Raw genomic sequence first — 72,089 nt, 5'->3', positions numbered from 1 at the left:
CAACCTCACTGACTGCAGCACACCAGGCTTCCCTGTCCATCACCAACTCCCAGAGCTTGCTCAAACTCAGGTCCATCAATTCAACAATGCCATCAACCATCTCATCATCTGTCAACCCCTTCTTCTGCCTTCAATCTTGCCCAGCACCAGGGTCTTTTCCAAAGAGTCAGTTCTTCGCATCAGGTGGCCAAAATATTGCAGCTTCAGCATCAGTCCTTCCAATGAATATTCAGGACTGATTTCCTTTACGATGGACTGGTTGGATCTCCTTGCAGTCCAAGGGACTGTCAAGAGTCTTCTCCAACACCACAGTTCAAAAGCATCAGTTCCTCGGCACTCAGCTTTTTTATGGCCCAACTCTCACATCCATATATGACCACTGGAAAAACCATAGCTTTGACTAAATGGACCTTTGTCGCCAAAGTAATGGCTCTGCTTTTCAATATTCTGTCTCAGTTGGTCATAGCTTTTTTCTTCCAAGGAGCAAGAGTCTTTTAATTTCACGGCTGACTGTGTGGATCACAACAAATTGTGGGAAATTCTTAAAAAGATAGGATCAGATCACCTTACCTGCCTCCCAAGAAATCCGCATGCAAGTCAAGAAGCAACAGTTAGAACTGGACATGGAACAAAGGACTGATTCCAAATTGGGAAAGGAGTACATCAAGGTGCATACTGTCACCCCGCTTATTTAACTTCTATGCAGAGTACATCATGCGAAACGCCAGGCTGGATGGAGCACAAACTGGAGTCAAGTTTGCTGAGAGAAATATCAATAACCTCGGATAGGCAGATGACACCCCTCTTATGCAGAAAGCAAAGAGGAACTAAAGAGTCTCGTGATGAAATTGAAAAGAGGAGAGTGAAAACCTGGCTTAAAACTCAACATTCAAAAAACATAGATCATAGCATCCGGTCCCATCACTTCAAGGCAAATAGATGGGGAAACAATGGAAACAGACTTCATTTTTTCGGGCTCCAAAATCACTGCAGATGGTGACTGCAGCCATGAAATTAAAAGACGCTTGTTCCTTGGAAGCAAAACTATGACAAACCTAGACAGCTTATTAAAAACCAGACACATTACTTTGCCAACAAAGGTCTGTCTAGTCACAATTATGGTTTTTCCACTAGTCATGTATGGAATGTAGACAGACCATAAAGAAAGCTGAGTGCCAAAGAATTGATATTTTTGAACTGTTATGTTGGAGAAGGCTCTTCAGAGTCCCTTGGACTGAAAGGAGATCCAACCAGTCAATCCTAAAGGAAATCAGTCCTGAATATCCATTGGAAGGACTGACGCTGAAGCTGAAACTCCAATACTTCAGCCACCTGATGCAAAGAAGTGACTACACTGGTAAAGATCCTGATGCTGGGAAAAGACTGAAGGCAGGAGGAGAAGGGGACGAGAGAGGATGAGATGGTTAGATGGCATTACCGACTCGATGGACAAGAGTTTGAGCAAGCTCCGGGAGTTGGTGATGGACAGGGAACCCCGGCGTGCTGCGGTCCGTGGGGGTCACAAAGTCAGACACAACTGAATGAAGGACCTGAAGAAGAAAGAAGGAAGAAACAGAAATCAGTAATACGGAAGCTGAAAAAGGCAACAGAAAAAATCAGAGTGAAACTGGTCTTTGAGAAGATTGGTAAAACCGGTAAACCTTTCACAGGCCCAATCCAAAGGAGAAAGAAAGAGGGGAATGCCCCTGTCAAGAATGAAGAAAAGGACAGTAGAATGTGGTATCATGACCTCAAAGGGACACTGAGGGTGAGTTACGAACAACTAAGGCCAGTACGTTCAACAACGTATACATTAAATTATTAATACCTTTCCCATAAAGAAAAGTTTAGGCCCCAGATGGTATCAAACATTTAAGGGAAAAATAGAAATCCTAAATAAGCACTTTGAAACAGCAGAGAAAGAGGCAATACTTGCCAATTTATTTCATGAGGCCAGTATTACTCCGATAAATAAAGCCGGAGAAAGCTATTATTAGAATACTACAGACAAACAAGTCTCCTGAACGATACAATAATTCTTAATTTAATCTTAGTTCCTATTTAATTCTTAAAATATGAGCAAATACATAGCAGCATTATTTACATAATTGTTTCTACACACACAGAAATCATACTAGAATTATGCACGCACACATATATACATAGAGAGAAATGGGAGGAAGTCAATGTGTGTGTTCATTTTCAAGGAAAAGACATCTATTACAAGCAGGAAAGGCTTGTTAAACTTGAGAAAAATCAATGTATTTCATGTATTTCCAATAAAAGAAAAAGAAACCACACAAAAATTTCTACAGATGCAAAAAAGGCATCTGGTGAAATCATACCCCCTTCCATCACAAACTCCTAGCCTACAGGAAAAGAGAACCTTCAACCTGGTGAAGGGAATGTGTGATGAACCCATTGTTACATCTAATGGTAATCACTGGGGCTTCACCCCTAGATCAGGAGCAGGGGAGGGCGTCCTCCGTCACCACTCCTGCTCAGTGAGATATGCTGATTCCAGCCAGAACAATACACCAAGGGGAATAAAGCACACATACAGTAAAGAAGGAAATACAATTCTCAGACAAGGGGATCTACATAATAGAAGATCCCAAAGAGTCCTCAAAAAAATTAAAGTTACCAGAACTAAGAAATATATTTAGTAAATTCACAGGATGAACAAGTTTACAAAAAGCTCCTGTGTTCTACTCACTAGCAAAGAAAGACTGGAAAATAAAAATACAACATGTGTTTGAAAAGAATCAAAAACATGAGAAAAAAACTATGGATAAATTTAAGAATATATACACCCCCAAATCACGAAAAAAGACAAATAAATATACTACGACCACAGAACAAGACTCAAAAGTGTGAACTCTCTCTACAAACTGCCCCGCAGGTTCAGTGCATCCTACTGACGGGCTGTATGCACGGGTCTCAGAATCATTATGTCGAGTGAAAGAATGTGGACACGTAACTGTGATTCCACTTGTACACAATCTCGGGAAAGACAAGTCTCATCAGTGAATGACCGTCTGGAGCCAGGGACACACGCTACGACCAGGGCAGCACACAAAGGAGCCTTGTGGACTGGTGGACAGGAGTGGACTCATCTGTTAGAATTCATTAAACTGTGTCCCTAACATGGGCATTTTGTGTAAATTGTAAAGTCAATGAAGGTGATATTTTTAAGTGTTCACAAATATTGAAGTCTAGTTAAGTGTTCAGTGTTACGGTCATAAATTCTGAAACTACTTTCTTTTGTAAGTTAATGCAAAAAAAGAAACGCAAAAAAAAGCAAAATGGCTGTCTGAGGAGGCCTGACAAATAGCTGTGAAAAGAAGGGACGCAAAACGCAAAGGAGAAAAGGAAAGATACAAGCATCTGAATGCAGAGTTCCAAAGAATACCAAGGAGAGATAAGAAAGCCTTCCTCAGCGTTCAATGCAAAGAAATAGAGGAAAACAACAGAACAGGAAAGACTAGAGATCGCCTCAAGAAAATCAGAGATACCAAGGGAACACTACACTCAAAGATGGGCTGCATAAAGGACAGAAATTGGTATGGACCTAACAGAAGCAGAAGATATTAAGAAGAGGTGGCAAGAATACACAGAAGAACTGTACAAAAAAGATCTTCACGACCAAGATAATCACGATGGTGTGATCACTCACCCAGAGCCAGACATCTTGGAATGTGAAGTCAAGTGGGCCTTTGGAAGCATCACTATGAACAAAGCTAGTGGAGGTGATGGATTTCCAGCTGAGCTATTTCAAATCCTAAAAGATGATGCTGTGAAAGTGCTGCACTCAATATGCCAGCAAATTTGGAAAACTCAGTAGTGGCCACAAGACTGGAAAAGGTCAGTCTTCATTCCAATCCCAAAGGAAGGCAATGCCAAAGAATGCTCAAACTACCGCACAGTTGTACTCATCTCACACGCTAGTAAAGTCATGCTCAAAATTCTCCAAGCCAGGCTTCAGCAATACGTGAACCATGAACTTCCAGATGTTCAAGTTGGTTTTAGAAAAGGCAGAGGCACCAGAGATAAATTGCCAACATCCACTGGATCATCACAAAAGCAAGAGAGTTCCAGAAAAACATCTATTTCTGCTTTATTGACTACGCCAAAGCCTTTGACTGTGTGGATCACAATAAACTGTGGAAAATTCTGAAAGAGATGGGAATACCAGACCATCTGAGAAACCTGCATGCAGGACAGGAAGCAACAGTTAGAACTGGACATGGAAAAACAGACTGGTTCCAAACCGGGATAGGAGTACGGCAAGGCTGTATATAGTCACCCTGCTTATTTAACTTATATGCAGAGCACATCATGAGAAATGCTGGGCTGGAGGAAACACAAGCTGGATCAAGACTGAAGGGAGAAATATCAATAACCTCAGATATGTAGATGAAACCACCCTTATGGCAGAAAGTGAAGAAGAACTAAAGAGCCTTTTGATGAAAGTGAAAGAGGAGAGTGAAAAAGTTGGTTTGAAGCTCAACATTCAGAAAACTAAGATTATGGCATCTGGTCCCATCACTTCCTGGCAAATAGATGGGGAAACTGTGGCTGACTTTATTTTTCTGGGCTCCAAAATCATTGCAGATAGTGATTGCAGCCATGAAATTAAAAGACACTTACTCCTTGGGAGGAAAGTTATGACCAACCTAGACAGCATATTAAAAAGCAGAGACATTACTTTGCCAACAAAGGTCCTTCTAGTCAAGGCTATGGTTTTTCCAGTGGTCATGTATGGACGTGAGAGTTGGACTATAAAGCAAGCTGAGCGCTGAAGAATTGATGCTTTTGAACTGTGGTGTTGGAGAAGACTCTTGAGAGTCCCCTGGGCTACAAGGATATCCAACCAGTCCGTCCTAAAGGAGATCAGTCCTGGGAGTTTATTGGAAGGACTGATGTTGAAGCTGAAACTCCAATACTTTGGCCGCCTGATGCAAAGAGCTGACTCATTTGAAGAGACCCTGATGCTGGGAAAGACTGAGGGCAGGAGGAGAAAGGGACGACAGAGAATGAGATGGCTGGATGGCATCACCGACTCGATGGACGTGAGTTTGAGTGAACTCCGGGAGATGGTGATGGACAGGGAGGCCTGGCATGCTGTGATTCATGGGGTCGCAAAGAGTCGGACACGACTGAGCGACTGAACTGAACTGAATGATTCATGATGGCCAGCATCTTTTTCATGCGCCTAATGGTCATATGCATTTCGCTGGAAAAATGTCTCTTCAATTCTTCCTATCCACTTTTAAGGAAACCAACAACAAAACAAAAAGACTATGTACCGAACAGGAGAAAATATTTGCAAATGATATGATTGATAAGAGGCTAATAGCCAACATATATAAACATACAATTCAACATTCAAAAGCCAAACAACCCAATTGAAAAACAGACCTGGCCTCCTGACAGTCACTGCACTTGTATCCATGTCAGGCCCCATCTCCCCACCACCAGCTCCCGAGAGCCGCAAGAGGGGCAAGCACCTCTCTCCCCTCTGTCTAGCCCCACTGACCAGCCCCCAGCACTCCAGATGGTCCCACAGACACCAGGGAGTTGCACATGAGCTCAGACTGCACATAGGACCAGCAGACAGCAGAAGGCTTTCAGCATCACTGGTGGTGACAAAGGTGTTAGTCTCAAAACTATTATCAATACAAGTTGTTTACCTAGAAAAGATGTAAACACACCAGAAACTCTGAAGCAAATAAGCGGCCCAGTTCTTTTTAACAAAAGCACTGCTCAGTTATACCATAACTCTTCCTAACAGTCTTAAACTGGATAAAATAAAGATCAGAAAGCTAAGTGTTTTTCCAGAAGAGTTTTAGAAAGGAAAAACCACTATGGGGGGAACCTTAATAATTACTTCTGAAGGAGTTTTAATAACTGAGAACAATCGTTTTTATCCCTACATTTAAAAGTAAGTACTTTTAGTGGAAGCAACATTAAAGAAGAAATGCCTAGAATGTATATATTTATATACATGCCTGTGTGCACACATAACACTCACATACAAATACTATACACAAGAACATCTATTTGAGAAATGAACAATAACAACAAAGTATCATCATATCCCTACTACAACCGGTTAAGGGTTACATTTGCCCAAGGCAATGGGTTAGGTCTTAAAAATGCTTCTCCTCTTCACTGCATGCTTCTACAACTGTTTATATTCCATTTTTAGCTGGTCTAAACAGCCTGGCAGAAACCTGTGGTTGGGACGTGAAGAATTTGCACGTGGAAACTCTTTGCCTAGTGACCCTGCCCCGACATTCAGCTGCAGGGGGACAGCTCCCAGCGACATGGCTTCTTCAGGATGAGAGGAAATGTCTTCCCAAGCTGTGTGCTCAGCCCAGGAACCCTCAGCCCAGCCTGACCTGTGTGAAACCATGTATAGAAACAGCAGAACGCTAGCTTCCCCAGCTGAAGGTTTCCATGGTGGTTCCTTCAGGAGTGACGGACACGCCCACTGTCCCGTGAGGGAGCCGCAGAGCAAGGGCACTTTCACCTGTGCTGGCCAGTGAGGACAGAGAGGCGGGCCTTCTGGAGAAAGGCACAGGAGCAGCAGCTTCACAAGCACCATCACAGCAAGAAGACTCTAACTCCCCCAACACACAAAACGTGTGAGCATTCTGCCAATGGATGCCAAAACTTAAAGTAAATGACTGTCCAGGAGGACCAATGTTCTTCCATGGAACCTCTCAGAATCTGCAGGTGTACTGAATATAGTCTGTAAGCCCTTTTATTTACAAAAGCTTTGGGTCTATATGCATGTGTGCACATTGCATGGAGGGTGTCAGGGAAATGCTTCTCAACAGACCTACTGGGGCTCTCAGGGGACACACTAAATGAAACCAGGAAAGACCTGAAACAAGCGGGTAACAGCTCCGGAAGCAAGCAGCACAGAGGAGGTAAAGCCAGGACACAGACGCTGGGCAGACTCCCTGGGGCTGCAGCTGTGAGGCGGCTCAGCCCAACGGGACCCTGAGGAGAAGGGCAGCAGGGACACCAGGCAGCGCGGAGATGCTCTCTGGCTCCTGCCCTCCAGCCCGACACGAAGCTCCGAGAGCTGAGAGGGCACCAGACCCTGGGTGTGGCCCTGGCGGCACTGTGGGTCTAGCTCCCTGCTGGGCCCTCGCACAGCACGTCCATGCTACAGGGCCATCTCAACTCTGGATCGAGCCATTTCCCCTGAAGACACCTGGCGAACCACCACCACTGCCCCGAATTCCACCAGCAAAGCTGAAACTAGCTGGCTGGGAAATGCTGCTTTCCCAGATCAGAGACTGGAGGAAAGTGGAAGTCAGTACTAGACCCCCGCGAGTCTGACACCAAGGGAGCAGATGCCCACAGCAGTTTCAACACGACCGCCAACCGGCCCATCCCCCACCTCCACCCTCCTCCATTCTCCTGTGTCTCGCCTCTCCTTCGGCTTTCTTTGGCGCTGCTTCTTGACCAGCTCCCTGCACAACTGTCCCTCCAGATGGTCCTCTCCTCCTCGTGGCATCCCTGGAGCCGACCCCTGAGAGCCGGCACCATCGCCCAGTCGGTGACAGCCAGGGCCTGGGACCCTGCACACACCTCCCCCAGCCAGGCCCCTGTGGCCCCCGGCCCCGCTGGCCGACCACAGACAACGTCACAGTCTGGCTCTACAGTCAAGGCACTGGGCTCAGGCCCGCACCCCGGCCCCTGCAGCCGCCTCCACGTCTGTACACGCACACCCCCCCACGGAAGGACGGAACACACCTGACTGCCCACCCAGGCCTGTCCTGTGCTGGGCGAGGGCTCCGTGTAGGTGGAGCCGTCCCGTTCATTACTGCACCATGCCCAACGTGTGTCCCCAAGGCACAGGGCCTGTCACACAGCAGGCACTCATGTGCTGTGAGTGAACAAACAAGTGACTCTAACCTAATCCTAAATTTATTCAATTTTTTCATTACAGCAAGACCCACTGCTGTCGCTTGATACAGCAACTGGAAATAAAAATTCTGGATGAATCTGACACAAGACAATGCTTTAGTTCGACTCAAAAACTAAACTCATTTAACCTTTAACTCAATTTAAATTCTAAACTGATTAGCATTCAAGAATCATCCTGTACGTTAATATCAAGGAGCTGATCTAATTACTGACACAATTTAAGAAAAATAAATTTAACAAACCAAGTGTATTTTGAGAGTTTACAGCTTAAATGGCAGTAACATTTTGAAAACAAAAGCTGAACATTATTCACTAATCCCAGATGGTTTAAATACCAGAAAATATTAGATACACACGAAAAATAAAAAATTCTGGAAATAAAATCCAAAGGCAAAATATCAGAAATACATATCAATGGTTTCAGATCCTACACAGTTCTGTTTTCACAAAGGGGAGTGGGAGCGCCTTGAGGCACCATTTGGTACAGAGCAGAGTCTGCAGAAGCAGCTGTGAGCTCTAGCCACCAAGCCCTTTGTGTGGCGTCAGCTCTGTCCCCTGTGAAACGGGCACAGCGTCACCAGATAAGCTTTAAACACCAGCTCGTAAGCTGATGAACATCCTGCATGTCCGTGGCACACACGTCACAGGTTAGGAAGGCAGATACATGGAGACGCATCACCGTATGCATTTTGTTCTGACAACAATTCTGAGCCAAAATTTTCAAATGAAACATGAACTGATGAACATTCTATTTTAAAGCCATTCACTCAGAAAATTCTTTTCTATTCACACGCAGAGTCTACAGAACTGCACCAATGAAGTAACTTACAAAACAGAAACGACATCGCAGGTGCAGGAAACAAACTTACAGATACCAGGGGTGGTAAGAGAGCAGAGGGATGGATTGGGAGCTGGAGACTGACATGCACACGCTACTCTATACAGAACAGGTGGCTAATAAGGATATACTGTAGAGCCCTAGGGCTTCCCTGGGGACTCAGATGGTAGGGAATCTGCCTGCAATGCGGGAGGCATGGGTTCCATCCCTAGGTTGGGTAGGTTCCCTGGAGGAGGGAAAGGCTACCCACTCCAGTAGTCTTTTCTGGAGAATGCTCATGGACAGAGGAGTCTGACGGGCTACAGTCCATGGGGTCACAGAGAGTCAGATACGACTTAACACAGGGAATTCTACTCAATATTCCATAATGACCTATATGGGAAAATGTGTAAAAAAGAGGGAATATATGTATAACTGATTCACTTTGCTGGATACCTGAAACTAACACAACACTATAAATCAACTATACTCCAATAAAAATTTTTAAACAGGAAAAAAAAAAAATAGACATTCACATCCAGGCAGGGAAGCCCAAGAATACTGGATGGAGTGAGTAGCCTATTCCTTCTCCAGGGTATCTTCCCGACCCAGGAATCGAAGCGGGGTCTCCTGCACTGTAGGCAGATTCTTTACCAGCTGAGCCCCCAGGGAAGCCCCCACATCCAGGCACCCAGCACAAAAGTGACCCCAATTCTCACTGCTAAACCCTGACCAGGCCTGTCTCCAGGCCCTGCTCCACCGCTCACGTTAAGCAGCAGCACCAAGAAAGGAAAGGTCAGCTCTGTCATGGAGTCAGTGCCGAAAACCAGAGTAAGTAGAGAGACCACCTCTTCTCCCCACAGCCTTCCCCCAGGACTCCAGGAGCAGACCCCTTGCCCCCCTCACTCCTCTGCTAACAAAGGGGCCCTTGTGTGGGGCCACTGAGCTGCCCGGGGGCTACACACAGCAGATGGCACTCAGCTCCTCGCATTAGGCCCAGCCGTTCTGAGCGAAGCCCTGACACCTCACCCCTGGCAAGCCGACCCCTCTGGAAAAGGGCTCTAGAAGAAAATGGAAATGGCCTCCAAGGTGTGACAACATGGTCATAAACTCCACTGCTTCTCTTGGGGCTTAACCTCCATTCTCTCACAATCTGAACAAGCCTTTTAACCAACTTTCCCGACCACAGCTAATTAGAACATGTCAGGGCACGGACTGCCAAGAGGCTGGCCAGACGGGACTGGCCAGCAGGCATAGTGACACAGGGGCCGGGGGGGCAGGTGGTGGCACAAAGGCAGATGAGTCGGGAGGCAGCGGGAGGGCCCTGCTACGTCCAGGTCAATCCACCACATGGCTGGGATGCCTCCCAGGGGCCATGGTGGCACTGCTGACTTGGCCAATTCTATCAAAACAGGCCTTGCGAGACCACAGGTCCCGAGGGGGACCCCACGAGAACACACGGTCTAGGCCCTGTGAGCCTCAGGGTGAGGCCCACCCATCAGACACCCTTTCCTTAGAGTGAAAGCTGCTGCTTGGAGAAAACGTGGACGAGCCCCCTGACATTTTTAGAAACTTTTTATCTTGTATTGGGGTATACATGAATAACAACGTTGTGATAAGTTTCAGGAGAACAGCAAAAGGACTCAGTCATACATACACATGTGTCCATTCCCCCCTAAACTCCTCCCATCCAGGCTGCCTCATAACACTGAGCAGTTCCATGTGCTACACAGTAGGTGCCTGTAGGTTATTCATTTTAAATATGGGTTTCCCTGGTGGGTCAGTGGTAAAGAATCTGCCTGCCAAAGCAGGCGATGTGGGTTTGATCCCTGGGTTGGGAAGAGCCCCCTGGAGAAGGGAATGGCTACCGGTTCCAGTAGTCTTCTCTGCAAAGTCCCATGGACAGAGGAGCCTGGCGGGCTACAGTCCATGGGGTTGCAAAGAGCTGGACACAGCTTAGAAACTAAACAACAGGCAACTCTAAGTTCCTTCTCTAAGCCTCTAAGTTTCCTTCCATCTTGTCAGTTCATTTGTGTCTTTTCTTCTTGGATTCGCCATAATGTCATTTGCAGCAACACAGGTGGACCGAGACCGTCATACTGAGTGGAGTCAGTCAGAGAGGAGGAGGAATACCGTGTGACGTGCCGTATGCGGGGAAGCCACGGCTGCTACCAGGTCACGACTCCCCTCCCGGTGAGGGGAGCCAGACACGGTCATGACTGAGTCCTGCACAGTGAGGGTACTGCCAGGAATGTCCTCCAGGGAGCACACACTGCTCAGCCCGCGTCTCCTCCTCAAGGGACAAGGGCAGGCCTTGCAGCAGAGTTGAGGTTTCTCGCAGCTGTATCGAGGCCACAGGAGACCTGCTTCTTTGGGAAAACTGCAGCGCCAGCCTTTCAAAAGCAGGTGTGGACAGAGGGGCAGTTCAACACCGAGAAGATTTCAGGACTTCCCACAAGCCACAGAGGAAAGCACCCACTCCCTCTGCGTGACGTCGGCCAACACACCTCCTTTCCTCTAAAGTGCTCCCACACGTCAAATGCTGGAAACTTGTTAAAAAAAACAAACTCATTCTGACAGTTTGAAGTTCATATTTAGAACTCATATTTGTAGCTGTTATTCAACTGTTCATTTCTTCCTTCTAAGAGGACCCTGGCAGACTGAAAATTAAATGAACCAACCCACAGACACAGGCATGGGAGTCTTGTCATTTCTGTCACCCTGAAACACAGCAGTAAGACCGACAGAATAAAATTCTTACCCTGCTCTTTTCTCTCACATGGATCTGGAAAGTTCTAAATCTCAGTGACACTTGCTTAAAAGTGCCCAGTCACCCTGCTCCCACCTTTCGCCCTGCCCAGTAAACAGTGAGCCTGTGCAACAGGCTAAAACACTTGGGGGGAGGGGAAAAGAAAGAGAAGGGGGAAAAGCCAGCGAAGCCGCGCGCAGCCTGTCTGTTCTCTTCTGGGTCAGAAAACGCAGAATAACACGCGGCATCACACCTTTCTGTGGTCATGCAGGACTGGCCTGTGGTGCGGGGGCCTGTACCCACCTTCTCTGCGGTACAAGCAGCAGAGCCGACCCAGGAGGAGGTCCCAGAGGCCCCGCGTGGAGGCCCGGCCACCCACCATGCGGCCCTGCAGTCACCTGAAGGCACACTGTGCACGCGCGCCTGTGCCTCACGAAGCGGCCCCAAGATGCTGCCGCACAGCCGCCCCGGACGGCCCGTCTGGGGACAGGGGCTCCTCTAGAGACGCTCCCCCACGGCTCCCCCTCACCGCCTCAGCCATCCTCCTGAAGACGCCAGCGTCTCGTTTGTCCAGGACCCTGCGACTGAAGCGCATGCATGATCTGACCTGGGCTGCTGACGACCTAAGTCAGGAGAGGGCCTCCCCACACGCTCCTGATAACTCAGCCCTGAGCCAGAAACCGCGCAGAGGGAGGCCCCTCGACACCTCCAGGCCGCAGGCTCACCAGGGCATCCAAGCGCTTGCTCTAAAAACAGACTATTTGTGTGAAGCCACTGAGCCTGGCAAGTTCTCCTCTCAGAGACATGCTTATTTGACTCCAGAGACCTCCTTAAGGAACATTCTGTAAAATAAAATAATTATATTTTTAAGCACACACAACACACATCATTATTTCAAGCTACTGAAGAAAAGCCCTGAGACATCATAACTGGCTGCAGGTAGAATTCCTGCAACGCATGTTCCAGTGTCCCTTTCCTGGGGGCACTTCTTCAGGTGTTTATCCTTAAGAATACTCTTCTCTTCCTGAAAGACCAATTACAATAAAGCAAGTGCTAGGTCTGTATTAAAATTACCCAATCTGTTGGGAAGAATTAGCTCACCAGCATCCTGGGAAGGTTTTCATGCTGTGCAGACTCTCAGGATCTATCCTGACCTAGAACCAGCGGACCAAAGGGCACCGAGGTCCCACGCGGAGAGCACGCAGCAGGCCCAGGTTAAGCCGGGTCAACAACCCCAGACAGAGCCCCAACAGCCGCACTTTCTCTTGACGGTCCCCTTAAATATTTAAAGATGAACAGGAAAGCAGCAAATGAATACGGAAACCATCCATCACTGTCCGTTCAAACCAATGGACTCAAGCAGACTTTGAGTCCAACTTTCCTTCATGAAGGGAAGGCATCAAAGGCATCTTCCTTCCTTCAGGGGAGTGAGGGCGTTAGCACCTTCCAAGGTGAAAGCCTGGCAGTTCACCCGAGGGTCAACCTCCTCCCAGGAGGAATACAGAGGCCCTGCCATGACACTCTCTCAGGCCCCAGGGGGTTCTGGTGTGTCCCTCTCGGCTGGCTGGCCAGCCACCTAAGTCCTCAGAGGAGGCAATGCCTAACTTCCATGCTCCTCCCAATCCTCAACACCAGAAGTGGCGGGGCCAGACGCCAGGAGGCAGGAATGACATCAACCCGAACCATATATTCTTATCAAGCAGAAAACAGCCTGCACGTGCTTTTAAATTTTTCAACACAGAAAGCTTTACAACGGTTTACTTTGGCCGGACTATAATTTTCTCACTTGCATTTGGTATTTTTCTCAAAAGCTTTATACAGAACAAATTAAAAAATGAAAAATGAAGATAAGGCTTTGACAGATGCGAAAGTACATGCAATTAATTCTCTCTAGCCTCCCAGATCCAAAAGTCCTACTACTATTTCCATAACGTTAAGTATAACCCAGGGTTGTACAGTTCATTTTTAAGTAATCAAATACAATGATCAACTTTACGGAAAACAAAACAAGCCCAAAATAACCTGAGAAATACAAATATATCCTCCTGCCCTTAGATTTTAGACATTGTGGCGAATAATGAGGAGGCCAAAGATTTGCTGCCACAGGAAGACCATGTGGGGGAAATCAGTCAAGCTCTTGCAAAAAGCCTAAATGAGACAGTTGTTAATGGGAACTTGACTCTGGCAGGAAGCTACAGCAGTGGGACTATTACACCACTTTCCAAACTGCTAGTCGTCATTCACATTCTTAGGAAAGGTGAGTAATGGATCTTACGCAACAATGAAATCAATGACCGCTGCATGAAGCCATATGTACAAGTAAATGGACTAATACAGGAAGCAGGAATCCTACTTTATACACAAGGGTTGAAGGAATTCCACAACAGACAGATGTCAGGGGCCAACTTCTAACTGACCTACTGAAGAACGCAGTGAGGCCTCAGAGGAAACCAATGCTGGACTCACAAGCACTCAGGATGGAGGGTGAGAATGGGGGCGCACCATCCTGAGGACACCCTGCTCAACACACCCTTGGCCACCCCCACCACAGTAGCTGGAGGACACAGCCCTGGAGGGTGCAAATGGCTCCACCTGCAAAAAGCCACGTGGTGGGAGAGCCTCTGGAGGTGGGCGAGGGCAGCACCCCCTTCTCTCAGCAGTTCTCACCAGAAGCCTTCCTTCCAGACCCAGAGGGCACCAAACTTGAGAAAAAGGCTCCACGACGGGACTCTTCTGGAAAGTAGAGGAGGGGCCACTTCCAAACTCACTTCATGTGGATAGAAAAACCCAAATGCCCAAACCTCACAAAGACATCACCAAAAAAAGTTACACACAACACCCCTCACGAACGTAAAACAACGAATCCTAAACAGCAGATTTATCTTTCAATTATTTATTCTTGGCTGCACTGGCTTTCTGTTGCTACATGCAGGCTCTTCTCTAGTTGGGCACGTGGGCTTCTCACTGAGGGGCCTGTCTCGTTGAGGCTCAGGCTCCAGGCACATGTGCTTCAGTAGTTGTGGCCCACGGGCTTAGTTGCTCCACAGCATATGGGATCTTCCTGGACCACAGAACCGGTCTCCCCTGAGTTGGCCCACAGACTCTTAACCACTGGACCACCAGGGAAGTCCCAAAGTAATATGGAAGGGAAAAAAAAGATTATACCATGAATTAAATGATGTGGTACAAAGTTTCAAGGTTGATTTAGGCTCCTAAAATTAACTTATTGCACATTTAAAGAATAAAGAAGAAAAACATGATATGTTGACAAATCCACAAAAACTGTTTAACAAAACTCAAAAGTTTGAGGAAGCATTTTCAGAGTGAGAGGGGTCACCTATGAAGGACAACGAAGGCAGCAGCCACCCTGCTTTTCCCCCACCGCTGGGACGAGTAAGGAGCGCACTGGGATGCTGTTCACGCCCGGTCACACTGGAGGGTCCTGTCAACACAATGACAGTGACAGAAGGCAGAAAGGTCAGAAAGGAAGCAGCGCAGCATCTGCACCCACAGGCACCAGAACTTCTCTCTTCTCCCTGCAGAGAGAAGCCTCAGGAAACGGCAAAAGAACTCCTGGAGCTAAGAGGCGAGTTTAGTGTCATGCACCAGCAGCAGCTGGGCTTCCCTACTGGCTCAGACCGTAAAGCGGTAAAGCGTCTGTCTGAAATGCAGGAGACCCGGGTTCGATCCCTGGGTGGGGAAGATCCCCTGGAGAAAGAAATGGCACCCCACTCCAGTATGCTTGCCTGGAAAATCCCATGGACCACGGAGCCTGGTAGACTACTGACCATGGGGTCGCAAAGAGTCAGACACGACTGAGTGACTTCACTTTCACCACCAGCAGTAGTTTAAAAGCAAAAAAAAAAAAACAAAAAACGTGGATTTAGAGTATCATCAAAAACAAAGTATTGAGAAATAAGTTTTACAAAAAACACACAAGATCTTCAAGCTGGAAACTACCAAACATTACTGAGAAAAATTAAATAGAATCTAAACAAATGCAGAGACAAACCACAATCATGAACTGGAAAATTCAATTTAAGATGTCAACCCTCCCAAAATTGATACATAGATTCAATGAACTCCAATCAAAATCCCAGTAGGTATTTTTGGAGAAACTACCACCTTGATTCTAAAAGTCATACGGGAAATTGAAACCGAGAAACCAAGACAATCTTTCAAAAAAAAAAAGGGCTGGAAGACTCAAAGACTTATCACAAAGCTGCATCAAGTCACTGCAGCACTGGCACAGAACAGATGAAAAGACCAGCTGAACAAAACGCTGTCCAGACACACAGACCCACACATGCACGGCCACGCGACTGATTTTCAACAAAAGCACCCAGGCAATTCCCTGGAGAAAGGAAATGGTTCCCCACTCCCCTCCCTCAGCAAATGATGCTGACACAACTAAGTAACTTGGAAAAAACTGAGACCCTCACAAGTTAATTTGAGATGATGGAATACCTATCTAAACAGGAAAAGCTAAAATTATGTTTTTCAAAGAATTGAGAATGTGAAATCAGAGTAGGCAAATATTTCTTAGAGACACAAAATATGCTAAACAGAAAGGAAAAAATAGTCGCTCTTCCTCAAAATTAAAAACTTCTATTCATTAAAGACATTATTAGAAAAATAAAAACGTAAGTCCTCAAAAGTGAGAAAATGATCAGTACAAATATCTGATCACCAAATTGTAAACAGAACTACAAATCGAAAACACCAATTAAAAACACACAAGAGACCTGCCTCACAATGAATACTTGCCGGAAACAGTAAGTATTCAAAGATCAGTCAACAGGACAGGGCAGGTCACCACAAAGAGAATACCTCATACTCACCAGGATGACTGAACTCTAAGAACTGTCATCACCAAGCATGAGGGCACAACAGCACAAACTCGCCTGCACTCCTGGTAAAAACGCAAAAACGGGAGACTGGGGAAAGTGCTGGCAACTTCTTAAAAGGCTACACATCCATTTGTCATGCGATCCAACCATGCAATTCACACCTAGGAATCCACTCAAGAGAAATGAAAACATCTGTCCGTAAAGAGGCTTCAACAAGAATACTCTTAGCAGTTTTATTCACAGTAGCCCCAAACTGAACAATTCAGCTGTCCAGCAACACAAGAATGAATAAACAAGCTCTGTAATATTCATACAACAACTACTTCTTCTTAAAAAAGAGTGAACTACTTACCGACGCACAGAGCACATGGGTGAACTCTGACAATGTCACTGAATCAAATGCAAACACAGTATATACTGTACGGCCCCATGCATGTAAATTTCAAGACCTGGCAAAACTAACCCAACATGACAGAAATCAGAACACTGGATACCAATGGGAGGGGCTGACTGAAAGCGGGCAGGAGGGAACTTTCTGGAGTGTTTTATATCTTGCTTTGGGTTGGGGGTTGCACGGCTTTACATATCTGCAAAAACGCAATGCATTTTATGACTTAAAAATCTATGGATTTTACAGTATTATGCAATTTTTGCCTTGGTTTTGTAAATAAGTGTTAATTCTGAGGATTCACAGAGATAATCTTTATGCTATTCTAATTCTGAACTCTCCCTCCCTCAAAATTAACCACATGTAACAGACACCTGGTTTGCCCCCCCACACACACACACACACCAATCGCCTCCATGCAGAAGCCTTAACTTCAGCCAGCACCCAAGCACCTCCATGCTCCAGCCTGGTGTGGCCAGTAAGGTAAGGCAGGAGCCAAGGCTGCTCTGAAACAGGAGGGCCTGCCCTCCTCTCCCCCCTCTGCTCGGGAGCGGGCTTGGCACCTCGCACCCAGAGCCCAGCCTGCAGATGCGCAGGGGAAAGCTGGGGGCTGGACTCCAGGGACCAGCCTCCAGCAGACCCAGGTGACTGCCCACCTCCCGTGCTTCTCCCCCGAGAAATGGGCCACATCTCACTAAGCCCTTCTGGAGGAGCTTGCTTTCTGCAGCCCAGCCTAATCCTGACTCGATGCAGCAAGCACAGAGGGCAGAAGCAGAGCTAAGCTGTGTCCTCCCCTTGCTCTCACACTTCAGAATGGGCACTTAGGGCACTTGAAGAGGGGCTTTTCCTCCTACCTTATCTCCCCCAAATTCACTGTGTCTTTAAAAAAAAAAAGAACTCAACACATAACTTCTGTGATTTACTATGCAACTGAACACACTAAAAGACAAAATGACATTTTCTCTACAAAGTATTTGGTGCCTGTGATTTTCTGAGCACTACAGCCAGATGGTTCTCATAGAAATAGAGAAGAGTGTATTCATATAGTTCAAAGCTTTGCTTATTTTTAGTCTTAAAAAAAGACTATTGCTTGTAACATGCAGCTCTACAGGAAAGATCTGGACAGAGGCGGCGAAAACTGATCTTTTTTACTGCACTTGTGCTCATTATGGCCTTCTCTGACAGGGGTCCATTCAAATCAATTTTTATGTTTCTTATGTATTTTCTTTAACTAACGTTCCTGGCACTGTGTTTATCAGCCAGTTAAGACAAACACAGCGCAGAGGAGTGGGTGGTTTTCCCCCCTCTTCTGTCAGAAATAACAAGAACTGCAATTTTAATACAACTGCTATTCACACTCAGGGAATGAAGGAAATGGAACGTTACATTTCAGAAGAAAACATTAAAAAGTGCTTTATGTTTTTACAATTAGAGAAAATACCAGAGATCCTTCAAAAAAAGGGAGAAGTGAGTTCCATTAGAAACAGTAACATGGTAAACTGCCTCTGAAAAGGGGATTTCCCACCCTTCCCCTCAGCCACACACACGCCAACGTCAGACACTATTTCCAGGAGGCCCAGTGGGGCTCCCGATTAAGCGATTCCAGGATTCTAGAGTAAAACTCACCTGGCAAGCTGATGAACAGTGAAGACTGGTCCCGATTTAAAAATCAAGACTCGGCAAGCAGCTCCCTGTCACCAAATTTCCAGAGGGATCCCCACAGCCCAGGGTACCTCTGTAAGCATATACATTAATACGTCTTGGGCTCCTGATTACAAGTTATGCTGTTATGGTTACTCAGAAGTGGAAGGTTCCTGGGCAACAAGCACAGGGGCTGAAAATGAACAATCATGGCCCTACCCTTTCCAGCTAGATGCTGGTTTCTGTGATTTGCAGCGTGTGGCTCGTGTTACCCTGTGATCAGCGGCGAACAAGCAATAACCATGTTCTCACTGTTGCTCTAAACACACCAGGTAGTGGCTGTCACACAGGACGTTCACTCACCCAGTGTCTGGGGTCTTCCCGCCATGCAGCTTTATCCCATGCAGACCCTGCTCACAACCAGAGATCTCCACCTTCCCCAGAGGGCTGTCCATCACTTTGTATTTCATTTCACAGGTCTCATCCATTCTCCCAAGGACCTAAAGAGAACAATCACTACAGTTAAGCCTATGCGAAAGAGTTTGGTCACTTCTAAAGCATAACAGAAGCCCCAGTCACATAAGACATAAAACATCTTCTGAAGATTTTTTCCCCATTTTTTGAATTTAATCATAATGTGTCATTTTTATAACAGTTACTTTGGAGACAGAAAATTCCTGTAATTACACAGAACAGCAGTACATTCTCCTTTCACTTCCTTAAATTACTATCTCCCTTTCTTCTCATTTATCTCTAACCAATGCATAGTCAAAAATGAAATTAAAGCTCTTAAATAGTCCCTAAAACTATTTAAAACAACAATTACCAACAAATTTTTCAATGACAACTGAAAACAAACCATTTGATATTTTGAATAAAGTACATTTAACAACAGAGCATTATGGAGTAAATTTATAGAAACAGTGCAATTCAACTCCACTCTTAACACAATGGCCCCTGTGCTAACAGATGGCTGGCCAGGTAGATGCAAGCTGGAACACAAATCTTTCGCTCTGGAAAGCACACAAATTTAGGTACAAAGTGTTCAAAGCTATCCTAGGATGTATCATCCATGTGAATTTTGATGGATGTTAATTGTGGTCAACTCAGCAAAGGTTTACAAGAAAGAAAAGCTGTACTAAGAGCAGTGAGAAGCCAGAACCAAGGTCCAGGCCAACTGTGTTTAAAAAGAAAAACAAAAACCAAAAAACTCTCTCGACTCCAGAGATGAGGGCTGAGGGAAGCCCACCTAGCCCGGAGGGGTGCGGGGCCGCTTCTTCCCCGCAGGGACTCCTGCCCTGCCTCCACTAACATGCCTCTCTCCACAGCTCCAACCTCAGCCACAGCGGCCTAGGGTACACAGAACCCCAGGGCAAGGCCTCCCTCTGAGCTCACCTGCTTACCTGCTCTCTCAACCTCTGTGTCCGGCAAACACTCCAAATGAACTTGACCAAAACTGTAACCTTGCACAAATTCTGTACACAGCACCCTACCCTCACCCAAACCCGGATTTACCCTGGACGACGCATTCTGCACCTCCACAGGCACTCATCTCTGTCAGCTCTTTCATTTCCACCGCATCCTCCAGGACTCCCCCACCAACTCTCACCTCCCTGAGGAAGGGCTCCCGGCCTTCATTACACTTGGGATCTTCCCACACCAACCACCCTTCAGCTAAAACACTAATGACGTGAAGGGGCCACAGCAGGGCCAGCAAACTGCAGGTCATGGGCCAAACCCTGCCCAGCACCTAAATAAAGCTTTCCTGGGATACACCCATGCTCGCCACTTACAGGCTGCTGGCCATGGCTGCCTTCACGCCCCAGGGGCCGAGTCAACTGGCTGTCCTGCAGCCTTAAGCCACAGGCACTCCTCACACGCATTGAGGGCTCCAGTCTCCAGGCGTGGACACCAGAGACTGCCCGCTCCCTGGCCGTCCAGTCTGCACCACGCTGCCTGCTGTCTGCTTTACGTGAAACTCAACACAACTCCACCACTCTCGCCCCAAGGTCTCCTCCCTTCTCTGTGCTCCCACCTGCTCCCAATGTGTCTTCCTGTATCTCACTGTTTGCTGAACGCGGGGTAGGCCAGGCGAGAGCAGGGAAGCTGGAAGAAAACTTGAAGAGCCGCAGGAGCCGCAGACATGGTTACTCTCTGCAGACTGGCACAGCGGCCACAGCGGCAGCAGACATGCAGGAGCCTCTCCCCTCGAGGCCACCCCAGCAGACGCAGCGGGAGCAGACACGCTGGAGCCTCTCTTCTCGAGGCCGCCCAGCAGCCACAGCCATAACCCAGCCGCGAGAGCATCTTGGGTGGTGCTTACACAGGGTGCTGAGCGTGCGCAGGGCTGAAAGTGACCTCAGCTGTTACATAACCACGTGCTCACAAAACGTGGGGCAGGAGCCACCGGCCACTGGGCGAGAGAGAGCCTGACCACCGCCACCTGGCCAACTGTTCTTTCCCTATGTAAGGCCACGCTGATTGCCTCCTCTGCCTCCCAAGAGCCCAGGACAGAAAAAGGAGCCATGCCTTGAAGAGGTCAAGTGGCGTTCCCCAAGCCCCACAGGGCGCCAGCATCACTCCCAAGGCTCAAGGGCGCGTTAGCGGGATAAGAAGAAAGCAGCTTTGCTTCTCTACCAAGTAAGGACTTGCCAATTGTTCCCTGCCCCCTGCCGCCTGCCCAGTCTCGCTCAGAAGCACTGGCCTCCGTCAGGCTGTTCTGCAGGCAGGACTCCTGCTTACAGGCATGAGAAACCTGTACTGGCTAATTTAAGCACAAAAGCAACTTACTGAAAGACTCACAGACGTTCAGGGAAGAAGCTCAAAAAACTGTAGGAAACAAGACTGGCCACCGTCCAACCACAGACAGTCCAAGCCTCAGGATACACCTGCGGGAGCGCCCGGGGACTGCAGGCACGTGGCAGGCCCCGCCGCCCCCTGGGAACAGGATGCTGCAGCCACTGTCGGTGCCCTACTGCCTGGGCTCCCCCGCACGTGTCCCGGGACTCAAGGCCCAAGCAGGAGCTCAGAGCTGGCACGGGGCCCAGGCCCGTGGGCACCTGTGTTGAGTGTCCAGGAAGAAGGACAGCTGCCAGGAGGGCTTTGTCAGTGTTGCCCCCCTCAAGGACACGGACCACCACTGCCACAGAAAGCAAGACTGGCAGAAGCCCACCAAGAGAAAGGGCGAGCGGCAGAGTCCACTCCTCTCCCAGGCCTCAACCTGCTCAACGATAACACAGGACTAGTAACACGGTTTTCACCAGCCTCCCTGGGCTAGTCTGTGGGCCCAGCTGGAGAAGATGGGAAAAGCCATGAATGGGGTGGGCCAGGTACTCCTGCATTTGGAAAGGACGACGGTCCTGCTCGGGACACATCCAACTTTCACCCTTACTCCAAGGAAAGGTTGGAGAGACACATCCAGGTGTGCAAGGCAAGCCAGGGCAGGACAATGAAGGTGACTCAGGGCGCAGGGGCACGAGGGATTCCCCCACTTGCGAGGATGAGCAAGCTCAGGCCCCTCGCTCCTCTGGGAGAAGGGCCTTGCATGTCACCAAGTCATGCCAGGTTCTTGAGCACAGCCCAGACTGGCTGCACTTCAGAGGCCACTGGCCTGGAATGCAGGGAAAGGGCAGCCAGCCAGCTTCCTGAGCTGGAAGGGCTGCCTCTGGACCGAGTAACAGCCACACACTCCAGCTCCTCCACCTCTGAGGGACCACGAGGACTCCGAAGCTCGGCCTGAAGCCGCCGTGCTCCCTGGTGATCTGCAGCAGCACACACCTGGCAACACAGCATTGGCCCCGGACACCACCCGGGGCTCGGCTCACAGCACGCAGGTGGCTGCCTCAGAACTCTCAGAACCAGCTCCACCGGCCTGCACAGAGCGTGGGGGCCAACCACAAATCATGCCAAGGATCGACAAAGGGCAGGTTGTTCCTAACAGGAATAAAATGGCAAGCTCAAAATCTCAGTTCTGAACAAGTGGCACCTTTGTCCTTGCTACTCAAGATCAGCCCACCTAACAATCAGGTGTGAGGGGTTATTCTAACTAGGAAAAACACACGTGTCAAACCCCTAGAAGAGAAAATACTCCTACCGATCACCTCTTAATAAACCTGGCCAAAGAGGGTAGAGAAGAAAGCAGACAGGACTGGTCCCCACCAGGTGTGTGAGTCAAGAAGGAAAACGCCAGGGAAAAACCCAGGCCAGTGGCTAAGACCCAGCTCACAGTGCCACCAGGCCGGGGTCTCCATCGTGGAATTTCACCAGGTCACTTTCCACCAAAAGAGTCAAAATACGGCTCAGTCAATTATGCCCTAACAACCAAGAAGAAGGCTTCACTTTGGTTGAAATGATTTTACCAAACAAAATACTGGCACTGCTACCTGGTATATCAAATTTAGAACAGATCCAAAAGCTGCGCAAAAACATCACTTCACGTCTATACAAAAGCCTGCAAATGGATGTTTATGGCCACTTTATTCACAATGCTAAAACTAGGAAGCAATCAACACGTTCTTCGCTTAGTGAGCGGCCGAAGTGCTACACAAGACAACGGACTATTAGTCACTGCTAAAAAGAAATGTGGCACCAAGCCGTGAAGACACACGGAAGAAACTTAAATGAATATTACTATGTGAAAGAAGACTGAAAAGGCTTCTGAAAAGACTATGTACTCTGTGATTCCAATTATGTGGAGATAGTAAAAAAAAATAAAAATAAAAAAACAGTGGTTGCAGGGTAGGGGGAAGAGAGGGAGGAACAGTAGAACACAGAAGATCTTCGGGGTGGGCAAGCCATTCTGGAGGCTGTGGTGGTGGTGGAAGCTGGACATCATACTGAACACAGCTGTCAAAACCCGTGGAGAGCACAAGACCAAGAGTAAACCCTGACATAAACAACGGACAAATGTATGAGTGTGTGTGTGTGGAGAGTGACGGTGGGGAGGGGATGGGGGCACATAGGAGCTCCCTGTACCTTTTGCACAACCTTGCTGTGAACCTAAAACTGCTCTACAAAATAAAGTTTATCTTCGTAAGTAAAAAAAAATAATAATCACCCCAAAGCCTTCTGCTATGGCCCTGACATGTAAGGTTCTGCATTAGAGACATGGCTAGGCTTTCAAATGAAACCTGCTGGTGTGGGGGATCCCATAAATACTGTGCTCTTCCTGCTCCCAGTTTATACAGACTTTTAGAACATGCGATCCGTGCTTTTTTTTCATTCTCATCACTGGAGCCGGCCCTGCACGGCAGAGCACCGTCCTGATTAAACACACTTTGGTCTTGAAGAATACTCGTCACAAGAAGGGTTGGGGAGTCAGGACCAGGGCGGAGCTCAGCTCTGCAGCATCACATACACGTGCGTCTTGTTAAATAAGCGTTCACCAGTCATCTAAACAACCCGCTACAAGCAGCATGTTATAAAAACAGCTGAGAAAATGCCTGCCTGTCAGAGCTGCCGTGTTAGAGCAACGTTTAGGAAATTTGTTTACTGGTCTTTAAAACCACCATTTCTAGGGAAAAAAAAAAAGAGGCACCATCTACATTTTAAAACTATACTTAAAACTCAGTTTTCCTTTCTAAAGTTTTCATTTTTGTTCTCGTTAGCAAACTAAGGTATACGTCACGCAGGAAGGTAACTGCTTTTCTGTTCTGTAGCTCAAAGGCTGTTGCGAATTTGTGCAAAAACACAGGAATTAGGGAGCAGTTGGAATACAAACTCGTGTGTGTGTGAGTAAAAGAAACAGACCACAGAGAAAGTGCATAAAACTAACACATGTGCAGCTTAAAAAACTACTCCAAAATTTCTTGGAGCTTCAAGCATTCTTGAAAACTATTTCCAGGTACAATACCAAAGTGACAACTACTGCACACATATCCATTCTAACAGTTTAGCTAAAATACCTCTGCATCTTGCCAAAAATTGGTACATGATACCAGAACAATCTACAGTGAGACCAATAAAGGTCTTTTTAGAAGTGCATTAGTGACGACATTAAAAATGTTCCCTACAAAGCTTTCTGACTAACCAAAGCACTGCAGACCAGACTCAAATATACACAGACTTGCAGTGAAGTCAGAGGCTGGGGTCACAGCATGCTCACAGCTGAGTGCACACACTCTCAGGGTACACAGGGGAGCCTACGCACACGAAACTACAAGTGAAACACTGTACACATGCCTAGCTGATTCATTTCAGGGAAGAAAAACTTAACACCAAAATGAGAATGATACACGAAAACCACATTTTTATTAAAGTGAAAAAGGAGACTTCAAAGACGTTTCCCACTTGCTGGGTTCCCAGACCCAGGAAGCACCAGCCACTGCCCCCAGGCCCCCTCCTCTCAGGGGACTTTGGGAGAAAGATGGGAGAAGCTCCATTCCAAGGCGTTAGTTTGAGCAGGTTATGCTGCTTACCCCTCTTCTGGCAATTCAGAGAACGTCTGAGTATTTGGTGAAGGAAGAGCTATTCTTTAACAACCAATGTACCAGGGGCCAGAAGGCCAGATGCACCAATGATCAGAGAAAGCAGGTTACAAAGAGTAAGGAGGCCCAGACCTCCCGCGAGGAGTCCAAAGAGTCAGAGGCAAGATGAGAACTCTGCATCCACAGCCACCAGAGCAGGATTTGGAAAAGCAGCCAGGAAGTCTTAATTCTGCAGGACGACCCCTCCTTCCAGCTCCTCTGCTCTAACGGGCCCGGAGCCTCTGGGCTCCGCTGGGCGCCAGCGCTGGGCGGACACCACGCGCCAGCAGGGCAGCACACACACCGCAGGTCTCCTCCGCCCGGCCGAGCCTGCCGCCTGGTCCTCGGGGTCACAGGCCTCCTAAAAGAGTCTGGCCGGCTCGGCTCCTGCGCCAGGGCCCAGGCCCCAAGAAGGGGGAGGGAGGCTGTGGGTGACCCTGAGCGGCAGCTCAATCCCGGCCCCAGGTCCGCTCGCCGCTCCGGAAGCGGCACGACACCCCCGGGGGCTCCTGAGGTGGGAGCAACGGCCACGGTGGGGAGGCCCCCCGGGGCTGTGGGCCGCACAGGAGCTGGCCTCCCCGCGCATTGTTGCGGGGACACCCCGCTGCTGACCGCAGCCGCCCCGGGGAATGCGCACGCGCACAGCGGACCCTGCCGCCTGATGCCCCCTCCACAGCTCCTTGCGCTCAAGTCTGACTGGCCTCTCCCACCTGTTGAAACTAGAAGGCACCCCTCCAGGTTCCAGGCACTCACCTCGGAGAGAGCAGTGGAGTCCACAACGCCCGGAACCCTGAGTCTCGCGGGAACCCCAGGTCTCGTGAGAACCCCAATTCTCACGGGAACCTGAGTCCCGTGGGAACTCCACATCTCGCGTGAACTCTGCGTCCCCCGGGACCCAGAATCTCGCACTGGCCAGCGGGGGACGCCCCAGGCAGCATCAGCGCAGTAACGGCCACGCGCTCCGTATGCTCGTGTGACACCCATGCGGGTGTGGGCATACCCCCGACGCAACCCCCACGTCGGCACACTCTTCTGTGAACACGGGCACGCTCTGCCAGCATCTAGTTTATGCGGGAGCGCAGCTGATTGACAGCGCCGTGCTGGGTCCAGGCGCACAGCGCAGGGACGTGCTCGCGTTTGCTGACCTTCCCAGGTGTGCACAGGGCAGGGAGACAAGCCCAGCGGAGACAGCCCAGCCCATTGCGCCACGTGCAGAGCGGCTCACAGCGCCCCCAGACAGCAGTTCAGCTCTCATGTGCAGAGCTCTCTGCATGGCCGGACAGATGGCAACACGGCGGGTAATGTGGTCTTCAGCTCTGTTAAACATCAGCGACGAAGGTCCAGGCTGCAGGCTGTACATTCAGCTGGGAGAAATGCACTCTTCCACGGTCTGGTCTCCTCTTAGACAGCATGAAACACCAATGTCAGAGCCCTCAGCAAACTACCTTTCTGTTGACGCCACACATTTAAAATCACAGCGGTGACAAGAACTGAAAATGCCCTTAATTTTCTCTGACTTCCCAATTCTGTCCTTTCCATATGGAGCTGGCTTTAGAGGTGGTGGTGGTTTAGTCACTAAATCACGTCCGAATCTTTGCAACTCCACAGACAATAGCCCACTAGACTCCTCTATCTGTGGGATTTCCCATGGAGAATACTGGAGTAGATTGCCATTTCCTTTTCCAGGGGATCTTCCTGATCCAGAGCTTGAACCCAGGTCTCCTGCATTGGCGAGCAGATTCTTTACCACTGAGCCACCTGGGAATCCCTCCTTGGGAGTAAAACCCCAAATAACATGCTTTAAATTTCTTAACAGAAGCTCAACTTGTTTCTACCAACATCTCCAAATACTTATGTGTCACTCACCCATGTCACTCCCAGCCTTGACCTGGATCTACCTAACATAAGCAGGAAACCCCCCAGACCCTTTAAACACAGGAAGCAGGCTGACACACAAGGAACAGGAGCATCGCGAGGCCAGCAGGAGAGGGTGAGCCCCCTCAGGACTTGGCTGCTCCCACCTTTCATCCCGGGGGATGCTGGGAAGATGAGGCAACACCAGAGCCCAGAAGGTAGGGCCACTGGGAGGAGCAAGAGCCACAGGGGCCAGGGCTGCTGGGGCCGGGCCATTCTCAACAGAGACAAGTGGGCACAGAGATCAGACGAGGAACAGCCATATCTGCAGCCCTGACCTGGGGCACTCCACTATCCCCCAGCGCCTCTCACGTCCAGTAGAAGTCAGAGCTGACCAAGACCATGTGGGACGGCTCCAGCGGCCACCCTGCGGCTGCCCTCTGCTTCCACAGAACTCCGGGTGACATAGACCCACCCTGAGACACCCCCTGCAGTCAGGCCTCTCCCTGTGCCCTGACCCTGCGTCAAGGAGGGCCAGCAGTGCGATCCACCTGGACCATCCTTCTGAGTTCCCCGAGCAACAATGTGATACGCTTGGCTTCCACCAAGGACTCACAACAAAACAAAATCAAACCAAACCATTCCTGCATTTTTTTTAAGCCAAACATTAAATCTCTTACCATCCCTTATTCTAAAATTCCTAGACAAACTCCTCCACAGGAAAAGGTCTCTCTCTCCTGGATGGTGACAGTCACTAATCACACCCTCTTCCCTTTTCATCACGGCCATCTGTAGGCTCTATTTCAGATTCATTTGGACCTGCAAAAGCTACCCTTGGGTTTCTCTGATGGTTCAGATGGCAAAGAGTCTGCCTGCAATGCAGGAGACATGGGTTTGATCCCTGGGTCGGGAAGATCCCCTGGAGAAGGGAATGGCTACCCACTCCAGTATTCTTGCCTGGAGAATTCCATGGACAGAGGAGCCTGGCGGGCTACAGTCTGTGGGGTCACAGAGTCAGACAGGACTGAGCGACTTCACTTTCACTTCAAGCTCTCCTTAGTCTAGGTTTCCTGCCATATTCAATTTTTGTTACTAGCACATGGTCCTCTGGCAAACACAATGATCTAAATACAGCAAAGAATCAGAAAACAAACAGAGAAGTCTTCTGTCAGCCAAAATGCTGTCATGAAATCCATGCACTAAAGGTCCCAGACACTGAAGCTAGCCTGCCCGGGTTAAAACAGCTACTATGAATATGTCTCATATGTTCAAGAAGAGAGAAGAAAACAGAAACATGATGAAAAACATAGAAGTTGTAAGAGAGACCCAAATGGAGTGCAGATGGAAAATAGACTATCTCAACTGAAAAATCTGATGTGACAAACAAAGTAGATACAAGAGAAGGGGGGAAGTGAGTGAAAATGAACACACAACATTTTTTAAACTATCCAGGAAGAGAGAAAAAGACCACAGGAAGACGTGGGACAACATTAAGCAGTCTAACACACATGCAGTTGGGAGTCCTAGAAAAAGGCAGAAAATTATTTGAAGAAACAATTACTATTCCTTCATATTTGATTAACACCTATACACACTATTGCAAGAAACTCAATGAAACCAAAGCAGACGAAAACATAAAGAACTAAACCAAGACAAATCATAAACAAATTGCTGAAAAGAAGTGTTAAAGAAGAAAACCTGAGAAACAGTCAGAAGAGGTGGGAAAAGACAATTTCACACAGAGGCACAAAATTAAGAGGGACAGCAAACTGATCATCAGACACTATGCAAAGCAGGATACAATGGAACATACTTAAAGTGTGAAAACAGGGAAAGGGTCAATCTAGACTCTGTGAGAGGCAAAGTATCTTTCAAGAATGAAAGTGAAAATAAAGCCTTATTCAAAAAACAAAGGTAAGCCAATTCATATACTGCTGCTGCTGCTAAGTCACTTCAGTCGTGTCCGACTCTGTGTGACCCCATAGATGGAAGCCCACCAGGCTCCCCCTTCCCTGGTATTCTCCAGGCAAGAACCCTGGAGTGGGTTGCCATTTCCTTCTCCAATGTGTGAAAGTGAAAAGTGAAAGTGAAGTCACTCAGTTGTGTCCGACCCTTAGCGAACCCACGGACTGCAGCCTACCAGGCTCCTCCATCCATGGGATTTTCTAGGCAAGAGCACTGGAGTGGCTTGCCATTGGCTTCTCCGCAGACCTTTATCTGAGACACATTGGTGCAAGTTCCATAAGCATAAAAAAGGACTACCAGATGGAAATTCATATTTCCCAAGAGTGAAGGGCATGCAAATAGTAAATATGCAAATAAATATAAAAGTGTCTTTCCAATTTTAATCTCTTTAAAAGACAACGGACTGCCTAAAACAAAAACAATAAAAGTATATTTTGGAGTTTATAACATATGTAGAAATAAAACATTCCAACTAAATATAATACCCCAAAAAATAGGATGAGAGAAATTGAAATATACTCATGGAAGGTTCTTACACTGTACATGACGATGAATAATACAATGGGAATGCAGACTATGATGAGCTCATTATGACCATTATACACCATAGAGCCAATAAGAGCCAATGTAGATACATGGTAAATTGAAATCATTTAAAAAATATATTCAAATAGTCTGAATAAAGGCAGGAAAACGGAGGGAGAAGAGTGAAGGAACAAACAGAACAAGGAGAAAACAAATATCAAGGTGGTGCCCTTGAACCCAACCACACTGGTAATTACGTAACATGTTAGTAGTCTGAGTACTTCAGTTTTAAAAAGACCTTACGATTAGCAAGCTGTCTATAAGAAACATGTGTTAAATGTAAAGATAAAATGTGAAGGAACGGGAAAACATTCACCACAGAAACAGTAATGGAAAGAAAGCTGGAGTGGCTATCTGAATATCAAACACATAATTTCAAAACAAGGAAATTGCTAAGACTAAAGGCCATTAAGAGCAAAAGGGTTAATTCACCAAAAGGACGTAAAAATTCTAAATATGCATGCACCGAATAAAAGACTTTGAAACAGATAAAGCAAGAACAGAGAACACAATAGGAAACAGACACATCTCTAGCAAGAGTTGGTGATTTCAACACTCCTTTCCTGTAACTTATAGAACAGGGAGACAGAAAAGCAGCAAGAATATATTAAATACAACACTTGAGCAACAAAAATGTTTAGTGTTGCTTAAATGCAATAGTAAATATTTAAAACCTTTTCAGCACTGTACTGATGTATGACTCTGGAGTCTCTAGGAAGTTTTAGGAGTGCACAGTTGCTGAGCCCAGACAGGGACAGGAATATAGGTGTGGAGGGAAGGGTCCTATGATCTCGCCCTGCCCACCCACCTGCGCTCTCCATCCGGTAAACCCAGGGCCTTTCAGAAGCCAATCGCCCGCCTGCAAACACGGGACCAAACAGAGGTGCACACCTCTTTCCACACCTGACGCCCAGGGCACAAGGGAGGGACAGGAGCGCACCCGAGTCATCAAAAGAAAATGCCTGTCTGCCCCGCCGCCACCATCACCCGCACGAACTTTGCCATACAAACCTGTCACGTCTCTCTAGGAGACTTCCTCCTAAACCACCACCAGAGAACTTTTTTCCTATTTCAGCTTAAAGCTGGAAACAAGGAGGAGGGTGAAGAAATAATGCTTTGGTGGAGCAAGTCAGCATAGGAATGTGAAAACAGTTAAAACTCATTAGATTTCTGGTCAAGATGCAAGATCGCCGTCCCCCCAAAATCAAGCAATCTATTCTAATAGGGTTCCCATGGTAACTGTACAATTGGGCTTTTCGATATAACATCCCGAAGGCCCAACGCGCACTTGTAAGATATATAAGATATACTTTGAACAGCCTGAAGTGTTTTCACCTTTCGGCACTCCCAGACCGATGGCTGCACGTCCCGCCCTGCCGGCTGGGGCCAGGGCACGCTGGTGGCACTTGGGGTAGCAACGCAAGTCCCGTAAGGAATAGGACACGAGAGCAAGGATATAAAACGGGTCCCATGTGGAGCTCCATCCAATCTGCTCTGGGGACAAACCGGTAATGCTACTGTTACAGAACCCCGTTTACGGACTGCACGCCACACCACGAGGCTCCTCTTATTGATTTCAAGGTTAAACAGAATCAATCACTAGTAATTACAAGAGGAGCCTCAAGGTTAATCATATGCTTAGACTCTCAGTATGAAATTAAATGACAAGCACAGGTGCGCTGATAAATAAAAGGTAACTGAGGATCCAACCCACGTTTCAGGTGTTAACAGTAGGGCACTGAGCAGAGCACACAGCCCCGCCCCAGACCCCAGCCCCTCCCTGCGGAACACAGCAGTCTTTCCCAGCCACCGCTGGGCCCTGAACGGGCCTGGGAGAAGAGAGCTGGTCACCCTCTGAAGACACAAAGGGTCGAAGCTCAGAAATGGTGAAAGTTCACAACTTCAGCGTTCCTTGCAACAATCATAAAAATACCCACACTTTTGAGACGTTCTGCAGAACCACAACACACACTGTGGCTTCTGGCAAACTGGCAACCTGGGCAGAAGTAAATCTAAGTCTCCCACCTTTATTTACTACATCCCCTCACTGATGGCCACAGTTTTAACGTGGGCCAGTCTGGTGCAAGTGTAGGCTGGCAGGCTTCCAGGGAGAAGTGCCCTGCTTAGTCCCCAACTCTACAGAGTCCTCCAAAAATCCTCAAGACACCTTAGCATGAAAAGCAGCAAACTGCATGGTTCTTAGGATCCTCACGAGAGCCCAACAGAATGACCACGTGCTGCTCCTCGGTTCCAGCAGGAGCAGAGTACGAACTGACCCAGGACCGAGAAAAAATAAAAAGAAAACAGAAACTCCCAACCAACAAGCTGAGGCTGTAGGCCAGTACGATAACCCCTCTTCATGCTTAAGAAACCCAGTCATCCAGTATTTACTCCAGTCCCACCTCCCAGCTGCCCTCAGGGCCTGGGGTCCTGACCACGGTCCAGCAGGGTCTGCCCGGCACCAGGATGACACCAGGCCTGTCCATGGTCCACTGGCCCTCTGGTGTCTTGACCAAATCTGCTAGATTTCCTTTCTGAAACCTCTGGGATCCTGGTAATAAGACTTGGGTTTCTGTTCATCCTGTTTTCTTATACTCTGATACACACATTTTTGGGGATGCCAAGAGCTAAACCTGCAAACAGTCCTATTTTTGAACACTGATTACCAAGTTATTTTTATCTCCAAATGCCAACTTCATATACAAACCCCTCGTGAGTTCTGTGCTTTTGAAGTAACATTATTTAGTCTGCACCTCACCTTGTATTAGTCAGACTGAGCTGCTATAACAGAATATCACATACTAAGTGGCTTAACAGACAGAAATTTATTTTCTCACAGTTCTGGAGACTGGCAAGTCCAAGATCAAGGTTCCAGCTGATTTGATTTCTGGTGAGGGCTCTCTTCCTGGCTTGTAGGCAGCCACCTGTTGCCCGGTACGATCACCCTCTCTCTTTTCATATAAGGCCACCAATCCTACTTGGATCAGGCCCCTTCTTCAAACCTCATTTATTCTAAATAATCCCCTAATGTCCCCATCTCCCGATACAGTCACAGTGGGGGTCAGGGCTTCAAAATGTGAATCTTAGGGGCATGTTCTATCCATAGGAACCTGTGTCCTGAATCCTTCGCTGGGCCGTGCATCAGGTGGAAACCCCACACCAGGCCACGGAGAGTTTCCAAGACAGAATGCCAGCATCAAGAGACAAGAACAATACAAGTCAATCAGAAACCCGAGTGTACGTGTGATGAGCCCAAGGGGAGGAGACATTTCAGGGGCTGAAGAGGCTTCTAGAAGGGTGGGGCCTTGGGAAGGATTCAGGGAGAGCCTGGGAACAGACAGGGTCTATGATCAGGCTGAATCAGAAGAGGATCCCTAGGCAAGAGTCTCTGGAGCCTCCCACCCATTCACTCTGAGATCCAAGAGCTGATGCACAGGTTTCTAGAGAAGCTGCCAGAACAAACCTGGAGGGCCTTGGGGCTAAAAGTGGTGCCAACAGGAGCCAGGCAGGCTCGTGTTCCTCTGGGGCCTGGGTGGGAAAGAGGATCTCCTGGAGCATCTCCGCACCCCTGCCTCTAGCAGGAGGAGGAGGACACAGTCCTCGCTCCCTGTGTCTGCCTGGGAACCCAGCGTACAGGGCCCCGTGGGGCAGCAGTGCTCATGGACAGAAGCAGGGAGACGGCGTGGGGTGCACCAGGCAGAAAGGACACAGGTGGCTGAGGCTGGAGCCAGGCAGCACCTCCATCGGTGGCGGAGGGATAGGAGATGGGAAAGGTCAGCCATCTGAACCCAGAGTCCATGTGGACTTTGCTCTCCACCCCAAGAGACAGCCTCCAATCTGAGAGCTGACAGAATCGGCCTGACCCCGCGCAGAGAACCTGCCTGGCTTCCAACAGGTGACCCTCCAAACGAGCTCAGCCCCGGGCAGCCCGGTGCCAGGACCCCACTGTGCTGAGCCACAGGGAAGCAGTGGGCATCCAGACAGCAAAATGGAGCAGACACCAGCACAGCCAGGCCTCGGAGCTTCCCTAAGAAGTAGGCTTTGCCACATGAACACCAGAGCAGAGCTGAGGCACGTCAAATAGCTGCTTCTACATCTGAAACCACTGGAAACATGATTTCCGGCCAATGCAAAAGAATATCTCACTAACCTTCTCCAGAATCCACCCCGCCTGGATTGTCCACAGCCATGTGTAAAAGCACCTCGGGCCCAAAGAAGGTCTCTGAGCAAGAAACCTGAACAGATAGGAGAGAACACCACGAGGAAATCAGAACTGTAACCTTAGGAGGTTTTTCTGGCCTGACAAACGGTCCAGAGGATACCCTGGACAGCAGCAAGTTCTCAGTCCACAAGGCCAGGACAGAGGCTCCAGGACACGTTCTCATCACACTCATGGCAAAAATAAACAGGTTAGGAACACCTAAGAGGAAGCCTTTAAAGCCCATACTTTTAGTTTAGGGAAACTAAATTCCTGATTGTGACTCAGGGCCCACGTGGGATCAAGCTGGTGGTGGGGCGACAGCGAGCATGTCACCCCCAACCCAGGACTGAGCGTGTCCAGGGCTATCAACCACTCAGCCTGCCCAGGATCCCCAGTGTCAGACCAGAAAAGTCCCGCATCCCATTAAACCTTGGCCGCCCAGGACGGACAGAATGCACGGCTCTCCGGAGCCTGTCCTTCTGGGGGCAGAAGGCGACCACACCAGTAGTCAGAGGGGTGGATAATGCTGCATTTCAGGAATATTTCATTTTAGAACCTGCGTTTGGTTCTAAGTAACCATTCTTGCAACAAATTTCAACAGCCCCCTGCCGGGCACAGCTACCCTCCAGTGAACCCCCACCCTGCCCGCCGCTGCTCTCCTCCCCAGCAGCCCCTGCCCCCAGGGCGGCCCGGAGACGGATGGTCGGTGTGGGTCCAGCAATCAGCCAGCGGCCGCCTTGACTCACCATCCATCTGAGTCGACAGCTTAATCTGAGGATAACACAGTGGTGACAGAAACAGATTCTTCTGCACAATAAAGAATAGCACACATGGGCTTTGCTCGGGATGGCTGGCTAAATTCAGTAACTTTGGGAAATACATCATTTCTGTGCCTCGCCCTGGAATCAAACCAGGGTCTCCTGCATTGCAGACAGATACCGACTGAACTATCAGGTGGATATGCAAACTGTACATCTAAGAAAAGTGTTTTTCTGTTATAAAAGCACTGTAGCTATAGGGACATCCACCAAGTTGAAACTGAGGCGAAAAGCACTGAGTAAAATAGAAGGTGACCACACCTGACTTGCAGGGCTCTTGGGAGGACAAGAAATATGGCATTTGGAGGCTAGGACAGTGCCAGCGCTGAATCAAGTACTGCTTTAACTTTTGTTCTAGTAATTATTGTCCTCAAGACCTTGAAGGGCATGGCCTCAGCAGCATGCCCAGCTTTACTCAGGAGGATGTCTTTGTCTTTTCTCAGAGTGTGAGGAGCACAACAGCCTCAGGGAAACAGTCTTGATGGAGGGGCTGTGCTCTGGGCAGGGACACCTGGGCTCCACAGTGGCCAGCCCCCCTGGGAAGAAGCCCTCGGAAAGCCAACTAGGGAAGCAGGAGGCGCTCCGGGCATAAGGAAAGTCAGAGGACATCTCTGTCCTACGTAAGTACATCAAAGATCTGAAGGCCCAGCTGCAGAACGCCAACAAGGTCATTCAGAACCTGAAGAGCCGGGTTCGGTCCCTCTCAGTTCAGTTCAGTTCAGTTCAGTCGCTCAGTCGTGTCCGACTCTCCGCGACCCCATGAATCGCAGCACGCCAGGCCTCCCTGTCCATCACCAACTCCCAGAGTTCACTCAAACTCATGTCCACAGAGTTGGTGATGCCATCCAGCCATCTCATTCTCCGTCATCCCCTTCTCCTCCCGCCCCCAACCTTTCCCAGCATCAGTCTTTTCCAGTGAGTCAACTCATCGCATGAGGTGGCCAAAGTATTGCAGTTTCAGCTTTAGCATCACTCCCTCCAATGAACACCCAGGATTGATCTCCTCTAGAATGGACTGGTTGGATCTCCTTGCAGTATAAGGGACTCTCAAGAGTCTTCTCCAACACCACAGTTCAAAAGCATCGATTCTTTGGTGATCAGCTTACAAGCGATTATTCATCTAGTCTGGAGAGACCCCGAAAGCTGAAGGCCGTTGGTGCCCTCGAGGGATCCTCACCGCACAGTGTCACTGATGAGGACGAGGGGTGGCTGTCTGATGGCACTGGGGCCTTCTACCCTCCAGGGCTTCAAGTTAAAAAGGATCTGGAGAGTCTGATCCAGAGGGTGTCCCAGCTAGAAGCCCAGCTCCCAAAAACTGGGACAGAAGAGAAGCTGGCCGAGGAGCTGAGATATGCCTCGTGGCCTGGGTAAGGAGAGTGCTCTGTGGATCATTGCTTGATTGAAGATGTCTACGTTTCTGTGTGAAATAGAGAAGCCCAGGCAGGTAGAAGAGAGAACCAATTGGGGCAGGCAGAGAAGGACCTATTTCACTGGTAGTCCTGGGTGTTAAGAAAGGACAACTGACCCCTGCTGGGAGATACCAGGTCCCTGGGATTTCCTCTTAGGAATGTCTTCACACAGCGACAGGACGTATAAGTAGTCAAACTGGAGGCAGACTTCCTGGGTTTGAATCCTAGCTCCAGTACTTACAGGCTGTGCAAACCTCTTTAGTCTTCCTGAGCCTGTTTCTTTATCTATTAAATGAGGAAAATAAGAAAACCTATCTCTAAGGGTGGTTATTAGGTTTAAATGAATTAATCCAAGTGCTTATAATAATGTCTAGCACATATTAAAGCTCTCAACCCTATTTGTGTAATTATTATTGTTTTTGATACTTTGTGTTGAAAAACACTGGACTAGGTGTCCATCTCAGTATCTAGGTTATCTATGCTGAGTAACAAACCACCCCAAAGCAGGGGATTCAAACAGCAATTTATGTGGATTGGCTGGGCTTAGTAGGGGTCGCTCTCATGTGGGGTCTCTCACGCCGTCAGATGATGGCTGGGGCTGGAGTCACTGAGACGTCTGGCTGGAATGGCTTCTTCATCCTTGTGCCTGGTGACACAGTGCTCCCTGGCGTCTCTCTTTCTCCACGTGGCTTCCTGTCTTCTGGGGCCTTTGCTCCCGGCCTGGGCCTCTCATAATGGTGTTCTCAGGGTAGTTTCACTTCAGCATGGTAGCTGGCTTCCAGGAGTCAGGAAGTAGAAGTTGCCAGGTGAGTTAAGAGTGACTCCTGGACTTGGCGCAGTGTCACCTCCAGTGTGTTGTGTTGGTCAAGGTGGTAACAGGGCCCACACAGATTTGAGGAGGTCGAGAATGACTGCTACCTAATGATGAAAGAGGGGCACAGCCACACTGTAGCCAAGCATGTGGAACGGGAGCTTGAGTAACGGCCATCTTTGCAAAATACGGTCCGCCGTAATATAGATGGTCTTTGAAGTAGAAGACATGAAAGGACTTATGTGGATTTTTAGTATTTATTGAGTATCTACTCAATAAATCTATTTAGCATTTATTATCAACTATAAGTCTACACTATATTGGTGCTGTAAGGGAAGTAAAATACAGCACTGTGTTTACCCCCACGGAACTTATTTTTCACTTTGGCGCATGACTAATGCATACTAAACAGTGGAGGAATGGTGGTGTACCGTGTTGTTTGATGCAGGTTTGTCAGAACAGAATTTACTCTTAAATACATCCTTTGGTTTTGGTGCCAGAATTCAGCATAAACTGAGGAATTCTTAGAGACGCTCTGACAGAAATCTCTACAGAAGCCCCCATAGCTTAATTTTCCATTCTTACTCTTTCCTCTTCTTTCATTCATTAGGAAATATGATTCCCTGATTCAGGACCAGGCCCGAGAACTATCCTACCTACGTCAGAAAATACGGGAAGGGAGAGGTATCTGTCATCTCCTCACCCGGCACTCCAAAGACACGGTAGAGTCTTTCGAGGACCTCCTAAGGAGCAACGACATTGACTACTACCTGGGACAGAGCTTCCGGGAGCACCTCGCCCAGGGCAGCCAGCTGACAGAACGGCTCACCAGCAAACTCAGCACCAGTAAGTTGGCCTCGTGGCTTCGAGACCCTCTCAGTCACTCCCAGAGCCTAGCCCCCAGTAGCTGCCTCACCTCCACCACAGCTGTTAACCCAAGTCCTGTTTCTACCTTTTTCCTGGGGGCCGTGATGGGATCAGGACTGGCCAGTGGGCCGCACAGAGGAGGAACCACAGGGTCAGAGAGCTCGTGATTACAACTGTAGAAACGTCATCATTTATTGAACATGCCCTTTGGGAAAGGAGACGGAGTTCATCCAGTGTTGGGGGAGAAAGGGCGGAGGGATGGGAGGACTTCATGGCAATAAAAAGAGCCCTGAATCGAGAACTGCAGGACACAAGCTCTAGCCTGATGCTACCATTCAGTTTCTTTGGGCAAATGACTTACCTTTTGACATCTCTTGTTTCTTCGCCTATTGCCCGGCAATGCACGTGAATATAATTCAAATAAAGGACAGCACCATGCCCACTTGAACGTGGGCACTGAACGTCACAGTACACAGGCCAGGAATATTGGTCATGGTTAGAGTCTTTTACTTAGAATTTCCTGAGAGCACCCAAGGGGGCACAGCAGGGTCAGTTTTGGGGGCCAAGCAGCCCACATCCCAGGTGCAGAGGTGGGACAGGGCTGTTGGTCACTTCCCTAAAGCAAGGGCAGGTTCTCCGTGAAAGCTGTGAGGGGACACAGAGCTCTCACCTGGGAGTCGTTCTGTGGCAGGCCTGGAGCCTGGTATGTTATGGAGGGAATCTGGCCAAGTGCCTTTTAAACTTTTTTTGCATTGATTTGGGGCAAAGGCAGTCATGATGGTGATCGCCAGGTCAGGGAAGTTCTCCCTGGTGAGCGCTGGAGATCCTAGAGGTCTGTTCTCTAAAGATGCAGCCTGATGTCTCCCACATGTCCTGACCACACACAGAGTGGTCACTATTTTGCACTCGAATAGGCTCGTGCACTTGTAATGTGTAAAGTGAGACCTGTTTAATTTCTTACTGTTTCTTTCTGAATTTGGTTTTCAGAGGATCATACAAGTGAGAAAGATCAAGCTGGACTCGAGCCACTGGCTCTGAGGTAATTCAGATAGAATCTGGTAAAGTAATTGGGAACAAGGCCTAAGGGATCAAGAGGGCTCCAACTTCACAAGACAGAAGTGGGGGCGGAGGGGGTATGGAAAATACTGATTGTAATGAATTCATCTGTTCATGAAACATCTTCCTGTCCTTTTTAGCCTAATTCTTTACACTCTTTTGATAGAATTCTATTGATTTCTATTTGTATAATGATTCTCCAGGCTTAGTAACCTAGAGTCAGTCTGACCTAAAAGTAAACTTACCAAATTTCAAGGGTCCTTGGCACCCCAAGGATCTCCTCTGCTCCCCGACTCTGTGTGTTTAAGTACATGGTGCGCTTTTTGCCAAGTTGGCTTACCCCCAAGTGGAGTTAGCAGCTAGTTTAGTGGCCACACAGTTTCCTTGGGAAAAAAAGAATTGTGTTACAGTTCCTAATAAAATTCCTCAATGTTGCAGATCTTGGGCGGCTACAGTGCCTTGGAAACCAGTTTTCAATGAGTCATTGCATATTTTCTTATTATGTGCAATAAAATTCAGGCTCAGAGTCCTTTGCAGTTACTAGTTCAAATCCCTTTGTGTCATGAGTGTGTTTTAGACCACTCAGTGCTCCTCAAAATATCTGCGGTGCAGGACAAAGGAGTTTGCTTTTATCTCTAATCTGTCACAGACACACACCTGGTCTGTACCTTAATCAACCAGATGATTCTACTTACGTCCTCTTGGAGGATGTGAGAATGCCACCCTGCTGTGTTTCTCAGTGCTCACCGTCCGTTTCTGTACTTACGTTGTTGGAGACCGGGAACCAGCAGTTCTCGGACTCCAGCTGTCCTGGGGACCATGCTTGGAGCAGCAGTGCCTCAGAGGCCTGGCTGAGCCCCTGCGAGTCCTCAGCGTATCGTGTGGCCGGTGCACTGGGCACCGCTTGCTCCCCCTCCCTCTGCACCCGGCCTACTTCTCACCCTAAACCAGAGATGGGTAATTTCATTTGTTCTCTGCAGGCACAGTCCCCTTGACTTACGTAGTTTTCCTCATAAGGACTAGCTCATCCAGTGATTCTGCCTCCCCTGTTGTCCTCCTTCACCCCACTAGGCTTAGCAGGGAGCTGCAGGAGAAGGAGAAAGTGATTGAAGTCCTGCAGGCCAAGCTGGACGCCCACTCCCTCACGCCGTGCAGCAGTCATGCCTTGTCTGACTCCCAGCGCTCTCCCAGCAGCTCCTCCTTCTTGTCTGACGAGCTGGAAGCCTGCTCTGACAGGGACATCACCAGTGAGTACACACACTGTGAAGAGAAGAAAGCGTCGCCTGGTCGCTCAGGTAGCCTCCACTTTCTGAGTGGAGCCACCTTTTTCTAGGCTGAGAGCAGACTTCTACATCCAGGCTTTATAGATACGCCTTGGCATGTGTCAGGCTGAACCATGCCGAGCATAGGCCCCAGTGGGTCAGGACCTTTGCTTTGCTCCTGATTCTACAATCTGACCCTGTCACTGGGTCTCCACTCTCACCTGGATGCTGTTGGACCAGGCAAACCACAGTGGGGCGAGTGAGAGGAGGATGGGGACTTCTGTTTCCACACTGCCTCACGGGCACACAATCTGTCTGATTGATCTCCTTCTGTAAGATGGGGTGTCTTATCCCTCCAGCCAGGTGCAGCTTCTGAACCCCCGAGTTTCCTTGGGTGTCCACATATGCTGCTGCACTTGCCTGCTATTTTTGGAGGTGCCTTTTCCTTGGTTTCAGGCTCTGAGCCCCACTGTCGCCTCTCAGGTGGCTTTTCTCCCTGAAGGAGCAATCTGCAAGTCAGGAATGAAAGCTGCTCACAGTGCTTGCACTTGGTGCTTTCCCTGACAACAAGGCTCTGCCCTGGTTACATTGTAAGATCAGATTCCAGTTCTTTGAAGAATACCAAACATGTTCTTTCATTCATGGGTTTTGTAGATTCCATCCATCATTCAAGTCATCCTGCTGTGCTGTCTTCCAAACCATCAGCAACCAGTTCATCTCAGGGGGTTAAGGCCGAACCCAGCAGCAACCCCATCAGCTTCCCAACTCCCCAGAATCCCCCCAAGGAGGCCATCCAGGCCCATCCAGGTATGCACTAGGCAATGGGGCAGGGGCTTCATCTCCTCTCACTCAGCTTTGACTTTTCTTCAGGGATAAGAAAAGCATCATTAGGAGCTTAGATACATTGAATCCTAGACAAAAATCAAGAGACCATTCAAATTCACTAATAGGGTCTGACTAGTCTTTAACTACCGTAGAAAAATAAATAATCCACATCAGACTTTGAGCTGCATACCAATTTTGACCAGTAGTTGGCTAATCATTTTAAAAGAATCATCTTCATTTCTTTCTCTCATTTTACCCTGGAAATCAAACAGGCAAAATGTTTCTCTCAGGATTATTGTAGCCAGAGAGCAAAAAGAAATTTCCATCTGCTGCTCTCTTGTGTCTTTTCCCCTGCAGAGGAGCCTCTGTAGTTGGTGGGGCTATTTCCTTCATAGGTGAGGATGCTTCAGTATCCTTAGAAGGAATTCTGTTCACATTACATTATCTTTCATGGTTTTATGAATGGGTCGGTGATCCTTGAGATATACATGGTGTACATCTTGGACCGACAGAGTTGTATATTTCATTTACCTGCCTCAGGTTAGTTACCAGGGGGTGTATTATCCAATCACAGCTCCACACTAGCAATGCACAGAACAGGCAAAGCTTATTCTCACCTGCTGCCCCCCAACAAGACGGGCTGGCTGCCTGCCTTCAGCGTGGTTGTGGTAAGGTTGCATTCAGTAGAGATGCCTACAGAAGAACACTTTTCTTCTGCTATCCTTGTCCCTCTTGAGAGCAAGTCACCCAAATCTTAAGGAAAAGAATGTGTCCAGCTCTTTCTGGGCTCAAATTTTCTGGGCCAAAATTTCCAGCTAAACCAGGAAATCATGGGGAAAAACCATTCGCCAAGCACTGTAGACATCTCTGTGAATGCTTTGGGATTAAAAAGAGCAGAAGGTCGAAGGTTTTAGAGTCAGAATGCCTCTCTGAAGGAGGCCTGGGCTGTGTCACTTGGTAATTCAGGGTCTTGTACTGCTCTGATACCATGTCAGCGTCCTGGGATAAGGGATGTTTTTCAGAATGCGATCACTGTCTTCTGTGTGGAACAGTCTCCACAAGTCTAGACGTTTTGGGTTCTGCTCCCTCCGTGGGCTACATGCCCTTCAAATGTTTTTAGGAAAAGGAGAGCGATTCAAACATCAGAACTTCCCAGGCTTCCTGAAATCTATGGATGGGCTGCATAATGATCACCTGTGAAGTTTTTTCTTTTAAAAAACTTTCTGACGAGAGTTTATGATTCAGTAGGTTTGCATCAAGGATGGAAGAATCCACATATGTTAAGCATTTTTCTTAAACTATTTGAATGTTCAGACAGATTTTTGCATGCCACTGTGTCTGTCAGTTTGCCAAGGCTTTTATTTTTCCTTTGGTGAATGAGCACAGTGATTTGGGATTCTCAAGTTTGTTTCCATCAGCCTTGAATTTCATGCATGAGTCATGCCAGCGTCCCCACTCTCCTAGTCCACTCCTGTCCTCCTCAGGGTGAGTCCTGTTGCTTTCAGGAGTTCTAGGTGTAGGGGAGTCTTGTCACGGAGGCCAGGACTGGCCCATGCTGGCAACAGCACCCCAGGGCTCCTGAGAGCATTCAGACAGAGCCATCCTGACCTGCCATGCCCAGATGGCTAGGATGGGGCTCTCATGGCTGCCTGAGCTATGGTAATGCTACCTTACCTTTTTATAACCAATTGTTTTCCAGATGAGCATAGAATGTGAATGCAGGATAGCCCTGGCAGGGGAGAAGAAGGAGCGGGTGAGATAAGCCAGCCTCTTGGGTAGCTCTGCTCCCCCTTGGCCATCTTAGTCATCATCACATTGAATGACAGACACTCCCCAGGAAGACACCTGGTCAGGAAATAGTTTCACCTTCTCAATCTTTCACCCGTTCTTTTCTCTCCCTTTCGGTCTAACGACTTGTGTCCTTTCTTCCTTTCTGTTTCTAGGCCTTCATTTCCAATCCATACCCACGCTGGTTAGCCTTCCCCAGGCACCACTGCCCTCAGCTCCACCCAGCTTCCTGCCTTTCAGCTCTGCTGGCCCTCCCCTCCCTGGCTGCTGTGAGACGCCCATGGTCTCCTTGGCGGAGGCTCAGCAGGAGCTGCAGATGCTGCGGAAGCAGTTAGGAGAAAGTGAGCACTTCCTGCTGCGTTCGTGTGCTTGCGGACGGCGGACCCACACTGTGTGTCTCTGCATGGCTTTGGCTGGATGGCAGAGTTTTCAAAATAACACAGGGGTACACGCTATCAGTGGACGACTGTGGGAGAGCTGCGCTTGCTATTTTTGGAAATATATTTGCTGTTATCTTTCTCATGTGTGTGTTTCATCAGTTAGTAGGTAACTAACTATGCGCCTATGTGAAATAAGAAAAGAACTTCACATGATGAATTTGCCCTCTAGTAGTGCTTTTAAAAAACTAGAAAGCAATTTGAAGTTACCTTATAACCATGGTCTGTGCCTGTAAAGAAGAGCTTGGATGGGCCAGAGATTGATAGTCACCATAGACCACAAGCTGAGAATGTGTACACCTTGAGCCCCATTTAGACCACATTAGTATCCCTGAAATTGGATACACTGTCTACTCTAACATTAGTTTGATTTCCAGCTAGACCGAGATCATTTTTAAGGAGAGTCTGCACATGTTCCTTCCAGCAGGCAGTGAGGTCTAAGAGGCTACCTTCTGCTACCAGTGTTACACGGGTATAGCAATCTAAGGACCTACCAACGTGAACATGGTCTTACCTTGTGTGCCAGGGCAGAGAACTAAAACTCAGAGAGTGAGGTTACTTGATCAAGGTCACTAGGAAGGGCGAGAAATGGGCTTGAATTTGGATCTTCTGCTCCTGGTTCCATGTTTCCATCATACCTTCTCCATCTGGAATGGTTTTGTTACAGTCCTGCTGAGAGCACAGGCTGAGCTCAGCTGAACAATGCTGGAGTCCCCTTGCCAAAGTCTTTTCTTTAGAGATGATAGCAAGGTGCTATTCTCTCTGAACTAGAACTTGCTACCACGCTACCATAGCAGATCTGGAACCAACAATTGAGGGATAACAAATCTGTTCCATGCCGAAAGGCAAGAGTGTTCACTAGACTACTTTTCTTTTCATTTCCTCACTTCCTTTTCCTTCATCTTTCCACATTGTCGAGTTGTCTTTGCCCAAAGCTAGAGACAGGAAGGAGAGCACTGTGCATGAAATGGTCTGCTGATGCGGGTTGAACTGGAGTCACAACCAGTCTGTTCCATGGGCCAGATTTTAGATGGTCCAGCCTTGGCAAGAAAGGCTGTAGCCCTTTCTTTGCCTTGTTAAGCACAGTCCTCTCCAAAGAGCTCATCAGCTCTCCTCCTGTGCTTTAAACCAAGCTTCCGAGTGGATAGTGGTGCATGGCAGCTTCTCAGGTCTCTATGGAGCTAATCTTCTTGTGCAAGTGTCTGTCTGGTGTTTTTGCATGGTTTAGGGCATGCACTCTGTATTGTGTGGCCAGGGAGACTGGAACATGAGACTACTGATCCCTGTTACTAATAGATTTGAAGCCTCCTGCGACCTTGGTGAGAAAGTAAGCTGAGTGTCAACAACCACTGATTTCCCCTTCGCCTTGTGTGGGGTTGGGGTTGAAAGAGGTGTGGACAAGGTAGGGAGTCATGTCTCTTTTAAATCCTGGACTGTAATTTGTATGCTTACCTTTTTCATCCCCCTCCTTAATTTCCACTGATCCTAATGAATATCTAGTAGTTTTCAAATTGAGGAAGGGGAGATGCTTGACAATACTTCTCAAATTTTCGTGCCTTTTAGAATCAGCTAGGACGATTTTAAAACATTCAGTACCGAAGCTGAACCACATACCTGTTAAGGTCAGATCTCTGGGGAACCGGGCACTGGTACTTGTTTTTACATTGTCTCAGATGATTCCAGAATGTAGCCAAATTTGAGAACAGTTATAAATAAGGATCAAAATTGGCAACTGCCAACTACATTAATCCCTCAAAGGGGGTTGGCTTGGTTGGAAGACACCAGGACATCACTCCTCACTCCTGTTTCTTAGGCAGAGCTACCTGTTTGCCGCTCATGTCGATAATCCCTAGAAAGCAGTCTTCTGAATGTGAATATCCTGAACTATAGCCGGTTCACTTCTTTCCCTCTCTCACCCAGCTGGGATTATTTTTAAATAGAAGCGGAGATGATGGGAAGGCCCATGATTTCACAGGATCTATGAAGGCATCAGCCTATGAAATGAAAGGTCCTACCTCCCCCATGGGAGAGTGTTCATGACTCTTCAGATGCAAGTGATGACATTTCAGTTCCTTGAATCGTGTTGAGTAAGATTCAAATCACCCCTTAGCTTATACAGAACCTCCCCCAACCTCAGCAAAGAGTTCAGTCTGGAGTGAGTGGGTCCACCATTCTAGCTGGATTTATGCCCCCTTTCTCTTCTGACAACCCCAAAGGAAAACTAGAAAAACTGGCACTTTAGCTTCAGGAACACAAATATTCCTGTTCGCAGGTGTGCTCAGTGCTATGGCCATCACACTCTGAACCCCTGACTTTCCCAGTGAGTTCTACCCAGGAACTTCCCTGGACTCTATCATGAGGCATTATCACGGGAGCCAGGTTAGGGCCACAGGACTTTCCTGTTGTGTACATGGGTGACTTTGTTCACCCCCTACCTCTTGTGTCTCTTGCTCACAAACACACGGGGTGAGAGTCGCAGCCTCCAGGGTCTAAGTCTCCATCTCACTGGTGTTCCGCAGCCGCTGAGGCCTCCGCCCGTGTGTCCCCGTCAGTGTCCGTTCTCCTCAATCACGCGCTTCCTGGCTGATCCTTGTGTTCGCTACTGCTTCTCACTCATGTTTCCTTCTGCCCAGGAGTCACCAGTGTTCATCCTGCTTCCCCAGCCACATTGCCAACCGACCATACAGAAGCCAGACCTTCCCACTACCTCAACCCTACCCAGCCCCTCTGTCCTCCAAGGAGCACCACCGAACTGGGCAGAATCCTGGAGCCTGGGTACCTGGGCAGCAGTGGCCAGTGGGACATGATGAGACCTCAGAAAGGGAGCATATCTGGGGACCTATCCTCAGGCTCCTCCATGTACCAGCTTAACTCCAAACCCACAGGTAAATACAAAGCCAAGCAGGTCAATTGTTTCTCTAAACCATATGGAACCTCTTGAACTTACCAGTTACCCTGGGAAATGGACATGTACACTTACAACTCCCTTACATGCACCCCTATATGGGAGGAGGCCCATGGGGCTTGCTTAGTACCAGCTGTCCTGTGTTTAAAACCAAATTACTCTTTTTTTAAGGTAAAGTGATAGGTTATTTAATTTTAAACCTTTTTTTTTTGTATTGGGGTATACCCGATTAACAATGTTGTGATAGTTTCAGATGAACAGCAGAGGGACTCAGTGATACATACACACATACCCATTCTGCCTCAAACTCCCCTCCCATCCAGGCTGCCACATAACATGAACAGAGTTCTATGAGATATACAGTAGGTCCTTGATGGTTATCCATTTTAAATGTAGCAGTGTGTACATGTCCATCCAAAATGCCCTATCTCTTCCCCCAACCTTCCCCCTGGCAACCATAAGTTTGTTGTCTAAGTTTGTGACTCTCTTCCTTTTTTCTAAGTAAGTTCATTTGTATCATTTCTTTTTAGAATCCACATATAAGGGATGTCATATGATATTTCTCCTTCGCTGACTTCACTCAGTATAACAATCTCTAAGCCCATTCATGTTGCTGCAATGGCATTATTTCATTATTTTTTATGGCTGAGTAATATTCCACTCTGTGTGTGTATACATATATATATATATACACATACATATATATATGTCACCGCCATTCACTCTTTAAACAAAGTCACCTGAGCTCCCATATGCCCATGAGAGAGGACAGTGATGTTTAAGGGTCTTGCTGAGAGGCCACTGGCAAAGCCCCCAGGTGGGCCCCAGGGTGCTCCATCTCCACCTCTTCCTGTCCTCCTGGGTGGCTGCAGGGGCTGACCTGCTAGAGGAGCATCTTGGTGAAATCCGCAACCTGCGCCAGCGCCTGGAGGAGTCCATCTGCGTTAACGATCGCCTGCGGGAGCAGCTGGAACACAGGCTCAGCTCCACTGCCTGCGAAAGCGGTAGGAGAGGCCCAGGGCCTCCTATTTCTGGTCTACTTAGGGAGAATCTAAGGTTGCCCTAGAGAAGAGCGTCACAGATTTCAAAGCACTGTGGTCTGCTTTCCTCCACTTGCTCCTTACAGTCAGCAAGTCAGGGGGCAAGGACCATTCCCCTCCCCTTGTTGCTGTATCTGAGCTCAGAGAGTAGCTCTCCTCACTGCAGATCTAACCAGATCTGGTCCCCAGAATCCTCTGACTTCTCCTTCACCCTAAAGCTGCTCATTTGCTGCCTGCTGACTTCTGTGCCCTGGTTCTGTGACTGGCATGTGGTGCAGCCAGGTCTGCAAGGCCTCCTGCAGCCGCTCACCAAAGTGGCCTTCCTGCCCACACTCTCCCCCAGGCTGCTGACACCGGGAGGCCGGCCTTTCCAAACACCCTTGACCTGTCCACACTGCAGCAAGAGCAGCTATTTAGGGAACAGAGCCTCCTGAACTGCTCACCCAGAGCACACGAAATGCATGCAAAGAACTCATGCAGAGGAGCCACAGCAAAGCCAGGCATTCTGCCCAGCAGACTTCGTCCCACCAGGAGACAAGTCCTCAGGGTTTTCTGCTGGGTTGGGACAGTGTCTTTGGAGGCAGAGAACGAGCAAACAGAGATCCTCTGTTACACCAATGTGTAACTTACCTGCTTGCACTTCCTCGGACAGGCTCCACCTCTAACTTCTACAGTCTGGGCCTGGAGTCCACACCTCAGCTTTCCAATGAGAACAGAGTCCTTCGGGAAGAAAACCACAGGCTTCAGGCTCAGCTCAGTCATGTTTCCAGAGGGGAGTGCCAAAAGCCACAAACTGTGGTCAGTGTTGTATCCCTTTCTTCCCTCGCCATACCCATCACCAACTGGAGAACCTAAGAGAGGAGAAGGTGGAGAGAACAGAGCTACTCAGACCCACCAACACCAAACTCCCATAGCTTTTCTCACCCTAGAAAGGGCTACTTGCTGACAATCCCGAACCGTGGGCCCTCAGACGCCTAGGCTCCAGGGAGGAGGAGCTGTAGGAAAGCCACTTCTGTGCGACCCACGTGCAGTGATTCAGTCATTAGCCACCAACCTGGACACCAGTTAGTGCCCGTCCTACCTCCCCACACTCACAGCTGGTTTCAGTCCAGGAATGGGAGGAGCAGGAGGCCTACACACCCTCTCAGGCTCTTCCAAGACCTCGCGGAAGCTCCCTGTGTCCCTCTCGTGCTGATGTGCTGTGTCTCCTCTCCATCTCCCTCCTCCTACACTCAGGGCTCCTCTTTGGTCCCTGGTCCTCATGACTGTGTCTGGAGGTGCTAGAAAAACATCTTCCAGAGCTTTCTCAACACTTTTGAGTGGGCATCCATGTGTGGGCATCATTTCCTTTGGGCCTGGGGAGTGGGGGGTGGGTGCTGACCTTAGTGTTAATTGAGTTCATGAAATCAATGTATTTTCAATCACAAATTATTTTTATTTACAAATATTTATTGAATATGCAAACAGACAAAGAATAGTCGCTAAGAGGATTAAGCCCAGAATGAAATAATGCTTGTAGGAAAGGAAAAAGATACTAAGAGAGGTTTCTACATAAGCCTCTGGATCATTGGCAAAACTCACGAGTGGATTATTGCATAGAGGGTATGTGAGTACTTAGAAAATAGAGTTAGGAAGCAAGAGTGTGTTCCCTGAAACCAAGGTGGGCCATACTGAATCACAGCAGCAACCTCTTTCTGCAGAGAAAGAGGCTCCCACTCCTTGGAGCGTGTGCGTGTAACAGCAGACACTGGCATTGCCTCCCAGGCAGCATAAGCTGGCCTTCCTTTCACCTTAGTTCTGTTTGTCTGGATGAATGTGCTTGGGCTTAATCTTCCTGCTGACCTTTGACCCTATGATATAAGTACTCCTGTGTCCTGCTTACCAGAGCACTCCCAGGAAACAGAATGCCTGAGGGAGGCTCTACTGACCTCTCGATCCCGCCTTCAAGAGCTGGAAATGGAGCTGGAGCACCAAAAGGTGGACCGGCAGCAGCTACTGGAACACCTGAAGGAGAAGCAGCAGGAGATCTTCCATTTCCAGGAGGAACGCCTGTCTCTCCAGGAGAAAGACTCCAGGTTAGAGGGAGCCCGTTGCAAAGAAGACGGCTGTATTTTCAGATTTAGAAAAAGGGATATTGGCAAGTCAGTGAATGGTCCTTTTTGGAAACCTTGATATCCCCTCTGCTATTTCAGATTTATGGGTAACTTTGAACAGAAGGAAGGACTTCTCTAGGAATGACTTTTTCACTCCAAAGTTGAGAGAGTAAAACCCTCTTATGTAAGGCTTCAGCATATCAGATTCTGGAGAAAGTCCTTCCAGTGAGTTTTAGGATATGAGTCCCATCATAACCTAGGAGGTTGACACCAGCCTTGATGCTGCTTCCCAGCATAAACCCTGTAATAATTGCTGGACAACATGACAAGACCCGGTGGGGCAGCAAGAACACCAGGTGGTGTGTCCCAGGTGTGATGGCTAACCGCACAGCTCTAAGCAAAGGGAAGTGACCTCCTGAGCCTCTCTCACCACATCTGTGGAATAAAGGCAGCGGTCTTCATGACACCTCAGGAGACATCCAGGGCTAAAATTCTCTGATGCAAAAGTTGGCTCAGAGCCTCTTGCCCTGATAGGAAGCCACCTGCTCAGTGGACCCTTGCTTCTCCCTTGCCAGGCTGCAGCATAAGCTGGCCCTCCTGCAGCAACAGTGCAAAGAGAAACAGCAGCTTTTCCAGTCCCTCCAGTCAGAGCTACAGATCTATGAGGCACTTTATGGCGACTCCAAGAAGGAGCTGAAAGGTATGGTTTCCCTTCTTCCCCACCCTGTGGGCTTCTTGTTCTTGCTAAAGCTTCCGGTGAAGTCTTTACCTTGGAGTTCTGGAGATCTTGGAAACTTACTTTGTTCTATCTGAGAAAAAGCCTCAGTCATTGAGGATCCCAATAAGAAGGGGGGAATGCTCACATACAAAGCCCAGATGCTGGTTACAAGAGCAAGGTTTAGCCTACAGATCCTTAAAAATAGGCTACAAGAGTCAAACTTCACCTACCTGGATGGTCTGAGACAAGTTAATCAAAGTTAGATTATGCAGTGATTTAAAAAAATGCAAAGAACCATTCTGGTGGTGTCATCATTTGAAAACGTCTCAGATGTGAATTCTGATCACCCATGCAGCAATTGTTGCAGACAACCAGCTCCCACGCTGACCTTTCCCCAAGAGAGAAAGAAGTTTTCTTTAAAGATATTTTTATTCTGGGTATAACTAATTTATCAGAAAAATAATTTGCAGATATTTCTCTAAGTCCTTTTAGTGTCTTTGGAAGTCAGCACTTTTTAGATTCTATTGAACATCAAGTTTTTTCTTGCATTGTTTATGCTTTTCTCTATGTCCTAGCGAAGAAAGCTTTGTCTATCTCAAGATCATAAAGATTTCCTTGTATTTTTCTTCCTGAAGTTTTATAGTTTTTGCTTTTACATTTAGGCTTGTGTTTCATTTTGAATTAATTTTGTATATGATGTGACAAAAAGGTTAAAGTTCTTTTTTCCCCATATTGATATCCAGTTTCTCCAGCACCATTTGTTACAAAGAATGTCCTTGTCCCATTTAATTACCTTGGCAACTTTGTTGACAATCAATTGACCATAATTTCTGTTAGTAATATTTTGTAATTTTTGGTATTTTCATCTTTCATATTTTAACTTTTACATAAATATTTCTCATGTGTGGGATAGCATTTTCATTTCAAATGCCAAGTGATTTTTTTGCTAGGATATAGAAACACAATTGATTTTTCATCACCACCACCATCCTCAAATTGCTTGGCATCTCCATTGAAAAACAACTGCCGAGGCAAAAAAATCACTTGCCAATATATGTGTGAGTCTGTTTCTGAATTCTTCACTCTGTTCCATTAATCAATATGTCCATTCTTCCACCAATAACAAACTGTCTTCATTGTTAGAGTTTTATAGTAAGATCTGAATTTGTTTGGGTAAGTCTTCACACTTTGTTATTTTTGTTTCTCTTTTAAAATTAAAAAAAAAGTATCGGAGTATATTTGATACACAATGTGTTAGTTTCAGGTGTACAGAAAAGTGATATAGTTATACATAGACATATATCCATTCATTTTCAGAATCTTTTCCCATATAGGTTATTACAGAGGATGTTTATGTTAATACCAACCTCCTAATTTATCCCTCCCCCCACCTTTACCTTTTGGTAACCAGAAGTTTGTTTTCTAGGTCTGTGAGTCAGTTTCTCTTTGTAAATAAGTTCACTTGTATTCATTTTTTAAGATTCCATATATAAGTGATATTATATTTGTGTTTTTCTGTCTGACTGACTTCACTTAGTATGATAATCTCTAGGTCCACCCATGTTGCTGCAAATGGCATTATCTCATTCTTTTTTATGGCTAAGCAATACTTTGGCCACCTCATGCAACGAGTTGACTCACTGGAAAAGAGTCTGATGCTAGGAAGGATTGGGGGTGGGTGGAGACGGGGATGACAAAGAATGAGATAGTGGATGGCATCACCAACTCGATGGACGTGAGTTTGAGTGAACTCCGGGAGTTGGTGATGGATAGGGAGGCCTGGCGTGCTGTGATTCATGGGGTCGCAAAGAGTCGTACATGACTGAGCGACTGAACTGAACTGAATAGCCCATTGTATACATGCACCATATCTTCTTTAATCATTCATCAGTGGACATTTAAGTTGCTTCCATGTCTTGGCTATTGTAAGCAGTACTGCTGTGAACATTGGGACACAAGGATCTTTTCCAAGCATGGTTTTCTTCAGATTTATGCTCAGGAGTGGAATTGGTGGATCATATGGTAGCTCTATTTTTAGTTTTTTAAGGAACCTCCATACTGTTCTCCCTGTGTCTATACTAAATTCCCACCAACAGGATAGGAAGGTTCCCGTTTCTCCACAACCAACCTAGCATTTATTGTTTGAAGATATTTTGATGATGGCCATTCTGGCCAGTGTAAGGTAGTACCCCATTGTAGTTTTGATTTGCATTTCTCTAATGATTAGCCATGTTAAGCATCTTTTCATGTGGTTTATCACCATCTGAAATGTCCTCTTTGGAGAATGTCTATTTAGACCTTCTGTTTTTTGATTGGGTTGTTTGTTTCTTTGATATTGAGCTGCAACAGCTGTTTGTATAATTTGGAGATTAATCCCTTGTCAATCAGTTGATTGCAAATATTTTCTCCCATGCTGTGGGTTGTCTTTTCATTTTGTTGATGGTTTCCTTTGCTGTGCAAAAGCTTGTTAAGTTTAATTAGGTCCCATTTGTTTCTTTCCATTTTTATTTCTTTAATTTAGGAGATAGATCCAAAAAGAACTCGATGAGATTTATGTCAAAGGGTGTTCTGCTTCGGTTTCCCTCTAAGAGTTTTATAGTATCCAGTCTTACATCTAGATCTTTAATCCATTTTGAGTTTGTTTCTGTGTATGGTGTTAGAAATGTTCTAATTTCATTCATTTACATGTAACCGTCCAGTTTTCCCCGCATTACTTATTGAAGAGACTGCCTTATATACATTGTAGAGTCTTGCCTCTATTGTTGTTGATTAATTAATCATGGGTGCATGGGTTTCTTTCTGGGGTTTCTAGCCTGTTCTATTGATCTTTGTGTCAGTACCATACTGCTTTGATTACTGTATCTTTTGTACTGTAGTCTGAAATCAGGGAGCCTGATTCCTTCACCTTCATTTTTCTGTTAAGATTGCTTTGGCTATTTGCGCTCTTTTGTGTTGCTATACAAATTTTAAGATTTCTGTCCTAGATCTGCAAAAAATTCCATTGGTAATTTGATAGGGGTTGCATCAAATCTGTAGATTGCCTTGGGTAGTGTAGTCATTTTAACAATATTGATTCTTCCAATCCAAGAACATGGTATATCTGTCAACCTGTTTGTGTCATGTTCAATTTCTTTCACCAGCATCTTATAGTTTTCAGAAGATAGGTCTTTAGCCTCCTTAGGTAGGTTTACACCTAGATATTTTATTCTTTTTGATATGATGGTAAATGAGATTGTTTCCTTAATATCACTTCCTGACCTTTTGTTGTTAGTATATAGAATTGCAAGATATTTCTGTATATTAATTTTGTATCCTGCAACTTTACCAAATTCATTGATCAGCTCTAGTAGTTTTCTGGTAGCATCTTTAGGATTTTCTATGTTTAGAATAACCAGTCCATCCTAAAGGAGATCAGGCCTGGGTATTCATTGGAAGGACTGATGTTGAAGCTGAAACTCCAATACTTTGGCCACCTGATGTGAAGAGCTGACTCATTTGAAAAGACCCTGATGCTGGGAAATATTGAGAGCAGGAGGAGAAGGGAATGACAGAGGATGAGATGGTTGGATGGCATCACCGACTCAATAGACATGGGTTTGGGTGGACCTCAGGAGTTGGTGATGGACAGGGAGGCCTGGCGTGCTGCGGTTCATGGGGTCACAAAGAGTCAGACATGAGTGAGCAACTGAACTGATCTGAATCATATTGGGCTTCCCAACATGGTAAAGAACCCACTTGCCAATGCAGGAGACATAGGTTTGACCCCTGGGTCAGGAAGGATCCCCTGGAGAAGGAACTGGCAACCTACTACAGTAGGAAATCCCATGGACAGAGGAGCCTGGTGGGCTAGAGTCCATGGGGTCACAGAAGAGTCGGACACAACTTAGCAACTAAACAACAACAATCATGTCATCTGTGAATAGAGACAGTTTTACTTCTTTTCCAATCTGGATTCCTCTTACTTCTTTTTGTTTTCTGAGTACCATGGCTAGGACTTCCAAAACTATGTTGAACAAAAGTGGTAAGTGTGAACATCCTTATCTTGTTACTGATCTTAGAGGAAATACTTTCTTTTTCAGCTTTTCACTGTTGAGTATGATGTTAGCTGTGGGTTTGTCACATATGACCTTTATTATGTTGAGAAAGGTTCCCTCTGTACCCACTTTCTGGAGAGTTTTTTTCATGAATGGCTGTTGGATTTTGTCAAAAGCTTTTTCTGCATCTATTAAGATGATCATGTGATTTGTGTTCTTCTATTTGTTTATGTGGTTTATCACACTGATTGATTTGCGGATATTGAAAAATCTTTGCATCCCTGGGATAAAGCCCAATTGATCATAGTATATGATCCTTTTAATGTATTGTTGGATTCAGTTTACTAGTGTTTTGTTGTGTCATGTTCATCAGTGATATTGGCCTGTAATTTTCTTTTATTGTGGCATCTTTTTCTGGCTTTGTATCAGAGTAATGGTGACCTCTTAGAATGAGTTTGGGAGTGTTCCTTCCTCTGTAATATTTTGAAATGTTTCAGAAGGATAGGTATTAACTGTTCTCTAAATAGAATTTGCCTGTGAAGCCATCTGGTCCTGAGCTTTTATTTGTTGGAAGTGTCTTAATTACAGTTTCAGTTTTAGTAATTGTGATTGGTCTATTTATATTTTCTATTTCTCCCTGGCTCAGTTTTGGGGGATTGTACATTTCTAAGAATTTGTCCATTTCTTACAGGTTGTCCATTTTATTGGCATGCAGTTGCTTGTGGGAGTCTCTTATGATCCTTTGTATTTCTGTGGTTCTATTGTAACTTCTTTTTCATTTCTAATTGTATTGATTTGAGCCTTCTCTTTTCTTCTGATGAATCTGGCTAAAGGTTTATCTATTTTGTCTATCTTTTCAAAGAGCAAGGTTTTAATATCATTGATCTTTTGTTTTGCTTTGTCTCTATTTCATTTATTTATGTTCTGATCTTTGAATTTTTTCCTTCTGCTACCCTTGGATTTTGTTTGTTCTTCTTTCTTTAGTTGCTTTAGTTATAAGATTAGGTTGTCGGAGATGTTTCTTGTTTTCTTAGGTAAGATTTATTGCTGTGTTCCATAGGTTTTGGATCATCATGTTTTCATTTGTTTCTAGGTATTTTTTAAATTTCCTCTTTGATTTCTTCAATGATCCATTGGTTATTTAGAAGCATATTATTTTTCTTCACGTTTGTGGTTTTTTTTTTTTTTTTTTTTTACAGTTTTCTTAAAGTTTATTTCTAATCTCATAGTGTGTGGCCAGAAAAGGTGCCTGCTATGATTTCAATTCTCTTAAATTTCTCAAGGCTGGCTTTCTGGCCCAGCATATGGTCAATCCCGGAGAATGTTCCATATGCAATTGAAAAGAATGGATCATCTGCTGCTTTTTGATGGAACGCTGTAAACATATCAATTAACTCCATCTGGTTTAATGTTTCACTTAAGACTCTTGTTTTCTTACTGATTTTCTGTTTGGCTAATCTGTCCATTGATGTAAGTGGGGTATTAAAGTTCTCCACTATTACTGTGTTACTGTCAATTTCTCCTTCCATGGCTCTTAGAATTTGCCTTATATATTGAGGTGCTCATGTGTTGGGTGCATTTATATTTACCACTGTTATATCTTCTTCCTGGATTGCTCTTGTGGTCATTATGCATTGTCCTTCTGTGTCTCTTGTCATATATTTATTTTAAAGTTTATTTTGTCTAATACAAGTATTGCTACTCCAGCTTTCTTTTGATTTCCATTTGCATCGAGCATCTTTTTCCATTCCCTTTCTTTCAGTCAGTATGTCTCTAGTTCTTAAGTAGGTCTCTAGTTCAGTTCAGTTCAGTTCAGTTCAGTCGCTCAGTCGTGTCCGACTCTCCGCGACCCCATGAATCACAGCACGCCAGGCCTCCCTGTCCAACACCAACTCCCGGAGTACACTCAAACTCATGTCCACAGAGTCGGTGATGCCATCCAGCCATCTCATTCTCCGTCGTCCCCTTCTCCTCCCGCCCCCAACCTTTCCCAGCATCAGAGTCTTTTCCAGTGAGTCAACTCGTCGCATGAGGTGGCCAAAGTATTCGAGTTTCAGCTTTAGCATCAGTCCCTCCAATGAACATCCAGGATTGATCTCCTTTAGAATGGACTGGTTGGATCTCCTTGCAGTATAAGGGACTCTCAAGAGTCTTCTCCAACACCACAGTTCAAAAGCATCGATTCTTCGGCGATCAGCTTTCTTCACAGTCCAACTCTCACATCCATACATGACCACGGGAAAAACCATTGCCTTGACTAGACGGACCTTGGTCGGCAAAGTAATGTCTCTGCTTTTTAATATACTATCAAGGTTGGTCATAACTTTCCTGCCAAGGAGCAAGCGTCTTTTAATTTCATGGCTGCAATCAGCATCTGCAGTGATTTTGGAGCCCAAAAAAACAAAGTCTGACACTGTTTCCATTGTTTTTCCATCTATTTCCCATGAAGTGATGGGACCAGATGCCATGATCTTTGTTTTCTGAATGTTGAGCTTCAAGCCAACCTTTTCACTCTCCTCTTTCACTTTCATCAAGAGGCTTTTGAGTTCCTCTTCACTTTCTGACATAAGGGTAGTGTCATCTGCATATCTAAGGTTATTGATATTTCTCCCAGCAATCTTGATTCCAGCTTGTGCTTCTTCCAGCCCAGCGTTCCTCATGATGTACTCTGCATATAAGTTAAATAAGCAAGGTGACAATATACAACCTTGACGTACACCTTTTCCTATTTGGAACCAGTATGTTGTTCCATGACCGGTTCTAACTGTTGCTTCCTGACCTGCATACAGGTTTCTCAAGAGGCAGGTCAGGTGGTCTGGGATTCCCATCTCTTTCAGAATGTTCCACAGTTTATTGTGATCCACACAGTCAAAGGCTTTGGCATAGTCAATGAAGCAGAAATAGATGTTTTTCTGGAACTCTCTTGCTTTCTCCATGATCCAGCGGATGTTGGCAATTTGATCTCTGGTGCCTCTGCCTTTTCTAAAACCTGCTTGAACATCTGGGAGTTCACGGTTTACATACTGCTGAAGCCTGGCTCGGAGAATTTTGAGCATGACTTTACTAGCGTGTGAGATGAGTGCAATTGTGCGGTAGTTTGAGCATTCTTTGGCATTGCCTTTCTTTGGGATTGGAATGAAGACTGACCTCTTCCAGTCCTGTGGCCACTGCTGAGTTTTCCAAAGTTGCTGGCATATTGAGTGCAGCACTTTCACAGCATCATCTTTCAAGACTTGAAATAGCTCAACTGGAATTCCATCACCTCCACTAGCTTTGTTCGTAGTGATGCTTTCTAAGGCCCACTTGACTTCACATTCCAAGATGTCTGGCTCTAGGTCAGTGATCACATTATCGTGACTATCTTGGTCGGGAAGATCTTTTTTGTACAGTTCTTCTGTGTATTCCTGCCACCTCTTCTTAATATCTTCTGCTTCTGTTAGGTCCATACCATTTCTGTCCTTTATCGAGCCCATCTTTGCATGAAAAGTTCCCTTGGAATCTCTAATTTTCTTGAAGAGGTCTCTTGTTTTTCCTATTCTGTTGTTTTCCTCTATTTCTTTGCATTGATCACTGAGGAAGGCTTTCTTATCTCTCCTTGCTATTCTTTGGAACTCTGCATTCAGATGCTTATATCTTTCCTTTTCTCCTTTGCTTTTCGCCTCTCTTCTTTTTACAGCTATTTGTAAGGCCTCCTCAGACAGCCATTTCGCTCTTTTGCATTTCTTTTCCATGGGGATGGTCTTGGTCCCTGTCTCCTGTACAATGTCACGAACCTCCGTCCAGAGTTCATCAGGCACTCTATCAATCAGATCTAGTCCCTTAAATCTATTTCTCACTTCCACTGCATAATCATAAGGGATTTGATTGAGGTCATATCTGAATGGTCTAGTGGTTTTCCCTACTTTCTTCAATTTAAGTCTGAACTTCGCAATAAGGAGTTCATGATCTGAGCCACAGTCAGCTCCTGGTCTTGTTTTCGCTAACTGTATACAGCTTCTCCATCTTTGGTTGCAAAGAATATAATCAATCTGATTTCGGTGTTGACCATCTGGTGATGTCCATGTGTAGAGTCTTCTCTTGTGTTGTTGGAAGAGGGTGTTTGCTATGACCAGTGCATTCTCTTGACAAAACTCTATTAGCCTTTGCCCTGCTTCATTCCGTGCTCCAAGGCCAAATTTGCCAGTTACTCCAGGTGTTTCTTGACTTCCTACTTTTGCATTCCAGTCCCCTAGAATGAAAAGGACATCTTTTTTGGGTGTTAGTTCTAAAAGGTCTTGTAGGTCTTCATAGAACCGATTAACTTCGGCTTCTTCAGCAGTACTGGTTGGGGCATAGGCCTGGATTACTGTAATATTGAATGGTTTGCCTTGGAAACGAACAGAAATCATCCTGTCATTTTTAAGATTGCATCCAAGTACTGCATTTCGGACTCTTTTGTTGACCATGATGGCTACTCCATTTCTTCTAAGGGATTCCTGCCCACAGTAGTAGATATAATGGTCATCCGAGTTAAATTCACCCATTCCAGTCCATTTTAATTCACTGATTCCTAGAATGTCGACGTTCACTCTTGCCATCTCCTGTTTGACCACATCCAATTTGCCTTGATTCATGGACCTAACATTCCAGGTTCCTATGCAATATTGCTCTTTACAGCACCGGACCTTGTTTCCATCATTGGTCACATCCACAACTGGGTATTGGTTTTGCTTTTGCTCCATCCCTTTATTCCTTCTAGAGTTATTTCTCCACTGAGCTCCAGTAGCATACTGGGCACCTACCGACCTGGGGAATTCCTCATTCAGTATCCTATCATTTTGCCCTTTGTTACTGTTCATGGGGTTCTCAAGGCAAGTATACTGAAGTGGTTTGCCATTCCCTTCTCCAGGGGACCACATTCGGCTGTGGTCCATGTGATTAGATCAGCTAGTTTCCTGTGATTATGATTTCAGTTTGTCTGCCCTCTGGTGCCCCCTAGCAATACCTACCGTCTTATTTGGGTTTCTCTTACCTTGGTCGTGGAAAATCTCTTCACAGCCGCTCCAGCAAAGTGCAGCCGCTGTACCTTACCTTGGACGAGGGGTATCTCCTCAAGGCCACCCCTCCTGACCTTGAACGCGGAGTAGCTCCTCTCGGCCCTCCTGCGCCCGCGCAGCCACCGCCTGTTGGACGTGGGGTAGCTCCTCTCGGCCGCCGGCCCTGGCCTCAGGCGTGGGGTAGCTCCTCACGGCCGCACCTCTTTGCGTGGTTCGTTGCGCCGGGGCCGGCGTCTCTCGCGTCGCGTCTGCGCCGCCGGGGCCGGCGTCTCTCGCGTCGCGTCTGCGCCGCCGGGGCCGGCGTCTCTCGCGTCGCGTCTGCGCCGCCGGGGCCGGCGTCTCTCGCGTCGCGTCTGCGCCGCCGGGGCCGGCGTCTCTCGCGTCGCGTCTGCGCCGCCGGGGCCGGCGTCTCTCGCGTCGCGTCTGCGCCGCCGGGGCCGGCGTCTCTCGCGTCGCGTCTGCGCCGCCGGGGCCGGCGTCTCTCGCGTCGCGTCTGCGCCGCCGGGGCCGGCGTCTCTCGCGTCGCGTCTGCGCCGCCGGGGCCGGCGTCTCTCGCGTCGCGTCTGCGCCGCCGGGGCCGGCGTCTCTAGTAGACAGCATATATATGTGTCTTTTTCTATCCATTCAGTCAGTCAATGTCTTTGATTAAAGCATTTAATCCATTTTCACTTAAGATAATTACTGATACCGGAGAAGGCAATGGCAAGCCACTCCAGTACTCTTGCCTAGAAAATCCCATGGACAGAGGAGCCTGGTGGGCTACAGTCCATGGGGTCGCTACTAGTCGGACAAGACTGAGCAACTTCACTTTCACTTTTCACTTTCACACGTTGGAGAAGGAAATGGCAACCCACTCCAGTGTTCTTGCCTGGAGAATCCCAGGGATGGCGGAGCCTAGTGGGCTGCCGTCCATGGGGTCGCACAGAGTCAGACACGACTGAAGTGACTTAGCAACAATTACTGATACATATGTTCTTATTGCCATTTTGTTAATTGCTTTAGATTTATTTTTGTAGGTCTTTTTTCCTCCATTCCTCTTATATTCTCTTTTCTTGTGGGTTGATGACTCTCTTCAATGTTGTGTTTGGGTTGTTTACCTTTTTGTGTGTATCAATTGTAGATTTTTGTTTTGTGGTTACCATGAGGTTTTGATATAGCAGTGTATATATAAACAAGATTGTTTTAAATTGTCCATCTCTTACTTTCAAATGAATTTCCAATAGCCCGCTTTTATACTCTGCACTTCTCATGATTATTGATTTTGATACCATATTTGTGTGTGGATAACTCTCTACCTTTACAGTATGTTTACCTTTACAATATGTTTGCCTTGCCAATAAGCTTTCCCATTTGTAATTTTGTTTCTAGTGGTCTTTACTTTTCTGCCTTGAGAAATTTCCTTAGCATTTGTTGCAAAGCTGGTTTGGTGGTGCTGAATTCTCTCAGCTTCTGCTTGTCTGTAAAGCTTTTGATTTCTTCATCTGAACAAGAGTTTTTCTGAGTAGACTATTCTTGGTTGTAGGTTTTTCCCTTTCATTACTTTAAATATATCATGCCACTCCCTTCTGGCCTGCAGAGTTTCTGCCAGAAATATCAGTTGATAACCTTATGGTGATTTGCTTGTATGTTATTTTTTGCTTTTCTGTTCTTGCTTTTAATATTTTCTCTTTGTCTTTTATTTTTCCCAATTTGACTAATACATGTCTCAGAGTGTTCCTCCTTGGGTTTATCCTGTACAGGACTGTCTTCACTTTCTTGACTTGAGCAACTGTTTCCTACCACACATTAAGAGTGTTTTCAGCTATTATCTCTTCAAATATTATCTCAGGCTCTTTCTCTTTTCTCCTTCTGGGACCCATATAATACAAATGTTGGTACATTTAATGTCCCAGAAGTCTCTTAAACTATCCTAATTTTTTTCTTTTTTAAAAAAAATTTGAATGTATTTTATTAAGACTAGTTCTGAATGGAAAAACATAGCAAAAATAGTGCCTTTGGCATCTTACTTGAAGCTTTCTGTTCCATTCTATTCCCTCATCTCCCTCTTTCATTTTATGTCAAGTTATAAACTTGGTTTCATGGTAATAAAATCAAAGCTTTAGGCCTCTGGCATGCTTTCATGGACAGTTTTATTGAAATGGCTCCTATTTTATTGAAAAATAGGGAGACCGCCTTGTACTGTGGGCCCACTGATGGGATTGGCTTTGTACTTGGATGCCAGGTAGACATCTGCCACCTTGGTGTCAAAGCCACCTCCAGGACTTGGACTCTATGAGTTTGTGTCCTCATAGCAGCAGATGGTATTCCAGGGATCACCCTTCCTGTAAGGATCCTCCTTGTAATGTGGATTCTTTATCCATGGGGAAGAAAAGGACTTTTGAAGATTGATTCTTGAGAAATGTGCTACATACTCTTATATTGCATGATATATTTCATGGATTCCATATCAGTCACTTTTCCTTGGTCACACCAGAAGATTTTAGTTCATGAAGCCAGATGGTAAGAGTACTCCAAACCCAGCTTCCTAACCAGCATTGGATAGTCACTCCAGCTGTGGACTTGTTCATGGAAAGGAATGTTGTAGGAGGGCCAGTATCCTCTCCACAGAGCATTAGTTTTAAACTGTCCTTATTTTGTGTTCCTCCTTTTGTTCCATGGCAGTGATTTCTACCGTTCTGTCTTCCAACTCATTTATCTGTTCTCCTGCCTCATTTATTCTGGTACTGATTCCTTCTGGTGCCTTTTTCACTTTAGTTATTGTAAAATTCTGTTCTTTATACCTTCTAGCTCTTTGTTAAACATTTCTTGTATCTTCTTGATCTGTGCCTCCATTCTTTTCTGAGATTTTCAATCATCTTTACCCAACATTACTCTCAATTTTTTTTGGTAGATTGCCTACCTGCACATCACTTAGTTGTTCTCCTGGGGTTTTATCTTGTTCCTTTGTTTGGAGCATATTTCTCTGCTGTCTCGTGTTGTCTAAGTTTCCGTGTGTCTGGTCTCCTTTCCACAGGCAGCAGGATTACAGTTCTTTTTGCTTCTGATATCTGCCACCTAGTGGGTGAGGCTGGTCCAGGAGATCGTTCAGGCATCCTGGTGGGAGAGACTGGTGCCTGCCTAGTGGTGGGTGGACCTGGATCTTGCCCCTCTGGTGGGCAGAGCTAGGTCAAGGGTAGGTTTAGAGGCATCAGTGGGCTCCAGATGACTTTATTCAGCCTGTCTGCTGATGAGTAGTGTTGTGTTCCCATCCTCCTGTTGGTTATCCTGAGGCATCCCAGCACGGGAGCCTATAGGCTGTTGGATGGGGCCAGGTCTCGGTGCCAAAGTGGCGACCTCCTGGAGAGCTTACATTGTTGAATATTTCCTGGAGCTCCTGCCATCAGTGTCCATGTCCCTACCAAGAGCCAGGATACCCTCCAAGACCTGCCCAGGTTTCTGTGGAGTCATTGCTTTGGCCTAGGTCCCAGTGCTCATGAAACTGTGTGCAGCCTCTAAAACTGGAGTCTCTGTTTCTCCCAGCCCCGTGGAACTCCTGCACTCACACCCTGCTGGCCTTCAAAGCCAACGCTCCAGTAGCTCCTCCTTCCTATTACAGATGCCCAGGCTGGGAAGCCTGGTGTGGGGCTCAGAATTCTCCTGTGGGAGAACTGCTGCAATGTATTTTGCCGTTTGTGGGTAACCCACCCAGCAGGCATGGGATTTGATGATACCATGAAGGCACTCCTCCTGCTCTCTCTCTGTGTCTTCTTCGTCTTTGGAGGCAGAATATCCGTTTGGGTAGCTGCCAGTGTTCTTTGTTGATAGTTGTTTAGCACTTAGTTGTGATTTTAGTGTTTTCATAAGAAGAGGTGAGCTCGTCCTTCTACTCTGCCACCTTGTCCTGCACTCTTCATTTATTCCATTTCGTGAGAATAGTCACATAGCTCACTGCAGAAATAATGTGTTTGGTTAAGGCCGGTGGCTCTGATGCAACTGGATGCAGGTATCATATGGTATATGCATCCTGTTACCTTGATAAAAAACGAAACAAATTCATCTTTTTAAATACATTTGACTTCAATGTTTTTAGATGAGCAATTATAGTCTTATAGAATATTTCTTAGATTTCTTCTTCCCCCAGTCCATAGAGAAAGGCTATGCATGGTGAGTGCAGGTAAAAAAGCAAGTAGAACTTGAGAAGTCCAACTAGTTATGCTCTCTCATCTATCCCTCTCATTCTTTTTTTTTTTAATTTAAAAAATTCATTTATTTATGACTGTACTGGGTCTTCATTGCTGCACAGGCTTTTCTCTAGTTGGGATGGGTGGGCTTCTCATTGTGGTGGCTTCTCTTGCTGCAAAGCACAGGCTCTAGGCATATGGGCCCCTTCGTTGTAGTTCCCAGGCTCCAGAGCACAGGCTCAGTAGTTGTAGCCTGTGGGTTTAGTTGCTTCACGGCATGTGGGATCTCCCTGGGCCAGGGATTGAACTCACGTCTTCTGTGTTAGCAGGCGGATTCTTTACCACTGAGCCACCAGGGAAGCCCTATCCCTCCCATTCTGAAGTGTTGCCCAAAGGCCTGATGCCTTCTTCTTCCTCTCCCCTTTGATTCCTGAATGTGGAGGTCATCACATCTCCCTCAGTCTGTGCACTTGTCCAGCTTAGTACTGATCTTCTGCCTTGAAAGACCCTGCTCTCTAGCCTGCAGGACTAAGGTTAATAGAGAGGAGAAATATTAGGTTTGACTTCATCTGCCAATCATGTGCCCTCTAGATGGGCAAGGGTCATTTGAGTCTCAAGGAAATTCCAGGCTGGAGTGTGTACCATCTTAATATGTTCCAGTCCTCACCCAGGAAAAGTGACATCCCCATCACGGCAAGGGGTGTGATGATTCTAAGCAGGTTCTAAGCCACATTACTCCTGGGATTCTGAGATTACAGTGGGGTCCTTGGCAGAAAGGAACATCACAGAAGAGTGTTCTGACAGATGCTTGGAAACACTTGGTTCAGTGCCACCAGACCCCTCTCTCCTCTCAGCTTACACCTGGGATGCCTGTCACCAAGTCACTTTGAGCAGTGACTTGAGCCACCTGGTTGCAGAGATCCGAGCTTTGCGAGGGCAGCTGGAGAAGAGCATTCAGGTGAACAACTCTCTGCGACTGCAGCTCGAACAGCAGTTGGATGGTGGTGCCAGCAAAGCCAGCCTCAGCTCCCCCTGCATTAGCCAGCAATTCCCCAACAACACTGACCCTGGAAACAAGCAGCCGTTCTTCCAAGGTAGGAAGGAAAAGGGAATCATGAAGCCCTCAGCCAATGGGAAGGTCCCAGGATGTGTGTGGTGGAAGGGACAATATTGCCTCTTCCACACTCCTTAGGGCCAGAGTGAAGTCAAAGATGCTTCAGTACAGCGCCTTGAGGGCATGGAGTTTAGGGTCAGATCCGGATTCTGAGTTTGCCACTTACATGTTGTTTGCCTTAGGTAATCTCCTCAAGTATTTAAGCCTCAGCTTCCTCATCTTTAACATGAGGATAATAATAATATAAACTATTATGTGGAGCATTAAATGAAATAATTTACAAGTGCCTGACACCATAGTGACGTGAAAGTGAAGTCACTCAGTCGTGTCCGACTCTAAGCGACTCCATGGACTGCAGCCTTCCAGGCTCCTCTGCCCATGGGATTCTCCAGGCAAGAGTACTGGAGTGGGGTGCAGTACTCAAAACAATTAACAGCAGTATATGTTAATGCCTATTCCTTATGTTTGTGGAGTGTGTTAAAATTGACCATGTGTTCAAATAATTTTTCAAATAATTTCGTCAGAGCTAGTGCAGCATTTACCATCTCTGTATTTCACATGAGAAAATCTAGGCACTGAGACGAGTCACTGATATGCTGAGGTTTGTGGGAGTTAACAGGCCCGCCCAGGATTCAGAGAAGCTTTGATTTGCTGTGTTCCTGCTCCCTCGTTATGCTCTGTCTCGGTGTTGCTTCTCTTCCCTCTCAGGCTTTGCCCTCTCAGCGCCTCCCCACAGCAGCAGCCAGGACTCATCCCTGCCAGCTCAGTCACTCCTCCTCATCATCACACAGCAGAGAGGCCTGAGCTAGAAATCCGGTTCCAAGCCACATTTGCCTGAGTAGGATCATATCAATCTCTTCATGATATTTTCCAGGTTGCGGTCTGGTCTCTAATAGGGCATCTCAAACTCACCAAGGCTTATGTCTCCCATGCTTCTTATCCTAGGACATATTTTCTAGGACTGACTCATCAGAACAGTGATTAGAGTGCAGAGTTAAATCCCCATAAATCCACACACTTCTTGATCAAATATTTTAACATATGTACTGCATGTTTTATGCATATTTATATTTAGTTACAAAGCATTGTATTAGACATACTGCATACAATATTATATTCAAATCTGGGATTAGAAAAATACACCTAATAATTTTTTCAAACTACAAGTATTTTTCTCGTGGAACAGCCTTCACATCTTATTTCAAAATAAGTGATGAGTTTGCTGTTGGTTTTGATTGTGGTATATGGGTGATGACAGTATGAGAGGAGAGTCATGGTGCTTTAGACCTCCAGTGGAGTGGTGTGTTCCAGGGTTCCTAAAGCTGTGGCTGTCTTTACTCCCTAGATTCGGTTGCCTCCCCTCCAGTTCGGGAAGTGGGCATGAACTCTCCAGTTCTGGTCTTCCCCAGCTCCTCTTCTGCGGCTCCTGGCCCAGAGACCACAACCTTCAGTAGGACGAACGGTAAAGAGGGCAACCACAGGACTCAGGGTCTAATGACGGAAAATTATTAATACAAGTAATTTTGGTTCTCTGTATACACATTATCTGAATTTAGAGATTTTTCTCTGCATGTCCCAAGGCCTTTAGCCCTACCATTATACCTCCTGTGGCTGCCTTTTTTGTCACTACTCTTCCTCCTATGCTTTCCTATTGCTCTGGCATTGCTTCACTGTACTGGAACCTCTTCCTTCTTGAAAGTGCTCTCTGTATCCAGCTTAATTTCGTGTCTGTGTCTTCTCAACCCCCAAATTAAAAAAAAAACAAAAACGTTAATGTCTGTCCTGAATGTTTGTCAGTAAGGATAAAATTTACCTCCTGGGAATTTTATGATTATGAGATGCTGAGAAAGACTATAATAATATAGAACCCAGAATACGTATGGACTTCACAGGTGTGCTTTCCAAAACTGTTGATCTTCTTTCTGGCCTCTTTTACTATTTGATGTCCCTTTTGGATTGAACTGAGGGTGACTATGAATAACAGTGAGTTCTTTGTTGTTGTAGTTTTATTCTTCAGAGCTGGGTTTGGATGCTTCTCCAGTAACGAAGAAGCCTCCCAAGCTGGAGGGTGATGCTACTGATGGCTCCTTTGCCAGTAAGCATGGCTGCCACGTCATCGGCCACATTGATGACTATAGTGCCCTAAGAGAGCAGATTGGGGAAGGCAGCCTGCTGGTCAAGAAGATAGCATCACTTGTGAGACCGGCCTGCAGCTCCTCTGGTCTTGAAGCTCCAGGCATAGAGGTAATGCCATTTTAGCTCTTAGGTGCACCTTTTCCTTAAGCCCTTTCTTCTTTTGATTTTAGCTCCTTCTCCCACTATCTTTTTTCCTGCTGCATATCTCTCACCAGCTGAGGATGTATCTTCCATTTCCATCCAGCTAGGCCTTCTGTCTTCACCAGCTTGTTTCACGACAAGCTCTGTTCTGTTCCAGATGTAGCTGACTCTGTATTTCCCTGAGAACCACAGAAAAGCATGTGCAGCACTGCCATCCTCATCAGCAGAGCATGTTAAGCATCAGCATCCTTGCAGTGCTGTTTGGTGGCTTATTATCTGCTAAAGTCACACTGGGATGTGATCATTTGTGGGCAGGATAAAATCACTTCATCAGTTGCCTGGGAACTGAGAATATTCATCCATAGGGGTCAGATGTGTGGAAGGGGTGAGGAGAGTGGTAGTCTTGGACTTCTCTGCTCAGACCGAGCAGGAGAGGAAAACAGGCCACACGCTTCTCAGAGTCTTTCCCCAGGGCAGACCTAGGTACAGCCGCTGTGCAGTCTGAGCTCCAGGAGCCCCGACACGTGAGAGGGAGGCCCACACCTGAGTCAACAAAGGCAACAAGGGGCTCCAGGCACAGTGCTGGCGGTGCCGTGGGTGTGACGGAGTGAACCCAGAAGTGGCGATTATCCCAGAAGGAAGGTGACAGGCTCATGGGGGTTAGGGCGCCCCTTATGTGCAGTTCTCTGGGGAGGAGAACATGCCAGGTAAAGGGAGCAGCTCTCAGTCCTTCGAGCTACAAATGGTGCAGCCCATTTGAAGCATAAGGCCTGATTTAGGGAAGGGCAGTGGGGCTGGGGGTGCAAAAATAGGGACCTTAGAACTCCAGAACACGAGGCAGGACTAAAAGCTAAAAAGTGTGGAATCAGATGAATTCTCACAAAGTGGAGGCCCTTGCTGAGTCAGAGAACCTCGGCTTCCAGGTTAGAAAAAGTCTCACAGGTTCAAGCAAGCCTGTGGCCATACCTCGCTCACAAAGGAAGCCGAGGCCTGTGCTCTCTCAGCCACAGGGATGCCCATGGCCACCGCCCCCTTTCCCAGGTGATGGGCAGTGAAGTCATCCAGGAGCTGAGGAGCAGCGCCACCGCCCTGCACCACCGGCTGGAGGAAGTGGCCTCCCTCCTCACCACGTTCTGGCAAGCAGCCTTGCTAAGCTCCCCCGGCCCTGCTCTTGTGGGCAAAGTGGTAAGAAGCCAGCGTCCTCTACCGGTTCTGCCCCTAACTAGCCTTCTAACTCCTCGGCCTGCAGAGCCTGAAGATCAGGAGCCAAATGGACAGTTGGGAGAAGGGGACCTGAGGCGTGTGTCCCTGGAGGGAGACCTCTCCTCCGTGGTGAGCGCTCTCTGTGCAGGTCTGAAAACATCCCTCTCCTCACAGCCTGAGCCCCAGGATAAGGAGCCAAACAGGAGAAGAAAATAACACAGAGGAGGCAGAGACATGAGAACCCTGGTGACCCACAAATGCTCCATCCCTTTAACTTTCTGAAGTTCAGCTGAGCTGAGTTCAGGGCCATTTGAAACAACAACGCCTCCTTTTCCATCCTGAGCCCACTCCCACTCACCCCCAGGTCCACACAGGCAGACAGGATCACAGAATGTCACCAGGGGTGGACCAGCCCTTTTTTTCCACCCACTGAAATCCCAGAACAATTTCCACTTAAACCTGTGTCTCTGGGTCAAGCCTGGTGAGAGTCAGCCTCCCTCAGATGCTTTCAGATCTCAGGCCACTCTGGTTGATGATCTTGGATTAGGTAGATTTCAAAATCCCTCCTAAGGTTCTCACTCCAGACTAGTATCAATGATAACTTTAGGGGATCCAACTTTGCTAATTCCAAGGAGGAAGTATTTTGCCATCCTGAAGTTGGCAGATATATTTACAGACTTGTAGACCGTCTCAGGCCAGCCCTCTCTCCCCAGGCATAATATTCCTAATGACCAAGTTTTGATGCCCAATTGATATAACTATGTCAGCAACTAAATCAGAGCTCTTACTCACAGCTGGGAGTTTCAGTGTGGCCTGGACTCAGGTTCTCTGCAGCAGTTGGAGTGTGGCCTGTGCTCGTTTGCACAGGGGCTTCCAGGTCCTCACTGTTCCCACCTCATGGCCCATCCTGAGCCATCACCTGCTGGAGGGTTTTATAGGCAGGGAAGTCTGGTCCAGAAATACTTGAGAAGATTGTAGAATCCTATTTGGGGTTGTAAAGAGCCACAAATCACAGGGTGCTTTAGGCCTTCTGACCACTGACAGAACACCTATTTTCTTCCCAGGGAGAGTCCATGAAAAAGGAGCTTCTGGAACTGAGAACCAAACTATCCAAACAGGAGAGGCTCCTTCAGAGTACATCTGAGTGCCTGAAGATCGCCAACCAGCAGAAGGAGAGCATGGAGCAGTTCATCTTCAGCCAGTGTGGGTACCCTGGGACAGGGAATGGGACAGGAAATTGGGGGACTTCCAGGCTCCCCACTTGTGCTGTGAATGGACAGTGATCAGATAGGCTAGGGGATGGGGGAGACTGATGTGACCTCCCTGAACCTCCTGTGCCATCAGTAATCATAGAGGCAGAGGAGGAGATGTGAGGGGTGAAGGGGAGCAGGAGAGCCCAAGCTGAGTGGCCAGAAAGACAAACTTTAGAACACACACACCCAAGACAGATGTGGACCCCGCTGGTAATTTCTGCCTTTGGGAACTGTTTTGGTGTTTCAGTGACCAGGACACACGATGTTTTGAAGAAGGCAAGGACTAATTTGGAGGTAAGGAAACCACTGCAACGATCAGAGCAAACTGTCACTGTCTGTATCAGAATGCACAGGTGACTCCTGACCTGCTCTGACCTTCCAAGAGGAAATTTCTGGTCCACCTGTGAGAGCACAGGTTCTCAATGAACATCCCTCTAGATTCCATCCCCATCGGTCCTCCCACCCTAATCGGAAACCTCCCCTGACTTCTCAGTTCACTCTCACTTTGTCATCATCTTCTCTCTTGACCCCAGTTCTCTCTCCTTTATGCCATGTCAGGACTGGGGAGAAATGCAGTTCAGTTGATTCTCAAGGTCAGAGGACATGTGGGGTCTGCCTCTGAATGCGCTTTCCAGTAAAGGAATCCTGAGGCCAGTCATGGGTTCCAGGGTTCCTATGTCACTATATGAAAAAATTATGGAAAGATGCCACCTAACAAGTTGATTTCACTGCATAACATTGGGCTGAAAGCAGCAATTTGATTTCGACATATTTTTCTTTAGGAAACAACATAAAACAAAATCATTGGGTCTTATTGATCTAAAAGAGAACTTGGTAATAAGGGAAAAAATGAAACTTAAAGGGAAAGATTATCCATAAGGCAGGCATTCTCTACATTTATTTAAAACACCAATGCATTCTCTAACAGCCACTTTGAAGAAAAACTTGAGGTGTTAGAAATGGCTTCAAAGTAAAAAACTAAGCCTTTTACCTTGGACTTTAAAGCTTTGCCATAATCAGTTGAGCCCATTCCTAGGAATGTTCCTAAATTGTAACCTAAAAAGATGTTGACCCCACAGTGTGAAAATGGGTTGGGCCATAATTTAACCCTGATTTTTTTTTTTCCTGCTAATTTCTTCTGATTCCTTTCTTTCCTGAGCCTTTTTAGAAGAACTCTTACAAGACTGCTTCTGTAAAGCCTTATTTCTGTCCCAGCAAAGGTAACCCAACAGCCTTTCATACTCACTGGCTTGGAGGTCTCCTTCCCACTTCTGCTAGGCCACTGGAAATGGTCCAGGGCCCAAGTTCTAATCCCAGGCTTGTCACTAACTGGCTGTATGGCTTTGGCTGGTCCCAGTCTCTGTGAGACCACTGACCTTCATCTGGAAGAGGAGGCACTAGACTTAGATGATTTCTGAGGGCCCTGCTGACTTGCCCTCCCCCCACCCCATCTCCTCATCAAGTACACAGAACATAAACTTAACAAGGGGCCTGCCTCTCAAAATATCCTCTCCTTACAACAGGCCACTTCTGTATGTGCCTGGTTCATGCCAAGCATATCTTTTCCTGGGAAATGACAAAAGTCATCCTCTTTCTCCCTAGCAAACTGGAGAGTGAGCTGGCCCCTGAAGAGGGATGGTAGGGTCTGGCCACCAGGTGTGCAGTGGCTTTGAGCAGAGATCTGACCACAGGTGGCGTGGGAAGGTTTCACTCTAACCTGGTGGCACCAGTTGCTCCTCCAGACCTCAGCACCTCCCTTCAGCTCATCCTCTTGACAGGCTCTCACCATGATACTGGCTTCATCCTCAGCCTTCTCTAGCCTCAGTTAGCCACCAGCAGGACCTGATAATGGACTCTTACTTCCATTGTGTTCCTTTGGTCTCCAGGTGAAATCCCTAAGGGCCCTGCCATGCACTCCAGTCCTGTGACCCTTGCCTTCCAAGAGACACGCAAGAAGTGAAGCCACCAGAGATCCTTAAAACAGCAGGAAGGATGGGCCTGCACCCTTTCTTCACAGCTCCCTTTCTGCTGAGGAGGATCTGGGCCCTCCTCCACACCTACTGGAGGGTCTGGAAGGAGTCAGAGATATGGCCTCGTGGGCAGGGTGAAAGGCAGAAGGCCTTTCCTACAGTTGAGGAATAACTAGCCACGGTCCCCTCGGCTCAGCACTAAGGAAAACGTGCCTAGTTAGTAGAGGACCTTGTGACACTGCTTCTGAACACCCTGTGGGCATGGGAGCCAGCCACAGACATTTCTAGACTCATCATCTGTCCTCAGAGGGTCAGCTCAGGGGAAACAGGACCTGCTTCCCCACAATGCACCGTGTGGTCCCCACATTGGAGCTCCTCGGCAGATCTGAAAGCACAACACTGAGCAGCGGGGCCCTGCAGGACAGTGTGGGCAGGGGCCCAACTACCTGACCCAGGGCCCATGAAGCTGGGTCACCGTGAGGCTGGGCGTCAGTCAACACTGTAGCACCTGAGTACTTTGAATCCATGTGGTGGGAGTGGTGACTCCCTTATGCCCTCTCATGCTTAGCCTAGACTTCCTGTATTCTGTTGTGATCTCCAACAGCTGTACTGACTTTACATATACTGTCCCCTTTTGTCATCCCAACTTCTCTCTGGCAACTAGGGACTAATGGCCACAGCGAGCCCACTGAAAGTCTTGTGTAAAGCAAACGGGTGATCATTTTTAAGTGACGTGCAAGAGGCCCCAAGTTGTGCTCGTGCTGAAGCCTAGTCTGTGTCTTCACAGAAGTGCTTTAGAAAGTGTGTCTGTGTGTATAAATGTATGATATCTGTTCATACATGTTGCCAGAGTGACATGTGGAAGGCTGACATAACTGGTGGACAGGGTCAGTGAGAGGAAATGACACCGTCTTTTTGGTGGCTATTACAGCAAAATATGTATTAAAAATATAGTTTTCTTTGCCTGCTTAGTTTCCAGTTTCTATACCAGCCTGCAGGGTGAGTGTGTAAGAATAGGAAAGACAAACTGTCACTAAAGAGCTCAGCATCTGAAGCAGAATCAAGATGCTGTAGTAGCTGGTATGGAGATCCCCTCCCCCACAAACACATCAAAAACAAATTCACATGTGGGACACTTCTTAATGGAAACGAACTGGAAACTAGCATAACTCCTGAAAACCAAAGCCGCAAGAAGGATCTACACATAACTCGGTAGGATGGGAAAGAAAAGAATCAGGTCGGGCCCTGGGCCCCTGGGAGGGATCCGCAAAGAGAAGGTCCACAAGGATAGACCCCGGCCCTGGAGTGAGCAGATCAAGTCACAATTTGGGCATCCCAGTCCCGGGGTCCTGCAAGGAGTGGCCCAGCCCCCTTGCCTCCTGGGAAGTCTGAGACAGAAGGTTTGGAGAAGTCTAGACTCTACTCATCAGGAGCACATCCTGGGTTGTGACAATCAGGGTGGAGAGTCGTGCACTGTGAGCAGCCTCCCTGCTGTATTTCCCAATCCAAAGGGGCCAATGCCCTGGCTCCACTCTCTCCACACCACAGTCTG

General features: G+C 47.1%; 1 protein-coding gene across 1 annotated transcript; it reads left to right on the top strand.

Annotated features, from left to right (window-relative positions):
- The first annotated feature begins 21,340 nt into the window (after positions 1-21,340).
- LOC129543042 (myomegalin-like) lies at positions 21,341-70,495 on the top strand. Its single transcript, XM_088835011.1, is given in 24 exon segments — positions 21,341-21,443; positions 22,086-22,274; positions 25,120-25,673; positions 25,915-26,009; positions 26,072-26,154; positions 34,723-34,985; positions 35,381-35,646; positions 37,110-37,345; positions 38,354-38,405; positions 39,494-39,717; positions 40,339-40,491; positions 42,453-42,638; positions 45,368-45,619; positions 46,512-46,643; positions 47,332-47,455; positions 48,542-48,754; positions 49,348-49,472; positions 63,575-63,814; positions 65,180-65,296; positions 65,852-66,078; positions 67,153-67,296; positions 68,379-68,517; positions 68,815-68,861; positions 70,454-70,495. Coding segments are annotated over 24 exon segments (4,206 nt in total).
- The last annotated feature ends 1,594 nt before the right edge of the window (positions 70,496-72,089 follow it).

The sequence above is a fragment of the Moschus berezovskii genome, chromosome 4 (assembly GCF_049115385.1).
Source record: "Moschus berezovskii isolate FMDL1 chromosome 4, NW_MosBer_1.0, whole genome shotgun sequence".
NCBI classification, from domain to species: Eukaryota; Metazoa; Chordata; class Mammalia; order Artiodactyla; family Moschidae; genus Moschus; species Moschus berezovskii.
Note: the sequence above shows the minus strand (reverse complement) of the source record. Positions and strands in the feature narration are given on the sequence as shown.